The sequence below is a fragment of the Nicotiana tabacum genome, chromosome 6 (assembly GCF_000715075.1).
Source record: "Nicotiana tabacum cultivar K326 chromosome 6, ASM71507v2, whole genome shotgun sequence".
Classification (NCBI taxonomy): domain Eukaryota; kingdom Viridiplantae; phylum Streptophyta; class Magnoliopsida; order Solanales; family Solanaceae; genus Nicotiana; species Nicotiana tabacum.
The window spans coordinates 153241814-153313902 of record NC_134085.1 but is presented as its reverse complement, the minus strand read 5'-3'; the positions used below and the strand labels follow the sequence as shown (position 1 = coordinate 153313902).

At 36.9% G+C, this 72089-nt stretch overlaps 4 protein-coding genes across 4 annotated transcripts; 1 reads left to right on the top strand and 3 right to left on the bottom strand.

The window, feature by feature from the left end:
• Positions 1-20941: 20941 nt before the first annotated feature.
• On the bottom strand, positions 20942-23189 carry LOC107829069 (uncharacterized). Its single transcript, XM_016656497.2, has 3 exons — positions 22888-23189; positions 21531-22334; positions 20942-21241 (listed from the first exon to the last, which is right to left on the bottom strand). Exons 1-3 carry the CDS (start codon positions 23124-23126, stop codon positions 21205-21207), a joined length of 1080 nt encoding a protein of 359 aa, XP_016511983.2. The 5' UTR covers positions 23127-23189; the 3' UTR covers positions 20942-21204.
• Positions 23190-26347: 3158 nt separating this feature from the next.
• LOC107790419 (histone acetyltransferase MCC1-like) lies at positions 26348-30808 on the bottom strand. Its single transcript, XM_075255653.1, has 6 exons — positions 30670-30808; positions 29370-29739; positions 29065-29209; positions 28888-28987; positions 28567-28795; positions 26348-26761 (listed from the first exon to the last, which is right to left on the bottom strand). Exons 2-6 carry the CDS (start codon positions 29489-29491, stop codon positions 26578-26580), a joined length of 780 nt encoding a protein of 259 aa, XP_075111754.1. The 5' UTR covers positions 29492-29739; positions 30670-30808; the 3' UTR covers positions 26348-26577.
• A 1839-nt stretch (positions 30809-32647) lies between these two features.
• Positions 32648-37269, bottom strand: LOC107790420 (uncharacterized). Its single transcript, XM_016612349.2, has 12 exons — positions 36926-37269; positions 36557-36658; positions 36376-36433; positions 35584-35664; positions 35401-35472; positions 35052-35299; positions 34850-34921; positions 34240-34356; positions 34081-34162; positions 33932-33978; positions 33389-33470; positions 32648-33037 (listed from the first exon to the last, which is right to left on the bottom strand). Exons 1-12 carry the CDS (start codon positions 37162-37164, stop codon positions 32954-32956), a joined length of 1284 nt encoding a protein of 427 aa, XP_016467835.1. The 5' UTR covers positions 37165-37269; the 3' UTR covers positions 32648-32953.
• Positions 37270-51772: 14503 nt separating this feature from the next.
• On the top strand, positions 51773-52180 carry LOC142182116 (uncharacterized). Its single transcript, XM_075256071.1, has one exon. It carries the CDS (start codon positions 51773-51775, stop codon positions 52178-52180), a length of 408 nt encoding a protein of 135 aa, XP_075112172.1.
• The last annotated feature ends 19909 nt before the right edge of the window (positions 52181-72089 follow it).

Here is a 72089-nt window from a genome sequence, read left to right as displayed (position 1 = left end):
GGTCAAAATTAAAACATCTAACATATTAGAAAGACCCAACCATATCTACCCATTTTTCGGACTAACCCGGCCCAACACTAACCTGACCCGAATAAAAAGTTCAAAATAAAAAAAGACACCCCGTGTGGCAACATTACCAGTTTGTTCTTCCTAACGACGCGGTGCTAGTAAAGAGCTTATATGAGTAAGTTCTCAAGTAGGCGCTTCCGGATATTCTGCATTTTCAAGCATTAAGGAACTGGATCTTAACTTTTTTGGAATACTTGAAGAAAAATATCAATCTTCTTTGAGCTCACTTGATGTACCAACGAGTTGGTAGTGTTATACTTTGTAGATTTTGGAATCATATAACTTTCTATGTCACGGTTTTGGTAGATTTTGAGGCCTCTTTTTTTTAGTTGAACTTTTTATTTGGGTCGAGTTAGTATTTGAAGCGGGTTACTACGCAAAACTGGTAGATATGGATGGGTCTTTCTAATGTGTTAGATGTTTTAATTTTGGCCAATAAGAAGTTGTCATGTGGAATTTAAATAATTATTATTTTTAATTCAGCATTGACCTAACGATCAAAGGGCATAAGTGAATCAAAAAGGTGGATGGAGGGTATTTTTAGCCCAATAGGTGAATGAAGGGAATTTTTAAACCTTTTTCAACAGTTCAGCGGCATTTTTGACCCTTTTCCGTTTTACAAAATCCTTCACCTCCTTAAATAAGGCAAAAACTAGTCCGGGGATTCAGTTATTTGAGGTATAGCATCTTAGCTTAAAATATTATACACAGTTGAATTATTATTATGTCAGTTAAGTACAGAAGAATTATTTGTGGGCCCACACAATATGTATAGCGTCTCAGTAAAGAACGCTATATATATAGCGTCTTTTAAAAGACGTTATACTTAACTGGTCAAACGGCCGTTAAGGTATAACGTCTTTTAAAAAGACGCTATGTATATTATGGTCACTATATTTTTTTTATTATATATTTTTGTTCTTTGAATCCAAAAAAAACCACATTTTGGTTGCGGACTCTTTTTCACGGAGATTCATGGACAAAAAATGGAAACTTATTAAATGGCTTTCTAATTGGGAAAAAAATTATTTACTAATTTTTTGTTAAAATCAAATGTTCCCTCGAGCCTTAAACTATAGACATTCTTCTCACCCTATCTCAAAATTAATTCGATAATGTATATCTTGTTACTTTGATTATCAACCTCCTTTTAAATATTTTTGTATCATGGTATATTTAAAAACTGAAGTAGCGTTTTTAGGACCTAGATTTACAAACAAAAAAAATGGAAAAAATGGGAGCTAACTCAACAAATGAATAGACAAAAATGTTTAGAGAGAGGAATAAACGCATCTTCATATTTGATGATGGGATGTACTTGCAAATTTATGCAAGTGCAATAATCAACTTTATCACTCACACGTGTATACGCATTGTTCTTTTATTACTACTAATCCAAGAAAGAGAAAAGAAATTTCCATACGGGTTAAATTGTTATTGTTAGTCAAACTGTAATACTATATTATAATGAAATAGTAATAATTGTGCAACAGAAAACAGAAGTATAGCAAAAATTTAAATAATCAGAAGCAAAATCTGAAAATATATCTCGGAATAAAATCGAGCCCACTAAATGTACAATGTATCCTTAAGAAAATTATTCCCCTCAAGTACCCGAGGTATTGGAATATTATCCTTCTAGGATAAAATAACTTAACTTACCAGTGTATTGGTGCCAAAAACTCTAATAAATTTCGAACCACTTAATGGATGTAAAACACACTTGAAGAACATCAGAAAATTTCGTAAGGAAAGATTTTGGGATCAAGGCATATTTATAGCCATTTTCTGGCACTGTTTCTGAAAAGTTTGCAATCTTTCAGAAACAACCATGGCTATTGGAACAGGCGGAAACGATTCCCGTTTAAAATATTCTGGGAAATTAATTTAAAACAATCTGATAAAGAAACAGAGTAGGTCGTGACGCGGGTCCTGGGTTATTCCGGGTTGACTTTTCGTTAATTAATTAAATAATTAAAAAAATTGTCCAAAATGATTAGTCAATCAATCTTTGACCAAAGTCGAAGCCTAAGTCGAGCCGAGTGAGCGAGTGAGCGAGCGAGCGACAACACGAGACTTACTTTCTTTCCGACCCATTTAATACCAAGAGAAGTGCTTTCTCAATATAAACACATTCACTTTTCTTTCCACCACCAATGAGGGACACTTACTTTTTCTAAAGCAAAAGGGAGCTTATTTAATAGTTGGATTTGACCAAAGCCGAAGCCGAGCCGAGCGAGTGATGACGACGGCGCAAGACTTACTTTCTTTCCAACCTATTTAACACCAAGAGAAGTGCTTTCTCAATATAAGTACATTCACTTTTGTTTCTACCGCCAATAAGGGATACTTGCTCTTTCTAAAGTAAAAGGGAGCTTACTTTCTTCCCTCCATTTCCCATTCACCAAACTTCAATCCCAGCAATCCCCCACATGAATAGGGAATGGCTATAAGACAAAAGAATGCACAGACGAGTGTGTGATTTACATGCAATGATTAATTGCATCTGGATAAGTAGGTTTCCCTTTGAACTTATATCAGATATGCTCGATCAATCAGTAGATTTGATATTTTTAAACCGTCGAGCTTTGTTGTATACCTAGAGAACATAAGTCATATAATCAATCCTTAACCATCTATTGTTCTCACGGTTGTGTTCGTTTCAGCCATGAACACCCTTGATTTCATGAGTGCTTAAGGAATGGGCCTTTACTTTCATTCATCTTGAAGCGACTTACACTTCACACTCACATAGGTGATTTCTAAATGTGTAATCCTATAGACACACTATCTAGTCATTTCCTGCCTGATCACATTATGCCTATGCCTTTAAGATCGTTCACTAGGAGTCAAGTCACGAATCTTCAAATTATTAGGATGCATTTGATGAAGTTGGAAGTTTTGGATAAACTTTTGGAAAAGCCTAATAGAGTCTACAATTTCATCCAAAATGATATTCATGGATGGTGGCCTAAGTTCATGAGAAGAAGTCCAATTACAAGTGGATAGCCCAAGCACCTAAGGGTCTTTTTAATCATTATATAGACCTTAGTATAGATAGAAAATATTAGGTCATCTTTCATTTCTTAGACTATATTGAATATTGCTATGTATTTTGTGAGCTTGAAGGTAGATTTGTGGTTGCCTTTGAACCAGCCCTAGAATTTACAAGAGGTTTGTCTTCCTCTTGAGGATTCTATTAGTATAGGTGCTTTTTTTGATTGTATGAGGGGTGATTAGGATTTAATTCTAGTTATTACTAATATCTCATCAATATTTGTGTCTTGCTTCCCTTTCTTTATTTGTTTTTCAAGTCCCATTTCTTGTTCTTGCATTTTGGTTGTTATCATTTGGTATCAAGACCCAAGGCTATATAATTATTCCTATAATTCTTTGCTTTGAGCTTTAAACAAAATTCCCCAAAAAAGAAAAAAAAAGTACTCTGGCTTTTCTATTTTGTCATTGTTCTCGTACTTCACTGTTGAACACTTTCAAGAATTCATTTGCTCAAGAATTTGTGAAGATTGATTGATATTGTTGGTTGATATGTTTGGACTCCATCGAAGGAAACTTAGAAATTGAATTTGATGCTTTGGAAATTTAAGAAGTTGTTGCCAATTGATTACAAGTTTGAGTATTATTTAGTGATAGAATTCGAAGAAAATACATGATTAAACTGAGAGACAAAATTATTTTCTAGTTTATAGAGTTTTGGTTGAAAACTTCAAACTCCATTGTTGGATTGTACAAAGTAGAGAGCAATGCACTATATCAAAAAAGAGGTTCTTGCAGCTTTGATCTTGAAAATTTTCCATTCCTGATTCATTTCTCTTGACTTCTTCAATTAGATAACATTAATATTAGTTCATATTAATAGTTAATCTAATTTTTGTGTCTGTCTACTTAATTCGTGCCAATTTCTTTGCGCTTTTATCTTTTATTTCATTGTTAATTTTCTTGGTTCAAGTCCAAATTTGCTTAAATTGTCCGTTCTTATTTAAACATCAATTCCACTCCACCTCCAAGATGGAAGGGACTTGTTATAGAGTCTTGGGTACTAGTTTGAAGGCAACTTTGAGTTTCACCTTTTGAGTTAAAAAAAAAGCTCGAGCGAATGAGATTAAAAAGGGAGAATTAAAAGCCAATTTTCAAGAGTGAAACACGAGTGATTGAGTGACATACAACTTGAGTGTATACACTAAGGGAGTGACTCGGTGAGGACTTTTATCACTAATTTTTTTGTTCATTTTGTAGGAAAGTTCAATATGAGTGAGGGATCTTCCAACACCATGGAAAAAATGTTTAAGGTCATGATGAAGAGATTTGGTATGATTGATGGAAGGTTCACAAACAAGGAGAATAGGATGCAAGTTTAAGAGGAAAAAGTGAACTCCTTGGTGAGTGGAACTCTCCCACATCAACAAGGTGTTGAAACTAGTGCTCTCCATAAACTCCTTCTACTCATTTGGATCATAATCTAATGCAACAGGGGATCCATGCTCAAGCTACTTATGCACAAAGAGGGATTCCACTCCATGAAAATCAACCCCAAAGGCAACAAAGGAGGGTCAATCCACAAAATCACCGACCACCACAAGAAGAGCACATCAATCTTGAGGAAGAAGAAGATCATGCTCAAAATTCAATGAGGCAACAAGCTTGGCAAGGTTATCTACAATCAAGATACAACCATGATGAGCATGAAAGAGGGTTGAACACAATCAAGATCACTCTTCCACCTTTCAAAGGAAGTAGTAACCCAGAAGAATACTTGGATCGGGTAATCAAGAGTGAAAGCATCTTCCAAGTTAACAATATGCCTAAAGCCACGAAGATCAAGTATGTCATCACTCAATTTGAGGGATTTGCCTCTACTTGAAGGGAATCTTACAATAGGCAAAGGGAACAATGACTATTTGATCCTATTACTACTTGGGATGAAATGAAAGGTATCATGAAGAAAAGGTTTGTACCGGATTACTTTTAAGAAGACATTCTTTCAAAATTCTACACTTTGAGGCAAGGTAGTAAGAATATTGATGAATTCTTTAAAGAGTTCGAGAAGACAAGTTTGAGAGCCAACATTCATGATAGAGAGGATCTTAATGTTCCAAGATTCCTTGTGGGGTTGAACAAGAAAATTTCTTCTGCTATGAGGTTGCACAAGTATGATTACTTAGATAATGCTTACCAAGAGGATTTGAGAGTTGAAAAGGGGATTAAGGGTGAGAAAAGCTACAAGTCCAAGAGCACTACTTCTTCTTGGAGCAAGGGAAACGAGACTTGGAAATCTTCAAGCCATTGGGACAAGCCTAAAGAGACTAAACAAGATTTCAAAAATCAAGTTGAAAAATCCAAACCTAAGGTGGAGGCTAAAGAAGGATCAAATAAGGCTCAATACAAGTCTCCTACTAATAGTAGGTGCCATAAGTGCCATGGCCTTGGTCATTACATGAGAGATTGTCCAAATCGGAGAGTTATCATTGCAATGGAAGATGAAGGATATCAAACGGGAGATAGTGATCATGGTAAAGATGTTGAAGAGGAAAGTGAAAGTGATAATGAAGAGTGTGAAGAAGAAGACCTGAAGTGCTACTAGGTAGTAAGAAGACTTATGGGTGCACTTGCTAAGGAAGAACTAGATCAAAGGAGAATCTTTTTCATGCTAGATGAAAGATTATGGGAGATGTTTGCTCAATGATAATTGATAATGGAAGTTGTACAAATGTGGTAAGTGCATCTTTGGTAGAGCAGTTGAGTTTGCCTATAAGGAGGCATCCTACACCATATAAACTACAATGGTTAAATGAGTGTGGAGAACTCAAAGTGACAAAGCTAATATTGATAAAGTTCAAGATCGGAAAGTATCATGATGAAGTTTGGTGTGATGTAGTGCCAATGCAAGCTTGTCATTTGCTTCTAGGCCGACCTTGGCAATATGATAGAGAAGCAAAATTATGGAAGAACTAATAAGTACTCTCTTGTTAAAGATGGACATAAATTTACTCTTTTACCTTTGACACCATTTCAAGTGAGTGAAGATTACAAAAAAATAAGAGAATTAAGGGAAAAAGTAAAGAGTAAGCGAGCGAGAGAAAAGAGTGATACTTCAATAGAGGGGAAAAAAGAGAAGAGTGGCACTTCAAGAGAGAAAAAAGTGAAAAATGAGTGAACATGGGGGAAAGGTTTCACTTTTACAAAATAAGAGTGAGTCTAGGGGGAAAGAAAAAGTGAGTTTGTTAGCTAGTCATCAAGATCCTTTGAGAGAGGTTGAGGATAATCGTTCTCTTATACTTCTTATTCATTAAGATTGTTTTTTGACTACTAATGAGCTAACCCCTTTTGTACCTAGTGAAGTTTTTACTCCTTAGTAAGGTTATGAAGTTGTCTTTCCCGAAGAGCTACCAAGGGAACTACCACCTTTGAGGGGAATAGAGCACCAAATTGACTTTGTTCTGGGATATCAACTTCCAAATCAAGCGGCATATAGGAGTAATCCAGAGGCTACAAAAGAGTTGCAAAAGTAAGTTGATGACCTTCTTGAGATGAAATTTGTAAGGGAAAGCTTGAGTCCTTGTGCCGTTCCCGTGATCCTAGTGCCAAAGAAAGATGGAAGTTGGAGAACGTGCATTGAATGTAGGGATATCAATAAAATCATGATAAGTATCGTCATCCTATACATAGGCTTGATGACTTACTTGATGAACTGAGTGGATCTCTTATTTTTTCTAAAATTGACTTGAGAAGTGGTTATCACCAAATAAGAATGAAACCCGGTAATGAGTGGAAAATCGCTTTTAAAACTAAATTTGGATTGTATGAATGGATGGTTATGCCTTTTGGACTTTCTAATGCACCGAGCACTTTTATAAGGTTTATGAACCATATGATGAAACCATTTATCGGAAAGTTTGTTGTAATTTATTTTGATGATATTTTGGTGTATTCAAAGTCACTTGAAGAGCATGTTGGGCACTTGAAACAAATTTTTTATGCTCTTAGAAAGGAAAGATTATTTGCTAATTTGAAAAAGTGTACTTTTATGTAGATGAAATGGTCTTTCTTGGTTTTGTTGTGAGTTCTAAGGGTGTATAAGTTGATGATTCTAAAGAAGAAGCCATTAGGAGTTGATCCACACCTAAGTCTATTGGGGACGTTAGGAGCTTTCATGGGTTGGGTAGTTTCTATAGAAGGTTTGTTAGGAACTTTAGCACCATAGCCGCACCGTTGACCCAAGTGATTAAGAAAGATAAGACCTATGCTTGGGGGAAAGAACAAGAGAAATCATTTAGGGAGTTTAAAGATAAACTTAGCAAGGCACCACTTCTTCAACTTTCTAATTTTGAAAAGACTTTTAAAATTGAGTGTGATGCTAGTGGAGTAGGTATAGGAGCAGTTTTAATGCAAGATAAACAACCCGTAGCCTACTTTAGTGGGAAACTTAGAGGGGCGAGCTTGAACTATTTGACATATGACAAGGAGTTGTATGCCTTAGTATGAGCTTTATCAAATTGTCAACATTACCTTTTGGCATAGGGAGTTTATGATTAAAACCGACCATGGATCTTTGAATCACCTTAAGAGCCAAGGTAAATTAAACCAGAGACGTGCTAAATGGGTAGAGTTTATTAAGAAATTTCCATATGTGATTCACTTTAAGAAAGACAAAGAATATGTGGTCGCTGATGCTATTTCTAGGAGATTTATTTTAATGAATACTTTGACTTCTAGGTTGATGGGATTTGAGAGCCTAAGAGAACTTTATCCTAGTGATCATGACTTTAATGAGCTTTATGTTAATTGTGATCAAGTTGAGGTATATAAGAAACCTTATAGGTTAGATAATTCATACCTTGATAAGCAAGGGAAGAAAGAGAAGGATAAGGAACTAGCCAAAGTAGAAAAATAAAAGAGATTTCATAAGTTTGATGGATTCCTATTAAGAGATGGTAGGTTGTGTGTGCCTAGGTCCTCTTGGAGAGAAATTCTTATTAGCGAGGCACATAGTGGTGGTTTAATGGGACATTTAGGAGTCTCTAAGACTTTATATATATTAAAACAACACTTTATTGGCCTAAGATGAAAGTTGACGTAGATAAAGTATGTGGTCAATATGTTGAGTGCAAGCAAGCTAAGTCTAAGGTACATCCTTTTGGTTTGTATACTCCCTTGCCTATTCCTAATGCTCCTTGGTTTGATATTTCTATGGATTGTATTCTTGGTTTGCCTAGGACTAGGAAAAGTAGAGATAGTATATTTGTGGTAGATAGTGTTTTTGTGGTAGTTGATAGATTTTCTAAAATGACACATTTTATACCATGTCATAAAAGGGATGATGCTACCCTTGTTGCTACTTTATTTGTTGATCATGTGCTTAAGTTGCATGGAACTTCAAAAACAATTGTTAGTGATAGGGATTCCAAGTTTCTTAGTCATTTTTGGAAGGGTTTGTGGGGTAAGCTTGGCACTAAATTGTTATTTCTACTTCTTATCACCCTCAAACCGATGGTCAAACCGAAGTTGTCAATAGGTCCTTAGGAAATATGCTTAGGGCCATGGTTAAAAGAAAGCTTGCATCTTGGGAGGAACAATTGCCATTAATAGAATTTGCATATAATAGGATTATTCATTCATATGCTGGCATGTCTCCTTTTGAATGTGTTTATAATTTCAATCCTTTAGCTCCTTTGGATCTAACACTTTTGGATAAAGATATTTTTGTGGGTTTAGATGCCAAGACAAGAGTCGAAGCCATGAAAAAAAACTCACGAGAATTCTAGGAAACAACTTAAAAAGATGAACCAAAAAGTGGCTAGCAAAGCCAATAAAGGAAAAAAGAAAATGGTGTTTGAACCCGGAGAATGGGTGTGGGTGAATTTTAGGAAGTAAAGGTTCCCTCACAAGAGAAAGAATAAGTTGATACCAAGAGGAGATGAGCCTTTCCAAATTCTTGAAAGAATTAATGAAAATGCTTATAAAGTTCATCTTCCTAATGATTTTCAAGTGCATGATGTTTTCAATGTTAGTGACTTGTCTCATTTTGATGTAGGCGATGTTACAAATTTGAGGATAATTTTTTTTCAAGAAGGGAAAGATAATCACATTATGCATATGCCTTCAAGACCCTTCACTAGGAGTCAAGCCAATAACCTTCAAATTATTGGGATGCATTTAATGAAGTTGGAAGTTTTGAATGATCTTTTGGAAAAACCTAATAGAGTCTACAATTTCATCCAAATGATATTCAAGGATGGTGGCCAAGTTCATGTGAAGAGGCCCAATTACAACTGGAGAGCCCAAGCACCTAAGGGTCTTTTTAGTCATTATATAGAACTTAGTATAAATAGAAAATATTAGGTTATCTTTCATTTCTTAGATTATATTGAATATTTCTATACATTTTGTGAGCTTGAAGGTAGACTGGTGGTTGCCTTTGAACAAGCCCTAGAATTTTCAAGAGGGTTGTCTTCCTCTTGAGGATTCTATTAGTATATGTGCTTTTGTTGATTGTATTAGGGGTGATTAGGATTTATTTCTAGTTATTACTAATATCTCATTAATATATGTGTCTTGCTTTCCTTTCTTTATTTGCTTTTCAAGTCTTGTTTCGTGTTCTTGCATTTTGGTTGTTATCACTGCCAGGCTTAGAAAATTATTAAGAAGCCTTAAGCTTTATTGACTCATCAAAAAGCCTTAATGTTTTACCCCGATTTCTGAATATTGTCTTTATCATGAGAGTGGGTTGAGTTATCTGACAATGTCGAACCATCATTCATAACTTTGTCTGATATCTTTGAACCTAGCTTTTGGGATCTCCACTTTGCTAGGTAGAGTTACCGCCATGATGAATTATCCTATGCCTTAACCCCATTCCCTTCGATGATCTTTCAACTGCCTCTCTAGATAGGCCTTTTGTAAGTGGATTTGACACGTTATCTCTTGACTTTATGTAGTCAATCATGATAATACCACTAGAGAATAGTTGTCTAACAACATTGTGTCACCGTCGTATGTGACAAGATTTTTCGATATACATAACGCTCCTATCCTGCCTATTGCTGCTTGACCATCACAATGTATACATATAGGTGCCAAAGGTTTAGACCAAAATGGAATATATTCCAAGAAATTTCGGAGCCATTAAGCTTCTTCACCGGCCTTGTATAAAGTTATGAATTCAGATTCCATTGTAGAACGGGCGATACACGTTTGTTTGAATGATTTCTAAGACACTGCTCCACCCCCAATTGTGAAAATATATCCACTCGTGGATTTAACTTCCAATGATCCGGTGATCCAATTTGCATCACTATATCCCTCAATCATGGAGTGATATTTGTTATAATGCAGAGCAGAGTCTTGGGTATGTTTCAGATACCCAAAACTCATTTCATTGTCGTCTAACGTATTTGATTGAGATTACTTGTAAACCGACTCATTTTGCTAATATCACATGTTATATCTAGTCGCGTACAATTCATGATATACATCAAACTTCCCAATATTCTTGCATAGTCCAGTTGTGAGTCACTTTCACCTTCATTCTTTTTAAGTGCATAACTCACGTCAATTGGAGTATTGGCAATCTCGAAATTCAAATACGTGAACTTGTCAAGTAATTTTTCAATATAGTGAGACTGTGATAATGCTAGACCTTGTGGAGACTTGTGAATTCGGATTCCTAAGATCACATCAACAACTCTTAAGTTTTCATGTCGAGTTTGCTAGCCAGCATGCTCTTAGTAGCATTTATATGTGCCATATCTTTGCTTATTATCAACATGTCACCAACTTATAAACAAACAATGACTACATGACCTGTAGTGTTTTTAATGTAAATACATTTGTCACACTCGTTGATTTTAAACTCACTTGCCAACATTGTTTGATCAAATTTGGCATGCCATTTTTTGGGTGTTTGTTTAAGTTCATAAAACGACTTAACAAGTTTGCACACTTTCTTTTCTTTATCCGGAACCACAAACCCTCAGGTTGTTTCATGTAAATCTCTTCCTCCAATTCTCCATTTAAGAAAGATTGTTTAACATCCATTTGATGGATTTCAAGACCATACACGGCCGCTAGTGCCACTAACACCCTAATAGATCACTGGCGAGTAAGTGTCAAAGTAATCAAGGCTTCCCTTTTGTCTATAACCTTTGACAACAAATATTGTCTTATATTTGTCAATAGTGCCATCAGCTTTCATTTTCCCTTTAAAATCCATTTCGAACCTAAAGGCTTATTTCCTGGAGGAAGATAAACCAATTCCATGTATGGTTATCCAAAATTGATTGAATCTCACTATTGACCGCCTCTTTCCAAAATGTTGAATTAGAAGATGACATAACTGCTTTGAAAGTTTGAGGCTCATTTTCAAGTAATAATGTCACAAAATCTAGTCCAAAGGAAGTAAATGTTCTTTGACGTTTGCTACGCCTTGGATCCTCTTCACTTGGAGTATTTCCTTTGGTTCTTCCTATGGTCGTTTAAATCTTTCACTTAACGACTCGTATTCAGCTTTATACATATATGTGCTTTCAAGGAATTCAACATTATCTGATTCAATTTCGTATTAACATGAATTTCGGGATTATCATATTTATGAACCAAAACCGACATGCTTTACCATTTGTAACATATCCAATAAAAACACAATCCACAGTTTTTGGTCCGATCTTTACCCTTTTGGGTAAAGGTACTTGTATCTTTGCTAAACACCCCTACACTTTAAAATATTTCAAGTTAAATTTTCTTCCTTTCTATTTTTCATATGGAATAGATTGCGTTTTGTCGTGGGGTACTCTGTTGAGTATTCGGTTAGCTGTAAGGATAGGTTCCCCCCACAAATTCTGCGGTAAGCCAGAACTTATTAATAAGGCATTCATCATTTTCTTTAATGTCCGATTTTTTTCTTTCCGCAATTCCATTGGATTGAGGTGTGTAACGGGCAATAGTTTGATGGATAATTTCATATTCCGAACATAATTCTGCAAACGGAGATTCGTATTTTCCACCCCAATCACTTCTAATCATTTTAATCTTTTTATTCAATTGATTCTCCACTTCATTCTTGTATTGCTTAAATGCTTCAATTGCTTCATCCTTACTATTAAGCAAATAAACATAACAATATCGAGTACAATCGTCAATCAAAGTAATAAAATACTATTTCCCACCACGAGATGGTGTTGGCTTCATATCACAAATGTCAGTATGAATTAAGTCTAAAGGATTTGAATTCCTTTCAACAGACTTATAACGATGTTTTACAAACTTAGATTCAACACATATTTGACATTTTAATTTATTACACTCGAATTTAGGCAATACTTCTAAATTAATTAACTTCCGCAAGTTTTGTAATTGATATGTCCTAAACAAACATGCCATAAATCATTTGACTCCAATGAATAAGAAGAAGCTAAAATTTTATTAATAATGTCAACAATCATTACATTGAGTTTGAAAAGGCCCTCTATGAGGTAGCCTTTTCCAACATATATATCATTCTTGCTTACAACAACTTTGTCAGATACAACTACACATTTGAATCCATTCTTAACAAGTAAAGAAGTTGAAACTAAGTTTTTCCTAATAGTAGGAACATGAAGAACGCTATTGAGTGTTAACACCTTACCGGAAGTCACCTTCAGGAATATCTTCTCATAACCCTCAATCTTGGCTGTTGCAGTAGAGTAAGTCGCAAATGCTTTTTTGATAGCACAAACAAGTCGAATGACTCTAGAGTCAATCCACCACTCCTTCAGATTTCCAACTAAGTTGCATTCCGAAATCATTTCACATAGATGATCAATGTCATCATTCGTCTCCACTATGTTAGCATGTCCCTTTTTCTTGTCCATTTTGGGAGATGACAATCAGGACTTTGTGACAAGTTTTTTTTTTTTTTTTTTTTTTTACAATTGTAGCAGTTGACCTTGAATTTTTTTTTTGTTTTGCTCCTTAGTCTGTCTAGAAGACCTCTTCATCTTCTTAATTTTTGGAGCAGTCTCCTCAACGATATTAGCTCCCATAATCGTTGAATTTCCACGAGACTCGGCTATTTTGTTATCTTCCTCAATCTTGGGACGGATCATAAGATCTTCCAACTTCATTTCTTTGAGCTTGTGGTTTAGATATTTTTTGAATTGTCTCCACGAAGGAGGCAACTTTTCAATCATTGCAGCCACTTGAATGCTTCATTCACTACCATACCTTCAGCAATAAGGTCGTGAAAAATAAGTTGAAGCTCTTGAACTTTGGTTCCAACAGTTTTGTTGTCTATCATTTTGTAATCTAGAAACTTGGCAACCACAAAAATTTTCAAGCAGGCATCTTCACTCTTGTACTTCTTCTCAAGTGCATCCCATAATTCTCTCGAAGTATTCATAGCGCTGTAGACATTATACAAGTCATCCCCCAAAGCATTTAGGATGTAGCCTTAGCAACAAAAATTTGTCTGTTTCCACGCCTCAACAATCATAAACTTCTCATTGTCTGGCATGTCGGCGACAGACACTGAAGGATTTTCACTGGTGAACTTCTGCATATCAAGTGTGATAAGCCAAAGAACACCCTTTGCTGCCATCCTTTGAAGTTGGCTCCAGAAATTTCCTCGTTTTTTCGACCAGTAGTACATCGGTTCGGCTTGACGAGGCTATCATCGTTGCTGCAACAGCCGCAGAAGAATTTTCATTATCAATTTCCATTTCTTTCTGTCCACAACAGTAGAGTTCAATTAATGGCAGAAAATAAAACTATAAACAATAATGTAATTAATGATAAACAATAAGTTTAATAAACAAAATTGAAGTTTTGTATATACTATTTCACAATAAAACGATGATTTTTTTATGTTTCTCAAATCGTTTTTGAGTTTTAATACTCTGATGAAGTGTTTATACCTTCAAATCAGAAATAAAAAATTCAGACAGCATAGAAAACCACAAAGGTTTCAATCTCCAAAGCAGAATGTAGATTACAATATATTAATAATTTTCTTAAGATTGTTAGTCAAGTTGTAGTAATATAATATAATAAAATAGAAACAGACAACAAAAGTATATAAGAAATTTAAATAATCAGAAGTGAAATCTGAAAATATATTTCGGAATGAAATCGAACCCACTGAATGTATAGTATGTCCTTAAGGAAATTATTCCCCTCATGTACCCGAGGTATTGGAATATTATCCTCCCAAGATAGAACGACTTAACTCATCACTGTATTGGTACCAAAAACTCTGATGAACTTTGAACCACTTAATGATTGTAAATCACATTGGAAAATTTTGTACAGAAGAAGAAGAAGAAGAAGATCAGAAAATTTCGTAAGGAAAGATTCTGGGATCAAGGCACATTTATAGCCATTTTTTGGCAGTATTTCTGAAAAGTTTGCAACCTTTCAGAAACAACCATGGGTATTGGAACAGGGGGAATGATTCCCATTTAAAATATTCCGAAAAATTAATTTAAAATAATCCAAAAAAAGAAACGGATTGGGTCGCGTCGCGGGTCCTTTGTTATTTCGAGTTGATTTTTTGTTAATTAATTAAATAATTGAAAGAAATTTTGTCCAAAAAGATTAATCAATCAATCTTTGACCAAATCTGAAGCCGAAAATAATAGTACGAGGTTTACTTTCTTTCCAACCCATTTAACACCAAGGGAAGTGCTTTCTCAATATAAGCACATTTACTTTTCTTTCCACCACCAATGAGGGACATTTGCTCTTTCCAAAGCAAAAGAAAACTCACTTTCCCTTGTCGCGCCCCCATTTTCCCTCCACGGAGAGAGGTCCGGGTTTCGACATTCATGGGGGGTAATAACTCATTTCCTTTTGGGAATTGGGTATTTGAAGAGTCGCCACCTAACGAGTTATGGTGCGTTAGGGCACCTAGAGCGATTAACTCTTGGATTGGTTTGCATTACCAGATATTAGGGTAAGGGATCAAAATGACCTCGAGGGGAAGGTGTTAGGCACCCCTCTCGGTCCACAACTGTGGGTCCCGATCGAACTTATATTTACGAATTAGTCCATTAATAGATAAATAGTTGAATCAAATAGGTTACAAGTAAAGCACGTTGTATAACTCAAATAATAAGATAAAGATTTTGAACAAGTTGTATAAAACAAAGTTTTAAACAAAAAGGAATTTTGGGAAAAGGAGGAGTCCTAGGTTGGTTAGCTTATAAGATCACCCCACACAATGTCCGGTAAACACTCCTCAATGAGGGGCTATACGTGACATTAGCGCGTAGTCATCATATCCCATATCTACCCTTCCCACCCCCTTAGTGGTCATTAAAACGAATGTTGGTCAGCGATCTCTATTGCTTGTTGTTACCCATCCCTTCTTAATGGTCCTGAAGGAATTTTAGAACCTCTACCTATAGGTAATTCTAGACAGACCCCTAAGGTTTTAAAGGTGAAAATACTAAGGCGACAGGCAAGAACAATTAGGAATTTAGCACATAAGACAAAAGGAGCAATTAAAGGCTCAAGTTTACCTCCCCAAACAACACACATAAGTAGCACGACTCAAACACAAATAAGGGCCTTTTATCAAACAGTATCCTAAGGCATGATATCTAAGTGAATATCAAGACACAGAAGATAGGCAGTTTGTTTTAAAACTCAGAAGTAATGCCCCTACCAGTTTGCCTACTGATTTTTAAAGCCTATTAAAATTAGAAAGACATTAACTAACAGAAACAGTTTCAGAGTTACAGGATTTGAAAACGCCTTATAGGCTTGCCTACACGCGGAATACTGATAACTACGTTTATATAGTGAAAACAAGGCAAATTTTAAAACAGACTCTTGAATCCCTATAGGCATGCTATCTAATGATAGATTAAGGCATTTTTTTTGAAAGAACTCGTTTTAGGGAAAATAAACCATTAATTAAACTAATTTCGAAGTGAACTAATCGTGGACTAGATTGATTTATTTAAACTAAACTGGCTTAAATCTATAGGCAGAATTTCTTGTGTTGTCCCATATAGGCATGATATCTAATTGTTTAAAACTGATTTTTAGGAACTTGCAGGCATGCTGACAAATGAAACACACATGTAAACACTTTATAACAGAAGTTGAACTGAACCATATCCTATAGGCATGGTATCTACTCGTGAAGTTGGTTTTAAAACCTATAACATGATTTCTATTATTGAAACCACTTGAGATCTATAGGCATGATTTCTAACATAGCAAAATATAACGTCCTATAGTGCATGGTTTCTACTTGATAAGGCAATCATAGCAAAATATAAAGTCCTATAGGCATGGTTTCTACTTGGTAAGGCAATCATAGCAAAATATAAAGTCCTATAGGCATGGTTTATACCCGTATTACCCCACAAATATGTAACTACCCACCCTTTTCACTAGTTATCCCAATATTCGTTTACAAATTATTATAGACCATATGAATGAATTACATAATTAGATAAGAAAAATAAGAAGTTATTCTATAGGGAGCCTACAAATAGGCCCAGATTTTCAAAGCCTCCAATAGCCTCAAATGCCACTTTCATAGACAATATCATTGTCTAGGTGCGTCAAAGTTCCCTAAGGATCTCAAGGATCCCGGGCGGTGCTCACACCTAAACTTGGTAACCAAATTGAATAAGTGCAGCGTGGAAGAGCCAGCCTCAGTGTGCCAGAGTTCAGAGGGTTCTCAAGAGGATCCCAAGGCAGTACACATACTGGAGGGGGAGAACCTAAGGACTTAGGAGTAGGGTGATAGTGTTTGACACAATTTGAAAGGTTTTAGTAGGAAAACAACATTAAAAGACATTTTGCTTGAAAGTGTTTTGTAAAACACATTGGGAGTTATTGAATAATACAATTTAAAAAGGGTAAGTGATCAACAATCAACCAAACCAAATACAGAACTAGAAGAAGTTCATCAGCATTTCAATGCATGAAGTCAGACAGGTGCACACATCCATTTAGGGGGTAATGGGGATTTGGGGGTAAGCATAGGGCACATAGTAAACATATATACACATAGGTACAGAACCAGAGGGGCCCTTAAACGGGGGGTCAAGGCTTTTAAAATATAGCATGAACTGTAGAGTTAATACAGAATCAAGAAGCTTAGGATAGCCAATTACTTTACACGGGAAAGGAGGCATGCCAGGGATCAGGGAAACATAGACACATTAAGACATACTAGAAGGGTATCCTAAGGGGTATATAGCATGCAGAAAGAAGACAATGAAGTAGACATGCTAATTGCAGGTTGAGCAACAAAACCATAGGTAAAGGCATATTAGAAATATGACAAATTGAAGTAATAGGAGAAATATATTGTTTTTGAGACTTGAATTAAAATTGGAAAATACCAGTAGAAGGGTAGTAAACACAAAGAAAAAGAGAACCCAGTAGTCAGCGTTGGCTTGCAGCCGGCTGACTTTAGACAGTAGTAAGTGATACAAAAGAGAGCAGAAAGCTTTTTAGCGTGTAAGAGAGAGTTTTTTGAACCAATGTTTGTGTGTTTGTGTTAATGAGAGTGTGTGTATATATAGTAGTTCGAAATTAGAAAAAAATAAGGCAAGAATCATAGTAGCATAGTAATTATGGAACCAAATACTAATCAGAATCAAATTAATGCAAGAACTCCTTTAATTAAGGGGTAATCAACCAACGGTAATAGGCAGAAATGATAAAGGAAAGAAATCAAGTAGAGCATAAGGTACAAAACAGACAATTAGGGGTAAGTACCTAGGTTCAATTAAGAAAACAGGTAATGAAGAATCAGTAAAATACTCAGTTAACCAAATAAGGTAAGAAAACAAAATAAAGTTGCAGAATATGAAAATAATCGAAAATCAGCATATAGTAAATCATGGAATCGAGGATTCGAAATTACTGATTTAAGGAGAGTAACATGGGCTCCTAAGTTTAAACAGGAAAATCGAAGGTCTAAAGAGAAGTTTTTCAAATCAAGCCTAGAAACAAGGAGTTCATAGTCAATCAAAGAGAGAGTTTTAACATATAAAAAGAGTGAGATAGGAGTAACCAAACATAGCAAGCAAAGAGGCAAGTATTGATCAGTCAAGATGAACACAAACATATAGAAGTGATAAAAAACTTAGTAAGAACATATTCGAAGCAAGATAGTCGCAGAAACTCAAACAAGAAACGAGCAATCATGCTAATACACAGAACCAGACGAAGAAATTTAGAAAATTGGATTTCAACATAGGCGAGTTGAAAAGGTAGTAAAATCATAGAATCAGTCGAAATATGCAAGAGATAGAAGTTTAAACATGAAGAATTAGTTTAAACAAAGTTTTAGAAGAAGTTTCGAAAACCCTAATTTTAGAAGAAGATGAAAACACTTGAAATCACATGGTTATTGTAAAGAGTTCCAAGGATATTGTAAAACATCAAAGAAGCCAACTCAAATCGTTTTAAATTGGTACGGATCTAGGAGATACAGATAGAAATTAGGGTTTCAGAAGAAACCCAAATAGAGATGAAAGAACATGTCTAGAATCCCAAGGATCGTAATAAATATGGTGTGATTTTGCTCGAAATCACACTGGAGTAGCCCAGAACAGACAAGTGACGAACCCTAAGTGCAATTCGGCGTGGCCATGGGCCTTTGAAGACCTTAGAGAAGGCAAGCGTGGCATTAGAGGAGCCATCGAAGGCTTAGGAGTTGATGGGAGATCACCGGAGAAAACCGGAGAAGAGAGGTCGGCGGTTAAAGGGGCTAGAGTTAGGTTGAGTTACTGAGAGAGGAGAGGAGATGAGAGAATACAGAGGCGGCGGGTTTGGGAGAATGAGATAGGGTTAGGGGGTCGTTTAGGATTAAAAAAGGTAAGAACGGACGAGGGCCATTGATCTTTTAGACGGGTAGGGGTAATTAGGGCCTGGTTCGGGTAATCTGATTAGGAATTGGGCTGGGGTTGGATTAAAATTAGGCTAAAATTGAAATGCAAATCTGGCTATGTTTTAAATAGCCAATTTATCCCTATATAATTTATTATAAATAATAGATAATTTCTGAAAAAATAATTTTGTATACTAAAATGATTTAAGATAGATATTTAATATTTTAAAAATATAGAAGATCAATTTTATGCATATAATTGTAATTATATATTAATAAGGCTAATATTGCAATTATATGCAATTTAGCTTTAAAAATACAAAATGCAATTATAAAAATGCACAAAAAATATTTTAACAATATTTTAGCATAAATATAGAATTTAAATGACTAAATCACCCCAACAATAATTTGATGGATAATTATTGAGGATTTTACGAGTAAAAGGGAAGGAAATAAATCAATTTAAAATCTTTAAAATTATGGAAAAATTATAACAACCTTGTGCATGCTTATATATGCATATATATGCTATTTTGAAAGTATTTTTGCATATTAAAAATATATAGGAAAAAATTGGATATCAACACCCTTTACTTTCTTTCCTTCATTTCCCATTCACCAAACTTCAATCCCAACAGTTATATATTAGTGGAATGTAAATTTGCACGATTGTGGTTATACATAGCTTAGGGGAACTTGCTCATGTTAGCGACCTTTTCTATTGATCATTACCTTAAAATATGTAGATAAAAAATTTCATATGCATTGTTAGGTAGGTCAAAGGAGCCAGCGTAAATTTGCATGACCAGAGGAAGGAAAAAGAATTAGTTATATATCGTACTTTTAAATTGCAACCCAAGAGTTAGTTATATATAATTAATGACCAAGAGGAAGGAAAAAGAAACCTGTAGAATTCTACGTCGATCAAAATTGAATTACATATATGGATTCCTTATAAGATACAATTGTTAAAGTGGGAACACAAGTTCTTGGCAGCATCAATGACTCAAACGACCTTCGACAATATATTCTTTAATTTGCATGTAGAGACTCGTTACATGCAAACATAAAAACCTGGCCACCAAATACAATTTAAAAACCTGCGAAAATTAAAGGAAAGTAAGATTTCCCCAAGCGTATTCTCACCCTTTTGCTTATTCCTAGTTACACTTTGTTTTGAACAAAGCTATGATCGAGTTGTCTGATTTTGATTACATATTAATTCCCATATATATTTAGAAAGAAAAAAACTTATCAATTTTATACTGCCATGCTCTAATTATTCCCAATTACACTTTTAAACAAAGCTCTCTATTATTAATGTCGTGCTGCTCTGTTGCAACTTACAACTCCATATATACAGTCTCATAACTCCTCTCGTTGAGCAGTATTATATTTTCTTCCACTATAGTCTTAATATGTGAAAACTTAAATAATTGAAAGAGATCCTTGAGTTGCTCCTCTTTAATAATTACTTCGTCTAATAGGAAATTTCAAATGCTCGTGTTACTATAGTCTTAATATGTGGAAACTTCTAAAAGAACTGATTTGAAGAATTTAAAGAAAAAGAAGATTCAAACATACTTCATATTCAATGAAATCGATCTACCCATAGTATTTGGTAATGGTTGGTGGAGTGGTTAATTGTTTTATCAGTTCAACAATATTACCTACCAATTAATATTATGATCTCGCTTGTTTTTTCTCGTGGCTAAATGGGTTTAATTAGCTTCTAATGTTATCCTTTGAGCTTAATTATGTCTGGTTAACTAGAACGAGAATTAAAAGTCTTAAAATCCATATATTTGTGGAATTAGTATCTTCGAAAACAAGGTATGTTTCATGTCACAAAAAGGTAAATTTACATATATAGTGTAAACTTTCTTTATATTAGTTAAATCCTAAAATTATTAGTTAAACATGATATTGGATCCTGAACGATACTGCGCACTTTTAAATAACTGTATGTATCATATCCAGCACAAGTAGATAATTTATTCATTACACGAAGATAAATTAAAGCATATATATACCGTCGATATTTATACTCCACTTTTCCAAATTTAAGGAGAAATGGATTTTTTTCGAGTCTAGGTTTATTAAGTACCAAAAAAAAAAAAAAGCAACACCTCTGATACAATGGAAACCAGAAACTGCACGCCAATTAATGAAAATTCAAAATATTTTAATTTACAGAAGAAGAAAAAACCAAAAAATGGTAGCAGCAAAAACAGAAAGTGTCTCAATATTCCGTCGCTCTAATATGCAACCAAAGCAATTCAAGGTGAGTAGCGGTCATGGAGTCTTGAAGCTTGGCTGCAAGAATTAAACAACATAAAGAATTAGTAAAAACATCAATTTAATTAAACTATGAATATCTTTAAATAGGTGAAAGATAAAAGATCATTTAACTTATATACATCGACAGTTGAAAAAAATTTAACGCCACGAATATATTTCAACATGCAGGTTTACTTATGATGAACAAAAACATGTAGTATCTTTTATGTAACCTTATAGTGTAAGAAATCTTTTCTTCGTCTGACGTGTATAGAAGTTAAATTCAAAATTAAATGCTATAGTACGTACTAAAAACAGAACTTACTCAATAATGTCTCTCCAGTAAGAGTCGTTTGCTTCTTCATCACCCATAATTTGTCCCCAGGGTTCAAATGTGGACGTTGATGCAGATGACGGCTGCATTATCAGTTCTTGTTTCGGGTAAATATCGCTGGTGTTGTTCTCGTTATGCATTTTACTGATATTTTTCATTTGATTTTCACTTCCAGTAACACTTGATGACGTGCTACATGTGCCACTCAGGCGCATCAGTTGATCACCTCCTAATTTAGTGTCATTAATTTCCTGATAATCTAATTTACCAGAAAAATTATTTGCATGTGTGAATTCTGCATGTACATTTGAGGAATTGAGACCAAAATCAGTTAATGAGTCACTACTACTATTGGATAGAAATTGCTGGTTATTCATTAAGGTAGAGTTGTACTCTTGAATCTGATTCTGTGACCCTAAAATTTGGCTCAAAGCTTCTATATTTAAGGGAGAAGTTGTTGCAGTGGCATTTCTAATTAGAGAATTAACTAATAAGCTAGAGTTCTGTAACAATTGGATTTGGTGAATTAGTTGAGCCGTATCTGAAAACAAGAAGTTGGTGAGAATATTCATATCAATATTATTAATATTGATATAATTGGAAGTAATAGCAGCAAGAAGTTGAGGAGGCAAATTCCCAATTAAGGCATTAAAAAGGTTGATATGATCAGTTCTTGGCCTATGAGTTACCGGGTCAATTCCCATTTGCAGAAGTTTCTTTCTCAAATGAGTATTCCAGTAATTCTTGATCTCATTATCAATTCGTCCTGGTAGACGTGTTGCAATTGCTGACCATCTACAACAAAATAAACTTAGGGGTGTCAATAATACAGTTAATTCCATCAGTTAATCTAAGAGATTTATACCCTTATGTTTCATGTTGTATGACATGGTTTAACTTGACATGAAGTTTAAAATAAAAATTACTACAGTCAGAACTTTCTATAACAGCATCGCTATATAACAAAAATTCACTATAAAAGCCAAGTATTTATGGAACCAATTTTCATGCTATTTTATGATATATGTTCTCCATAACAGCACTTTGCTATATAACAGCCAAAAAAATCCAGAAAAAATGAGGCTGTTATAGAGAGGTTTGAGTGCATGTACTATAACTTCTCAATATTTGTGGCGTTAAACACATCATACTTAACATTTATGTGGTTTTAAGACTTTTGAAACTTATAGTCGTAAACATACCATAATATTTTTATGGTTATAAAGCTTCTAGTTAAGAAAACATAGAAATGTAGTATATTATTTTTTTTAGAACATATCGGACTAATAAGAAAATAATGTCAAACAAAGTGAAACGGAACGAGTAGTATATAGTCCATATTACGTACTTGTTACCGAGGAGTGAATGGAGTTTGACGATGAGTTTTTCTTCATCTTCAGAGAATTTGCCTCTCTTGATATCAGGCCTGAGATAATTAGTCCACCTAAGGCGGCAGCTTTTTCCACAGCGATTAAGTCCAGCAAGTTTAGGAAGAGCACTCCAATTTCCATGGCCATTTTTGTGGATGTAATCAACTAGCTTTTGATCTTCTTCAGGAGTCCAAGGACCTTTTTTTAGACCACTCATATCATCGAATTCTGCTGATCTTTCTCATACACTTTGGATATATGTGAGCTTTATGTATCAGTCTACAACGTACTCGATTTAATTTTCTTGTTTCTAAGAAGGAGCTATTAATACTAGTGTTTAAAGGAAATTATTTTGTCCATGATGTTGATGTTTCGTGCTCCTTTTGCCTGTCTATCTATGGAGTCTTGGGCTTTGGGTGAGGGGTTGGTTGATGACTGGGACACTTCGCTCTTCTCTTTGGTTTGTTACTTTGTCCTCATTAATTAATTACGGTAATTATGATGATTTATTTTACTATTGCCTTAAGATTTCGGTTGGATATACAATTTTTACTGTTAACGGCGGTGATGTACCCATCAACTTGCGCGCACCTCAACTATTCTATCAGATATCTATTATTTCCCGCGTGTGTACGTATCAAGTAACTCTACTCGCACTAAAACCTTAGATGGGAACTAAGAACTGTTTTTGGATACTAGTGATCATTACCAAAGAACATTTGAATTAAGGGGTATCATTTAACACTATTTTGCTAAATAATTAATTAATATATATGTGTGTGTGGTGCATGTGTGAAAATAATATTTTGTGTAACGTTAGCATGAGATGAATGTAAATGAATAAACATGATTACTGAAGATTCATATAATCGACCACAACTTGCTTGAGATTAAGGCGTAATTATTATTGTAACAATACACACAAAAAAACAATCAACATCAATACAAAGTAAATTTAAACATCAATTTAGGATAAAAATTAAGTAAAGGCTTATAGTAAAACCCAACAGTCACAAACTCAAAATCGTGTACAAGCGGAATTATGATAATATATATGTCGACATGCACCTTACACAAAATTATTTTACAAACACCGCTGACCTTAAGGCAAATTAGATGCTCAAATTCTTTCATATTTTTGATATAGGTTAAAAGATGGACGTCTTGTTAATTTAGTAAACCTATCTTCATGGTTATTTTTATTCATTTATTTCACAATCCTTGAACACAAAATATGCCGATAAATAATAATAATAAAACAGCATATTAAGGGGAAAAACACTAACCTTAGGTTTAACTAACTTGAGCTCAATGGTAATTTCTTTGTGTTATAGTTCAAAGTTGGTATAGATTGACTTCAATTTTTCTTTACCACAAGGCTAGCGGGACAAGTTATGCAACGCAACGCAGGTATTTGTGTAGGCTTTACGCTATATATTACACTCTCTATGTAGAACATTAGGAGACAAAGTCAAGAAAAAGTCTTCTCAAAGTGTATATTATAACTTGTTTAAGTTAAACACTTAATTTCTTTGAAACTAGTGGAATTACCATGTTTGCATCAAATTGTACAATTATCTGACCTAGAAGATTAAAAATGTTACAATGTGAATTTTCTTATTTCTTTATATTTAACTCAAAACATCTGTCTATATCGATATTTTCTTAGAGACTCGAATTTAAAATTTTAGCAGTTTAAACTTGTAGATGATATCGGACAGTTTAATACATTATCTTGTTGGGAAATTTCAGTTTAATTTACCATGGATTAATATAGAATTTGCATAACTGTATCTTTCTGTTTGTGTGCTATATCAAAAGTTCAGGAGCTCACGAAACCCTTATTGTCTTTTGGGACGAACTACCGAACCAATTTATTTCTAACTTCTAACGACTTATTATAAAATCATTCTTGTAATTACAAGTCAATTTTGATGCTTCTATAACGTGATAATTATAAAATAATAAATAAGTTAGAGAAAGTATTTAAATAAAGCAGACACATTATGAATAATTAATAATGAGTAATCTAATTGTCACCCTAATTACGTACATATATATGCTGATTGAATCTCAAAATACAAAGAAATATCTTGTGAGAGCCTGAGAGAGTATTTATATTATGACTATTACTAAGTCGTAAAATTGGGTACTATATATGTGAAAAGGTTCTTCATTTGGAAATACCTTTTCATGAAATATGATTTCTTAATAGTTTTATTCTCTCTTTTTATATATATATATATATATATATATATATATATATATATATATAGAATTCAAAAACCCAACAAAAACTCTCCCGAACTACGTGCATCATAGCAGTTCCGACGTGAAACGGTTATTTAAATGTTTGACCACGTTGAGAAATGCTGAGACTGGTTTTCAAGTTTTGGATTAATTTTCTTTGTAATTTGCTGGAACTGTCTTTTTAGTTAAGTTCTTGAATTAGACATGAAAGCAAGAGGTTGCTATGACTACATTAAGGCTGCCGATGGTTTATGCTTAGAGTTCATATGCTTGCTAGTTATGCTAGAACTATAATATATAAATATATTACTATCGTGAATTAAACTATTTTATATGCAACTTCTACATTTTATATAATGAATTCTGTCGAATCCGTAATTAACTTCAGAGGCAGCCGGGATTCGACGGTCCGGGGCATTATGACATTTAATTAAATTTATAATTGCTCATAAAGATTGATACGGGGGCCTATGCTAATATCTGACTATTTTTGAAGACATTTGCAATATATATGGAGTTTTTGTCAAAGTTTTCGGGCGCCGGTGACCCCTCAACCTATAATGTGCGTCCGATATAATGTGATTGTTCCGCCGTTGAATGAATCGAGGGAAGAACGCTCAACTGCTCTTCGAGTGACGAAATTGCGCAGTTGATCTCCCTTGTACCTACCAATACCTTTTTACGTAACCATATATTATATTATAATACATATATATGTTTAATGTTTCAAACTTCATAACTTTCATGAGTTTCAACGTGCAATGATCATTTTCTGTCACCAACTTTTCTAAAGTTTTCCTTTCATAGTGGCATCTGATTCTTGTCAGAGGCACAATATATGATTTTTGAGCATTTCCTGAATCACAGCAGCAAGAAAAGTTAAAGAAGAAAGTAAGGAGTCGGTTTGAAACCAAGTTATGCTGAAATTATTATATTGAGATTAGTATTATTCCTTATTGACTGTTTAATATGTTGTTAATCCTGAGATTGTCAATTTTACTGTTTTATACTGAAATAACTTATCCTGAGGATTACTATTACACCTCTGACAAGTATAAGATATCTCAGTACTATTTTTAATCCTGGGATAACTTACCTAATATTAGTAACTAAAATAGGGATAAAACGGTACTAAATTTTTATCCCAGGATTATTTTTCCTTATCCATCATACCAAACGAAACAGGAATGAAACAAAGAATCTCAATACATACTATTGAATTTCTTGGGTGACCTTTCACAATAATATACATATCAACTAGTAAATCACAAGAACAGAAGATGAAAAGATGACAGAAGGTTTATTATAGGTACAGGTAAAACACCAAAGTTACATAAGAAACAAATAGAAGACTAATGACATTTCTTTCTTACTTTTAGTTCCATTTCCAGTATCATGAAAACTGCAGGAGCTAGAGATTAAACAAATTGAGACACGGCACCCTCGGTTGACATCCTCCTGTTATGTTTTGTTGGGAGAAGGGAACCAGACTCCTTGGATTTTGGCCATTTGGAGGGCTTTCTCTCTTCTTTCGTCCAGAGCTTGGCAGCCATCGTCTTGAATCCACTCTTTGCACAAGTAACTAAAAGCTTAACGAGCTCTCTGAAATTCAAAAGGGCAATTGCCAAGTATTAAAGTAACATCTGTTAGAAAAGTAGCTTGGAATTGAGATGTAGCAATTGTTGTTGTTGCTGTTGTGTTTGAAAAGCAAATCCTAGACTGGACAATCAAACTATCATTTGTTTCAATTCAATGCCAGATTCTAGCTTACTTGTTCATTACAGGAAAATGTGCAAATGTAAATTAGTGTTTATCACCTTCTTTTATCCCACCCAGTAATCTAACTGACGCGGAGTATTAAGTGAAACAATGGAGATACGACTACCACTATCATGTCACAAAGACCAATAAAGATGATCACTAGCTGAAAAATGCATGAAGCTACAATAATTGAAGAAATAATAGATGTAGATAATCTATCTTACCTCTATGCTTAATAGCCTGTTTGGCCAAGCTTCTTTTCGGCCAAAAGTGCTTTTATTAGGCCAAAAGTTGAGATGTTTGGTCAAGCTTTTGGAAGGAAAAAAGTGCATTTGAGGAGAAGCAGAAGCAAAAAAAAAGTAGCTTCTCTCCAAAAGCACTTTTGAGAAAAATACACTTAGAAGCAGTTTTTTAATGCTTGGCCAAACACTAATTGCTGCTCAGAAGTGCTTTTCAAACTAATTAGCCAAACACAAACTGCTTCTCACCAAAAGTACTTCTCAAAATAAGCTGATTTTTGCAGCTTAGCCAAACGGGCTATAAATTTAGTGCATTTCTACTGATGCTTTCACCTTCTAAGTGGGAAACAGAAGCCCATTTCCTCTAGCACTATTTGTCTCCGTCAAGTTGCTGGATCTTGTTTTGCAGCACTTCAGTATCTCGAGCTTTTACCCCCCCCCCCCTCCCCAAACCCCCCCAAAAAAAAAAAAACTTAACAATTTAATATTTTGCTTTTTCCTCCAAGGCTATTAGCTATTTATGAGCCTCCTAAAGGAAATACATTTTGAACAGATTATGTGATATTGTATCCACTCTTCCGTTAACATGAAGATGAACTAGATCTATTCGTCTCCTTTATTTTTAAGAGAATCCCCCCACCGGAACTATTCTTAAGACCACCAAGCTCTCTCGATTGCCGAGTGAATTTTACTCTATCTGCCTTGCAGTTAAAGTATACTAGAAACCTGGGCTACATTGTGCTATCAATCTCAGGCTATTACTTTGAGAAGAGGGCAGGAAGCCGTGTTCATCCCTCCAACCCCCAAAACTAATACTCAATCGTATTTCACATGTTTAATGCTCTTTTAGCCTACGGAGTTGCCACTAAAACATGCATGAAGCCGATTACCCATCTCAAATAAGTGTAAGTGTGTTTTTCCTAACTGAAACTGAGTCAAACGAGGAGCAGTGCCAAACTAGAGGAAAGGTAAAGATAAGCAGAGTAAGTTCTACCAGGGTTTCCCCATTTTTTCAAGTTTAAATTCACAAAGCAGCCATAAAGCATATTGAACTCTCAATAGAAAATTGGACAAATTGGAAAATGTAGTGGTCCACGAGTTTGCAATAGCAGATTAGCTCAATGTCCTTTCTACCAGATCCTCTAACTGAAGTCCTCTCCTATAGCCAAGATATTATACTGAAAACTGTGAATAACAAGTCATCCTCAAGGACACTTTATATCTTTACTCCCGAAAAGATGATATAGTTTCACCACCTACACTCTTTTGAACCTTGAGGAAAAACCATGATAAATGATAAATGATCTCTCTACCAGGATAATTATCGCATATGACAAATTAATCAATCATAAAGAAAGAGAAACCTCTGATCAAGTGAGTTCAGGGAAAAGGGATGGCTGCACTTACAGAGGTGAGCAAGGAGAGCGACCACCATTCACATAGTAGATGAACAAGTACGCATCATAATGCTGACCGTTAATAAAATAAAAGGCAGGTAGCCTCTTCACACATTGAAAGTACATCTTTTTGTACAAGTATATGGCAGGGTTATTATATGAGATCACATGTAGGTAAACTGCTCGACAAGTCGGGATGTTCGAGGCATATTTTATGACCTCGTGAATTAGAGAACTAGCTGAAAATCAAAAAGTACGGAGCATTTGGTAAGTCATAAAATGAGAGATAGAAGTAGAAATAAGAGCGTAAATGGGAAAACAAAGCCTTTACCTATGCCGAGATTTCTATAGGAGTCTGCAACTCCCAGTGTCAAGATGTAAATCAATGTTTGCTCTGATCTCGATGAGTCATATCTCAGAAAATCTTCTATCTACAGATATATGTGATTCAAAATCAACAAAATTTTATAAGGCTAAATTCTACGAGTAAAAGAGCAGAAAGGCTCACATCACTGTCTTTTGCTAGAACAGTCCGCGCAGTCACAAATCCAATAAGTTCGTCATTTTGCCCATTGGGCCGATTGCGATCAACAGCTCCCCAAGAAACAATGCCCCGGCCATTAACAACATTTTGGAAGAACTCAGACTCATATCTAAGCACCCGAAAAGAAAAAAAGAGTTATTAACAAAATGAGATGTTTACCTTAAAGACCAAAAACTTTTGGTTATGGAGCACATTCCAGTTTAAAAATTCAAGACATTATCTGACAGCATACTACTTTAATGAACCAAACATGAAAGAAATAATCAGACCTGATCGGGAACAGATCTCCATGGATTTTCTGAAGTACTTCCAAATCAGAGGTTCTTATAGGCCTATAATGTATGAGTGGATTGTGGGAGAGTTTGAGGTTCTGCATTGCACAATCTAGCATCAATCCCCGACAAAAATTTGGTGTATCTGTAAAGCTCGTTTGAGAAGGCTTCCCTCCATCTATACACCATGAACCAGAATGGCCATTTAGTCTCTGCAGGCTGGAGGTGATTTCTTCTCTTCCTCAATTCCTTTATACACGTGAGGTAGTAGCAAAACAAGACCTCTAAAGAAAGTAATCTAAAAGTGTCCAGTAATACGCCCTTTAGTAATAGTAGCTCCAGCAACTTTCGGCACGCCAAATATGTACTACAGAAAATAAAAAGGACGCAAGGGTGAGCAAGTTCGCAAAGAAGCACATTTGCTTTTTCCTTGAGTAGAAGAGCTTTTATCCAAATCTCTAGTATCTACAAAGCTCAGAACCTATATATACGATTCTCTTGTATGCTAATACAAATGAATTATTAGTACCAATAGAAAATAATTATCTACAACTTCCGCAACACTAAGAACTCGGAGACTCAAATGATGAAAGATCTTATCAAGCTTCATGGTTCCCAAGTTGGAGGTTAACTTTAACCGGCAGTAAGAATTGGGGAATTTCACTCCATATTTGACAACAAACTTCAAAATCAGTTCGACTTGAACCAGGTTCTAGATTCTAACTCTCACTTCAAGTGGGAAAAGTAAAAGGGAACACAATGAGGTGAACCAATAAAAAGCCTTTCGAAATCCTGCACGATTATCTAGCAAATGCGAGTCCCAATTCTAATTCACTAAAAAAGGTATTCAGAAACTAATGCTATGCCCTATAGTCTAATCTTCACCCTATGCAAATTTCTAGTGCAGACACAAATCACACACTATTAGCTGAGTTTTTCAAACAAAAAAAGAAACTAAAGAGTACCAACTGAACTCAAGGAAAAAAAACTATATTTATAACATACAGAACTTAGCTAAATTTTCCCATAAAGAAATAAAAAAGACAAAATCCAAAAGGTACCAAATTCAATTGGAGTAAAAGAAGTTCCACTCACTACCAAGCTTAGCTAAAATTTTCAAACCGAAACAAAATCTACAGAATACCAAATGGAACAAGCTAAAAGCAGTGGAACAAATAGAAACCCACATAGGGGATACGAAGAAAGAATCGAATTTTATGATTTTTATAGCAAAAAATAAAATAAAAATTGATCCCTATAAGACCATGTAAATTGTCAGATCAGCAGAAATAATTACCTGTGGTGCGCCAGCTGAAGCAAGAAAATGGGATATGAGATGTGAATTGCAATTTGCAGGGATAAGAAATCGGAAAAATCAGAGAGAGTTTTTAAAAAGTTCCTTTCTCTTTCGTCGAAGTGAAAAATCCTTTGGACGGATTCTTTATCGACGCTAAAAAGCCTTCTTTTAATTTTGTTCCGGTCAACGACTCTGACTCGGCGACACAACTCGCCGGTGCATCAAAATGTCTCTTTTGCCCCTTTCTCTATTCAAATTCGATTTTTGGTTAATTTGACATTCTTGTCGAGTGATATTGAAAATAATAATAGGCCGTTGTTAAAGTGTTTACGCCAAATCATGTAACTTAATCACAATTAATTTCTATATATTTTTACTTTATTAAATTACTTAAATAAGATTTTACTAAAAGTTACTTTTTTGTTCAATTTATATGATGCCATCTAACTAAACATCAAAATTTGGAACTTCAATTTTATACATGATATAAGTGATAATGAAAATCTACTAATACATCTAGTTACAAGGTAATTGGTGTTACTAGCAAAACAATAACTTCCCTGTTTTCCCCTATCTAGTCATTGGATATTCGAAAACCGACTAAACCGATTGAACCGTAGCTCACGAAATCGATTTTTAGGTTTCTTTTAAAAAACCGTAGGTTTTTATATAAATCTATAACCGCACTGATAATTAGGGTAGGTATTTTATTTTATAAAAATAAATCAAAAAAATACCGAACTGTACCGAATAAATTTTACATGTGGAAAAAAATATTTATATAGTAAGTTTAAAAATAATAATGCATTAAATTTTTCTTTGGGCCTCGAAATTATGAAAACTGTTACAAGTCAATAAGTAATTAAACTCAAAATACTAATTCCTAAAACCTATTATGCTACTTCTACTTAGACTAAGTTATTTCAAGTATCTTAGCAAGATAAAAATTATTCTAGCGATCATGAGAAGCAAACTACAATGTATTGAATAAGTTTCCTTTCATATAATTTAGATTTATCTTTTTGAATATTTAATTTTCTATAGACTTTATTCTTGAGTCCTAGTTTGGTTAATATCTTTCCACTCGTGTGATTTATATTTTCTTTGCCTTTGCTTGGTTTCTTTTATGCTGTTGTAGAATAGTTGATGGATCTATACTCTAACCATCTTTCATTTTTTTTAGTTCATCACCCTTTAGCAGTAAAAATGTCTAGTAAGTTTTGTTGCGTCCTGTAAAAGAACATATATTATTGCATTCTACTTTTATTGGTGAATTCTATATGATATTTTAAAAAAATACCGAAAATTAACTGAACCGTACCGATACCGAAGAGAAATCGATATCATGGGACAGTTTCGAAAAGTTTAATTTTGGTTATATATAATAGAATAACCGAAAATTGGTATGATACTAATTTTATAAAATAACCGGCCAAATCGAACCATTGACACCCTTACCCCTATATAATTGTCATGATGTATGCACACATTAGGTGCGCCCAATTCCCAAATACTAGTTGATTAGAAAGTAAAGTTTATTCCGATATTAACCAAATAATGGGACACGAAGATCGGAACCTTCTAATTTGAGCCGTTACAATCTGATTTTTTTGTTTTTTTATTTCATGGTTACGATCTAGATTTTCAAGCACATCAAAATTGAAGTTAAATACACACAAGGTGATCTAAAATCTTTAAGCAAACAAGCTACGTTTGACTTTGATAATCAAGTTGACTAAATTTTGGAGTGATTTCAACATCAATTCATTAAAAATGAGGAAATAATGATAGGCGCTGGCTAAATAGTGATATAAATAGTGTCAAGTTGTTAAAGTTTCAATTCCAAAGTGGTAGAAACATTAGAGTAATTGGACAGTCAAACCGTCGAAGTAGACTCAAGACAATCATTTGAAGTAAAGGGTAGTTTGCAGTGAAACTAGGTGGGGGAAAAAGCACTCTGCAGTGAAACTGAAAGGAATTTATAATGCAACATCTTGTTTAATATTTCACGAGTTCGTGCAATAGTTTCATTATTTGGAAGAACTTTACATGATTCAATATCAAAGTTAAGGGTGGTTCATTAACCCACCTCAACCTTGTTTAGTTGGATTGGAACTTCATATCATGTTGCTCGGATAATATATCAAAATAAGGATTTGAATTACAAAAATTGGCAACATTACAAGTTTACAACATACATGGTAAGAGCATATTAGTTTTATGCTGTGGGTCCTCGCCTCCTTACCGATCAGCACTCAATATACGACTCAAATTCTGTGTGATTTCATAGGAAAGTACCACTCAGGAATCGATGGTTTACTACAGCTTCTGCAATTGGCCTCCCACGGTAGTCACGATTAAGCATCGCCTGCATAGTAAAATAACCCAAAAACTCAAATTTAGTAGACCTACAGACTAAACAAATGCAAGCGTGCGCGCTCATACACATATTTCACAGCTCAAACAAATATGGAAAATTGAAAGGGAACAATGAGTGGCCTGAAATTTATACTAAGGAAAGTTTCCACTACTAAATTTTCTTCGGCCAACTCATTAAGTGCTAATATGAAAGAACTTGAAATGGAACAAGCGAGTGGTATTGAAACTAAGACAAACTTTAAGGTATTCCTCATAGTCACAGTGCTTCATGTCTTTTGCAGACTCATTAAAATAATATGGAAAGCGAACACGAATGGTTGCAACAGTTGAGATATTCTACCTGCAGTAACTCCCAGCCAGCACCATCACCTAGATCAAGAAACTTGACTGCTTCTAGCAGGCGATCATCAGCAGAACAATACCTGTCAAAAATAAGTTAAGAAACCTAGTGCGAATGGTCCTTGATAAAAACTGATGATTTTGTAATGTTCATAATCGACTCAAGAAGGTGAGAAATGTACTATGGAAAAACAGTGTCAATCAACAATCTCTTAACTGACATCAAACCCTAGCTAGACTTGGTTATTGTTCGAGGGGCTACCAACAAACTTAACTAGATCATAGCTACAATTTTTTTTGCCTCCCCCCCCCTCCCTCTCTCGTGGTTTGGGGGTGGAAGGGCATTTACATGCCTTCCAGCCCCTATATCTCTACAGCTCCTAACTATGGCCTTAAACTTTGTCGGTCAACAAAACACGATAACCAAGTCAATGTAACATCTTATATAAATTCCCCCTTTCTCTTCATAGCCATTTTATGACCTTAAGTCTGTCTCCATTTACGTGCTATTTCAAACCATATAATTCGAAGTGAGTTCTCTTACTCCCTTGCAGCTTGAAGATCAAGTTGAAAAGTATTTTCCAGGAGCCTCTGCAAGGGCATGACAGAAGAACAACAGAGGACAGTAATTAGCTCCAGTCACCATATAAGAGCAGAAGGTAAAACAGTTACATAGTTATAAAGGGCACAAACCCGCAATGATAGGCTGTCCATGACTCCTGCTTGACAAAATGGAATAAATGCTAAATAAGCAAAAAGAAGTCCAGCTTCAAATCTGCAAATAGCAAAACGTTTAATATGAGCAACCTAAGATTGTTTCCAACGAGAAACTATTGCACTCATGGAATGTACATGTCATCTGCTATTCCAAAAGCTCTTCTCTCCAAAGGACTAGACGCTCCAGAAACAGATGCCCGTCTCCAAAGTCCTTCTGACAGGATATTAGGACGATCTTCAAGTTTAGAATAGCTGTAAAGGCAAATGGTTATAGAATGTCAGCCGGTCATATAGCTATCTTGATTTCATTTTTCTCTCGCCACCTTCACTACCCAATTATCTGAGAAGAAAATGTCGCCATATGGCTGTCATAAGGGGAACAAGTAATGAAATCAATTAAACTACAGTTGCTTTTATGTGAATTGCTTGTCTCTAGCGAATTTGGAAGATACTCCTTAAGGAAGTAGTCAGAAGAACCTCAAAAGGTATGAATAGCAAAAAGTAAAACAGAACAGAAGAGTATTTACCAATTACTACTTCACATATCAACCAATCCTTGACAAGCTAAATTGTATTACAGTCAGCAAAAAAGAAACAAAATGAATTTTCAGCTTTTCCAGCATTTAACAGTAAACTGTAATCAAATGGAGTAGTATATTTTTCATAGATAGTCAACACAAGCATAGTTAGGTCATCATTACAGGGGAAAGTGGTATCACACGAGCAAGTTATGTAATGGGGATACCTTATATCAACAGAGAAGGCGAGATCACGGAGCTGAGGAACTAGATATGCAGCATCTTTCTCAACAACTGTACTGGTAGTTTGCAACAAAATCATGATTCAGCTAGAGGCATTAATGTTTATGGAACAACCCTCCACCCTAGCCCCAAAAACAGAAGAGCCAAATGAAAGGAAAAAAAGGAGAAGTGGTCTCAAAAACCTACTTTAGGACAACAGAAGCAGGACCAAGACTTTGGTGTAGTCTGTCATTGTCATGCATATAGGACAGACCTCTCATAGCCCCATGAAGCAGCCTAATAACAAAATATCTTCTGCGTTTTATGGTCTGATCCTGCTCAAAGGGGTTCCACAATCTCTGTTCTCCTCCAGCAATCACTTTTGCCATTTTTTCACTAGTAATTTTAGCATAATCTGCAGCACTATATTTTCCATTATCCCTAAAAGCAAGCCACTGAGAAAGCCCAAAAATTTCCGTGATGTCATCAGAAACATAAGCCAAAAGCAAGAATTTCACATCTAATCTGCCTACAACTGACAAAAAACATAACATACCTGCTCCCCAGTATTTGTCTCAAATCCTCCTACAAGTATTTGAATATGCTTGCAGAAATCTTTTGGACTGCTCTGTGAAATATTAAAAAAGAAAAGGATCTTATTTGAAGTATTCGACCAACAATGATCCAACAAGATAACTCCGTAAATGCTAGAGATTCAACCAAAGAATTATAATATTACTTGAAGGGAAGCATGAGCATTAAGCTCATTCGCAGCCATCATGTCAGCCTCACTTCCACCAACTTGTTTTCCAGGATATACCTGCATCATATAACCTTTCTTGTCATATGAAAATTCTATGAGAGGTAGGGGAAAATAAGACTTACGATAAAGAGGCTGCTGAAGAAGCTTAGAGAGGAAGCTAACATCAAAGGTACAAATTTTGAGTTAAACTATCTTCTGTGTATCTGTATAATGTATTTGCCTTAATATCCTTCTGTGTGTGTTTCTTCTGTTGAGATTGTCCTGAGGGAAGATTTTAGTGTAGTGGCAAAGAGGGTTCAAAAATTGCTTTAGGTCACAGGTTCAATTTCCAAGTTGGATATTCTTGTATTTTTTGGATCGCCTTGTTTACATTGCTAGCTTGCCACTAGCAATGATCATACTTTGAAAGCAATAACTTAGATTCACATTCTTTTCTTTGTGAAAAGACAACAAGGAGTAAGATATGTAAAAGAGCATAACCACGGGAGAAGATGAAGCTCGCCAAAAGGGAAGTCAAACATGGTTAAGATTCCCAAGTTTGTTACATCCGCTTGTAGATATCCGTTATCCTACTCAGACATAGTAGCATGAGTTCTGTCACAGGAAGTAGAAGAAAATAACCTAAACATTCATATCACCAAATCATCACTTGAAAGCAAGTAAAATCTGAGCTGTGCAAATGTTATTCAGCAAAGAAAGAGCTTCAATTTGTGAAACAAGTCAGACTATCAAAACAACAACATAGAAAAGAATGGCAAAGGCAATCACCTTAAAAATGACCCGAGTTCCTCTAAGTGGACCTTGAGCTACTCTTCCTTCATAAAGCCTGCAAAGGAACTGCGGATGATAGTATCAGCAGCAAGATTAAAGGTAACAACAACCTACTATAAACTACTTTATCCAAATTCAACAATTTCGTAAACATATAATCCCAAAAAGGAATTTCCACCTGATCGTGACATTTCCTTCTCCAATATCTTGTACTTTAAAGCTCCCTATATCTTCTGATACCGCATAATCCATCCCCATTCCAGATTGGAGGCCCGAGTAACTATAACAAAAAAAAATAAGAAAATTAAATGGTACAAACTCGAGAAAAGAAAATGCATCATAGGATAAGAAAATGAATGTACGTCTATAACTAGTTAAAATTAAGAGAATAAATTACGCTAAACACTCTAGTAATATGACTCAGACCTCATGTATTTTAAAACTAAACACTTACACCTTGACCTAGGAAATACTACAGAAATATAATGACTCAATTATCTATTTACAAAAATATAGTCCGAGTTCGAGTGCCCGTCCACACACTTACCTGGTGACATTCATGAAGCCATAGCTACCGATAAGCTTTCCAACTTCGAACGAATCGGAATTCGTGATCAAACTAGCAACACATAATCCAATAGCTCGACGAGGTCTAATTGGACAAGGTAGATTCGAATTCAGACTAAGACTTAAACCAATTCCGTAAAATGATGATGAAGAAGACCTCGCGACAAACGAAGTTCCACATTTAGAAAGGCAGTCTGCTACTGCTCCTCCAACAACCATCGCCGCTCTGTGCGTATAGTGGCGCGAACGGATAATGGAGTAGTACTATGAAAAAGAGGACTTTACGCTATAATTTGTCAATTTTGCGGTGTTGCGTCATAATATGGAACGTGCGTGGTTATGCTTAAAAACTTAAAAGCGAATAGTCTATCCATAAAATTTTGATATTTTCTCAAATTAGACCCCTAAAGTTAAGAACAAGAATATATGAAGACTAATAAATTTAACCCTTCAAAACTTTGTGAATGATTAAGTGTGATAATACCTTTTTAAAATTGCACCTAAAATAGCAAGAGTAAAAGTGAAGGAATGTAATACTTACATTCAAAATTTTTATGATAAAATGATGCAAATTTATGTTTAAACATTAGTGAATTGAGCACATATTGATATCACAATTTGATACTAGAGTGGGTCTTAGCATGCTATCTAAGTCTCAAGGGAACTCCAATTCCCTTACTAATGATGTAATTTTGCAGCAATGTTCATAATGTTATTGTATGGGTCCAAAATTGACAACCACAGCAACGGATAAGCAAGATATGGGACGGGGTCACCACAACACAACGATTGAGGGTTGTCGTGACAAAGGACGACGACCAAAAGCGGGCAGTCGAAATAAGACAGTAACGGTAGTTTAAACTTAGAAAGAGGTAGGACGAATATGCCTTTTGGATATTCTTTATGTTGTACTTTTTAGAGTTTTTTTTGAAAAAGGTCCCTTATAAATAGGAGGAGTTAGTAAACAAGAAATGAGGCTGCCATTTCAAAGAAGAGAGAATACATTGTAAAAAGGAGAGAGGAATATACGAAAGAATTGTCTTATTCACTTTACTCAAGCACATGTTGTTTAATTTTCATCCATAAATCTCAAGATTCCACATCCATATCGGCTGCATATCGTTTCAGTCATCAGAAAAGAGGAGACATCTAATCACACAATCATTGGGTGACAATCCCTTCATATTATGACTATTATCATTTCTTGCATTCATTGCATTTTCAGGATATTATATATTTTGTTAATCACATCGTATTGAACACATCACTTAACGTTCCTAAACCGTTCTCATTATAGTAGAATCTCGTTCCATCTGATCTAAGAATTATTAAGTTCAACTGAGATCCACTCCATTAATTTGTTACTAATTAGTTTTAGCAATTATTTGTTCAAATAATTTGGCGCCGTCTGTGGGGAGTTTTCTAGTTGAAACTATAGTTTTTCTAGATCATAAATAAAAAAACACATCTCTTCCTCGTTTGCCCCACTAACAATGACAGGAAAAGGAGATGCGGGGTTGAAAACGATAGCAGGTGTCACTACCAACATCTTGAACACAATCAACGAAGATAGCAGGGAAATCGATGAAAACGCGACACCGAATGCTACACCCAGGCGGAGTGCTTCGCCTCCCCCTCTCGCGAGAGCGTAACTGCTTCACGCGAAAAGGGAGCCTCCACGTCAACAATAGAGGAAGCACCACCAACAATAAAAAGACTACTGTAAGAGTGGCTAACGAGCACTCTGAACAACATACTCGATAAACCTGTCCAAAGGGAGAACAAAAATACTACACACATAGACATCATGACAACCACTGGCGAACAGGACGCCCCCCAAATAGGTAACACTCATACCGTTATTGATGTAGGTAATGATGCACTCATAGCCATTCTGAAGAAAATGGAAGAAATAGAAAACGAAAACAGGGCGCTCCATGATTAGATGAAGGAACATCAAGAAAGGGTCCACAAAATGCCGGGAGCCCCAAAGTTATTAACGAAACGAGACATTGGTCGATTCGTCGAACAACCATACAGTGAAGGAGCAGCCCCCCATGCCATATCAAACACCTTCAAAAGGCCACCATATCTGAAGATATACGATGGCACTACGGACCCAGAAGATCATATTGTCCACTATGCCACAGCGGTGAAGGGCAATAACCTTTTAAAGGAGCAAGTATCGTCAGTATTACTGAAAATATTCGGCGAAACCCTAATAGGGAGAGCCTTAACCTGGTATTCACAACTGCCGCCGTAGTCAATAGCAATGTTCGAGGAAATAGCGGACAAGTTTGTCACCGCTCACGTGGGGGCTAAAAAAGGGGAAGCCAGGGTGAACAATATATTCACCGCTAGGCAATCGCCTGGTGAGGGACTCAGGGACTTCCTCGCCCGGTTTAATAGGGTGAGAATGAGCCTACCAAACGTGTCAGAAGGGATGGCGGTAGCGGCCTTCCACAACGGGTTGAGTAGGAACGGGTCGAGAGCAACCAGAAAACTATTGATCAGACTCATGAAATATCCTCCTACCACCTGGGAAGAGATCCACAATGCCTACTACACCGAGGTAAGAGCCATCGAGGACGACCTCAACGGTCCGATCCAACGGCTGACATCAGTTCAATCAGAATCAAGGAAAGATCGTCGTAACGACAATCGAAGGGATCAATTGGGTCCCCGTCTGGCCGAGATAGACACTAGCCCTACATCATAACAGACGTCCCGCCACCAGCTCGGCACAGGATGGCCCGCTCCATCACAGGGACTCAACAAAACGAAAGAGGTATGCCTCCACTCTTATCTACTCATAATTTTTGTGATTCCCCTTCAGAGCTAGTGTATGCACTAGAGAAGCTCGGCACAAAGGTGAAATGGCTGCAAAAGATGAAATCCGATCCAAATACTCAGAAGTCGAACGCTCTCTGTGAATTTCACTAGGAGCGGGGTCACAAGATCGAAGACTGTATAGGTCTGCGGCAGAAGGTAGTGAGAATGCTGAACTAGGGACACCTGAGAGAACTAATGAGCGACCGAGGACGAGCCAATTTTACCCGCTGACGCGAACAACCCCAAGGACCTCCAAAGCCCCCTTTCCTGCTCACACTATCCAAATGATCATCGGTAGAAGCAACGGGGCAACAATCAACCATATGAAATACACCGCTACACACAAACTCAAGCGGTCGATCACTCATGAATGGTATGATGACCTCGAAGATAGTATCATCTTCGATAAGTCAGATACCGATAGTTTGACTTTCCCTCATTACGATGCTCTTGTTATTACTCTACGTATTTTAGATACTGATGTAAAAAGAATAATGGTGGATGACGGAAGTGGCACATGCATTATTCATCCCCAAGTCCTCATACAGATGAGGCTCGAGGATAAGATAATACCGCGTTGTATAACACTAACGGGTTTTAATAATGCAGTCGAGCGGACTTCTGGAGAAATAGTGCTACCCGTCTTAGCTGGGGAGTAACCTTGGAAACAAAGTTTCATATCATGGACCAGGATACAGCTTACAACGCCATCATAGGACGTCCATGGATACACGCTATGAGGGTCATCCCGTCAAGCCTCTATCAAGTGATCAAGTTCCCTACTCCATGGGGAATATTCAGCCTCCGAGGCGAACAACATACTGCATGAGAGTGCTATCGTATCGCCCAGGAATGTACACATACTCGACAACTAAAGGGAACCAATGCAGAAGCATAGTAATCAGCGATGTTGGGAACCAAGTCCGGCTTACAAACAGACGTTATCAAAGATCCCGACATCGTGGAAGCCGCTGAGCCGACGATAGAAGATCTTGATCCTGTCCAAATAAACAACAACGACAGCACAAAGAAGGCTTATATCGGGCACAATCTCTCGGAGCCAGGTATATTTCATAAATTCTTAACTGACAATGCCGATCTATTTGCCTTCTCCCATTCAGATATACCAGGCATTCCAAAAAACATCGCTACGTATAAATTGAATGTCGATCCACTCTATCCACTGGTGTGACAAATAAGGAGAAAGTTCAACGTCACAATCAACGAGGCCGTCAACGTTGAAGTTGATAAATTGCTCGCCAACGGTTCTATCCGAGAATCAAAATATCCCTAATGGGTCGCAAATGTGGTCATGGTAAAGAAGAAAAATGGGAAATGGTGGATGTGTGTAGATTTCACAGATCTAAACAAGGCATGCTCGGAAAACTCTTTTCCACTGACTCATATCAACCAACTCATCAATGCAACAGTAGGGCACGAACTGCTAAGCTTTTTAGACCCTTATTCGGGTTATAACCAAATCCTCATGGACGAGGAAGACCAGGAGAAAACTACTTTCATCACCCATCAAGGAACGTATTGTTACAAAGTCATGCTATTCGGGCTAAAGAATGCAGGGGCCACATATCAAAGGTTGGTCACCAAAATATTTAAAGACCAACTCGGCAAAACGATGGAGGTTTACATCGATGACATGTTGGTCAAATCCAAAAGGAAAGAGGACCACGTCGACCACCTTACAGAGGCCTTCAGCACATTAAGACGATATGGAATGAAGCTAAATCCCAAAAAATGCGCCTTCGGCATAACCTCAGGCAAATTCCTCGGTTTCTTGGTATCACAAAGAGGCATCGAGGTCAATCCAGACCAGATCAAGACCATCGAAAGAATACCCAAAATATTAACCAGCAAAAAATAGGTACAAAAACTAGCTAGTCGGATAGCCGCCTTGTCGAGGTTCATCTCCCGGTCATCTGATAGATGCCATAAATTTTTTAATGTGCTGAAGAAAGACAACAACTCCAGTGGAATTCAAATTGCATCGAGGCCCTGAGAAAACTAAAAGCATACTTGTCCTCGCCGCTAGGGGTGTGCATTCGATTTTGACCCTTATCGATTTGTACATATTCTTGTCGTTATCATTTCAATAAGGTTTCAATTTTTTCGATTTCGATTTATCGATTTTTGGGGCTTATCAATTCGGTTATTGATTACACCAATAAAAAAATTTGCGGGATTCCACGGAAAGTATATCGCTATAAACACGCCTAACTAATATGGACAAAAAGAAGCTAAAATAAGTCGAACACTGTTTATAACATAAAAATTATGTCAACAAGCACATGCAACGAAACTAAAGTAAGGGATCAAATGTATGCCACCAACACTCCAATAGTATAAAAAAATACATCATCACGACTAATTCTATTTTCCATTAATTTGAATTTCATTCCCTTGAGCTTTAAATATGATCATTCCTTAAATGTGGTAGAGGAAATAATAGGGTTAGGGGCTTAGGGTAAAGGAAAAAGTATTATAGAATAAGGGTAAAAAAATTATCTTTTTAGTATATCTTATCGGTTTATCGATAAATTGATAACCCAAAAGGACAAAATCAAAATCGAAATCGATAACTCGATAAGGAAAATTTTGAAATCGAAATCGATAAACCGATAACAAATAATCGATTCGATTTATCGATAAACCGATTCGAATGCACACCCCTACTCACCGCCACTACTCGCTAAGGTAGATCCCAGCGAATGCCTCCTATTCTATTGTCGTCTTAGAAGTCGCGGTAAGCGCAGTTTTGGTCCGCGAAAATGAAGTTACGTACTCTTCGATTTATTATATCAGTAAAACCTTACTTGACACCGAAACGAGGTATCCCCACCTCGAAAAACTGGCTCTGGCATTGGTTATAGCTTCATGAAAACTTAGACCACATTTTCAATGTCACCTCATATCAGTGGTGACGACGACTTTCCCCCTCAGGAGCATCTTGCATAAACCCGAACTGTCGGGAATTGGCCAAATGGGCCATATAATTGAGCGAGCATGATATAACATATCAGTCGCGAACAGCGATAAAGTCGCAGGTACTCGCCGACTTCAGTACAGAAATATTGTTCGAGGTCGAGCAAGAAGCATTTCGCACCCCTAGGCAACCTGGCCTCTAGGTTCTCTACACCAACGACGCATCTAATGCATCGGGGTCTGGACTGGGACTAGTACTTGAAGTCCCAACATGCAAAGTGATTCGCCAATCCATACGGTGCCCCAAAATGACTAACAATGAGGCCGAGTATGAGGTCGTTATTGCAGAACTGAAATTGGCCCTCAAATATAGTGTACGACGAGTCGTCCTCAGATGCGACTCACAACTCGTCGCTAACCAAGTTACTGGGACTTTCCAAATCAAGGAGCAAAGGCTACAGAAATACTGGGCAGAAATCCATAAGCTACTGCCAGAATTCGATGAATGCCGACTCGACCAAATACCCCAGGCGCAGAACATAAAAGCAGATGGCCTCGCCAAACTAGCAGCAACAACCAAAAATATCACCAAGGAGAACGTAGTCACCCTCCGCCACTTGTCAACATACCAAATTGAGGTACATTCTGTAAACTTGACTTGGGATTAGCGCAACCGCGCCATGACATATTTGCAGGAGGGAACACTCCCACAAGACAAAAAGGAAGCCAAAAATCTTCGAATGCAGGCGGCCAGGTACAACCTCATAAATCATGACCTTTACAAAAGGACGTTCGGCGGCCCCTTGGCAAAGTGCCTAGGGCCAAATCAAAAAAGGCGCGTGCTCAAAGAAGTATACAAAGGATACTGTGGTTCCCACACAAGCAACCGAGCCCTCGTTAGATGCCTCATTCGGGCAGGGTACTACTGGCCCACTATGAACAGGGAAGTCACGGATTACGTCAAAATATGCGAGCAATGCCAGAAGTATGCACCCATGATACACCAAGCGGGCGAACTCCTTTACTTCATCACTTCACCATGGTCGTTCATCAAATGGGGAATGGATATCATTCGGACCCCTCCCAGCAGGGCAAGGTAAGACACATTTCCTTTTAGTTTTAACTGACGACTTTTTCAAATGGGGTGGAAGCAGGTGCATTCGCCCAAATATGCGAACAGGAAGTCATCACATTCATATGGAAAAACATCATATGCCGCTTCGACATCCCCAAAGAAATCAGCTGCGATAATGGACCTCAGTTCACCGAAAAAAAGACGATCGAGTTCCTCGAAAAATGGCACATTAAGCGAATACTCTCCACGCCATACCATCCCACTGGTAACGATCAAGCCGAATCCTCCAACAAAACAATATTGAATATCCTAAAGAAAAAGCTTGAGGATGCCAAAGGGCTATGGCCAGAACTGCTACCAGAGGTATTATGGGCCTACCGCACCACGCCAAAAACAAGCACAGGTGAATGCCATATTCATTAGTCTACGGGACTGATACTGTTATACCCGTTGAGGTTGGAGAACCTAGCCTGAGATACTACAACGAAAGCAGAAAAAACAATGACGAGAACAGAAAACAAGACCTCGACAAAGTAGAAGAACGAATAGACATGGTTCATGTAAGGATGGTATCCCAAAAACAACAAGCAGAAATGTACTACAACAAGAAGGCTAAAATACAATCACTCAAAGTCGGGGAGTATGTCCTCAAGGACAAAACACAAGCGGTCAAAGACCCAAAAGAAGGAAAACTGGGAAGCAATTGGGACGGGCCGTACAAAATCACAGCGGCAGCAAGCAAAGCGGCATTCTAGTTAGAAACAATGGAAGGAAAACTACTACAAAACAATTGGAACGTCACCCATCTTAAACACTTCAAAACTAAAAAATGACGCCCCTCGAGTCGTACTCTTTTTCCCTCACCCGGGGTTTGTCCCAATCTGGTTTTCTCAAGGAGGTTTTTAACGAGGTGATGAGGGGGACGCCTCGAAGTTCAAAGTATAATTCATCGCTCCGCCTGCCGACAAGCTCTTTAGGTCGAACGATGAAGGGACTAGATATAGGGAAACTCTAATATATGTATGAAATCGACATGTACAATACTCCAGCAAATGAAATTAAGCAACATTTTACTCTCCATCTTTCTTTTGCAATCTAACGTTCGACCTCGCTCGAATTACAACGGGTTAACATTTCGACCAACTTGAAATAACACCCCCGCGGCCAAAGTCCATCGCCAAACAAAAAATTCAACCTCACTTGAATCATTTAATATTCGTCATCGCTCGAATTACAATGGGTTAACATTTCGACCAACTCGAAATAACACCCCTACGGCTAAAGGCCATCGCCAAAAGAAATTTTTTTTGACCTCGATCTAACCATTTAATCTTCGACGTCATTCAAGTTACTTGACATCTGACGTTGCCCGAATTACTTTACATAACCTTGTTTGAGTTACTAAGATCTACAGTCGTCTATGACAAAACATCACACGAGGTTGAAAAACCAGGGACCCCCTCGCAACAAACAAAAATAACAATTCAGAGGTACACAACAAAAAAGTAATTGGGCCATTACAACTGGATATATTACAGAAGTTTTTCTTACAAAAGGCTCAAGGACGCCCTCACAAAAATAACAAAGCAAAAAACGAATACAACAAAATCCTACACCACGTCATACCCCGTGGCATACTCCTCATTATATCAAGAATCGGAGGTGAGCCTATCCGTATCATCATCATCAATATCATCCCCTTCAGGTGTACCGAGGTCGTAACCACAAGCCTCACGAGCTCCACATGCTTTAATACACACATCCTGAAGTTTTGCCTCTGAAACATTCCCATTGGCTTGCAGGGACTTGTACACATCAAGTCAAGCCTCGGCGTGGACCCATATCTCATATAATTCCAGTGGCATGACAGGATCAGCCGAAGTATGAGACGTAGAGGGTAGCGACTGCCATCGCACATCCTCTGTATTCAAAGCAGTAACTTGTTCATTCAACATGGACAACTCCGCCTCCAGATCTTGAATACGTTCCTCAAACCTCGCTACCTTGAGCGCGGATGTCTCCATCTCATTGTCCAGTTCAGATCTACAAACACGAAGGGCGTCTTCCAAAGCCGCTACCTCAGATGATGGCAGTTGCCCTACCCCTTTTGGCACGAGCCAATCCATCAGCCTTAACACTTAGCTCACCCCTCAAATCGATAGCCTCCGCCGCTCTTCAATCAAGCTCAGCAGTTAAGGTGGCCATCCGCGCTTGAAGATCGGCGTTCTCGGCCATCACCCTCTTGATCACCTCAAACGCTTCTTCCTTGTCCTTAAGAGCCACCTCAAGTTCACTACATCGAGTGATGAGTTTCATCAGATCTTCGTCCCGCTCTTTTAGCTCTTCGACCTTTTGTGCCAACTGTTTCTCCTTCTACTTAAGCCCGTCACAGAATAGTTGAAAATCGATGTCCTGAGTGAAGAGATTGGCCAATGCACGCTGCTTGGTGCGATACTCCTTATATTTAGAGGCCACTTTCCCAAAAGCGCCCGTCTTTCGCTTATCCCTTCGATCACACTCGATATCCATGATGAGAGTCTAATATGTAGAGGAAAGAAAGCCAGCTGAAGTAGATTACGTATACAAAATGAATTCAAAAACAAAAAGAAGAGAGAAAAACACTTACCCGCAAAGCCATGCCGAAAATACTCCACGATAGCTCTGCATCACTTATCGCCTTAAGCGCCGTACTCTCGGAAGCAGCACACAAAGGGGCAAATGTCGACGCTGCCTACTCAGAATTTGCCAACAAATCATAATCCACGGGGATGACTATGTGTCGGTCAGGACCCTCCGTCCTCACTTCCACGCGAGTATGTTTCTCCAAGAAAGCTCACACGTCTTCGAGATCGACGTCCGAACATGAAACGTCGTCCTAGGCATGCACCGCTCCACCACCTTCGACAGTAGAAGACACACCACCCTTAGCAGATCGTATAGATCCCCCGCCTTGACATACCCCTTCGGCCTTAGGGGGCCTCTCTGCCAAAATAGCGTCCTCCATAAAAATGGCCGATGTGCCTGACCTAGGCGAGGACGCCACTCCCAAAGCAATGACTCTTTTCTTTTCAAGATTAGTGGCGACGGCCTTCCTGAGCTCCACCCTCCTCCTTTTCCTCGACGGTGATTCATCCCCGTTGGAAGGCTCATCCATGAGGTGGTAGATAGGCCGAGAAGAGATCTCATCTCGTATAGCGACATCATGAGGAGAGTCTATTGTTGGTACGATCTGAGTACGACCTCTTCGGACAGACTCAACTAAGATAAATTGCATCCCCGCCGATGCAACGACCTAGCAAAATGCCGGGACCGGAGCCTTCTTCGTGGAAGCTCTACGACCTATCACCACAAAGAGGTCGTCTCAATAAATGATGGCAAACAACCAAAGGTCAGAGCAAAGGGAACACTTACTAGATAGAACTTTCTGCCCAAAGCGTTTGAAGAATGCGGGCCAATCTCGAGTCCCCACCACGTGAGGCAACACACGAGCTACCCAATCCTCAATGCCTATGACGGAAAAGGGTGCACGCCTCTGAACTACACAGAAAAATCACGGGTAAATAAAAATTAGAAAGAACGAAAGTAAACAACAGGCATACGCCGCCGACACCTACTGTTGTGACTCTACTGCTCTAGAAATCTAGTGGGGTACGACACCAAGTGCTCAGTTTTGATGAAGAAATACTTATGCCAGAACTTTCGGCTTGTCCTGTCGTCTGTTCCGACCACCAACCCTCTGGTCCCACGATGTTGCAGATGTATTATGGTACCCCTATCAAAACTCGGGGAAAATAGATGTAAAGGGTGGTGAATGCCAACCTCACACCCAGGAAACTCCGTATACTTCGTCAGCACCAAAAAAATCTTATACGTATATAGAGACAGCTGTGCCGGGCAAACTTCGTAGAATCGACAAAACTCCTCCGCCAGCGGAAGAAGAGGGGGGTATGACCGATCACAAAACGATACATGTAAAAATCACAATATCCCGATATGTGGACATCCAAGCGGGAACCATCTCGACATGAAGAGGAATACTGTACGTAGACCGAAGTTCATTTATGTGAGTGGGCCCAGTCTCATAGATCACCGAAATGGGGAAAGGAGTGGGCTCCTTGTGGAAATCCTTTCTGGACATAGGGTTTCTGGGGAGTATCTCTTCTACGGTGGGGAAACTATCACCCTCCTCAACCGCTACATCCTCACTACCGGAAGGAGGGGCCATAGACAACGGAGTAGCATCGGAAACCTCATCACGTGCACTGTGGGTTCGGGGCATCTTGGTAATAGGGGGTGTGCTGGTAAAACTAAAATGAACAACAGTGACTGAATGGAAAAACTAGAAGCAGAGTTATAGGAACTGAGCTAAAGAACTGAGGAAGATGGTAAGGAGGCAATGTATACACAAGGAAGGAAATGGCCAAAAATTTCTGGAAAAAAAAACTTTCACCTATTTATAGGGTTGGATGGCGCGAGAATTGAAGCAAAAGACTACCAATGGCGCTAAAACCAAAGCGATAAGCAATCAGACGATGTCTCGGGAAGATGCGCAGTGATGAAGCGCGTGGGAGTGATGTCACACCTTGATAAATACATCAATAAGGGTTCCGTGGAATGTGTCGCTCTCTCGGCCTTGGCCAAACCGGCGCAATTCAACAACCAAATTCTCCAACAGAAACGGACGATGTCTGTTTATCAAGGACGTGCAGGGCCACGACCTCCACAAGTTGAGGGACTAACTGCATGGGTCCAAAATTGAAAACCACGGCAACGGATAAGCAAGGCATGGGACGGGGTCACCACAAGTTCACAACACAACAATTGACGGTCGGCGTGACAAAGGACGGCGATCAAAAACGGGCAGTCGGAATAAGACAGCAATGGTAGTTTAAACTTAGAAAGAGGTAGGAAGAATATGCCTTTTGGATATTCTTTATGTTGTACTTTTTAGGGGTTTTCGGAAAATGTCCCTTGTAAAAGAGGAGTTAGTAAACAAGAAAGGGGGCTGCCATTTCAAAGAAGAGAGAATACATTGTAAAAATGAGAGAGGAATATACGAAAGAATTGTCTTATTCACTTTACTTAAGTACATGTTGTTTAACTTTCATCCATAAATCTCAAGATTCCACATTCATATTGGCTGCATATTGATTCACGTTATCAGAAAGAGGAGGCAACTAATCACACAATCATTGGGTGATAGCCCATTCATATTATGACTATTATCATTTCTTGCCTTCATTGCATTTTCAGGATATTATATATTTTGTTAATCACATCGTATTGAACATATCACTTAACGCTCCTAAACCGATCTCATTATAGTAGAATCTCGTTCCATCTGATCTAGGAATTATTAAGTTCAACTGAGATTCACTCCATGAATTTGTTACTAATTAGTTTAGCAATTATTTGTTCAAACAGTTATAATATCCAGTTTACCCCCCAAAAAAAACTCTCAAATGTTTCTTGATTCTTTCTCTTTTAGTCAATTTTCAGTCTTCATGTTAAATTTATGTTTACTTTTAAAAGTACTAGGTGGGCGTTTGGATATAAGAATTGTAAAATTTCGAAAAAAGTTAATTTTTTTGAAGTGAAAATGGTATTTAAAATTTAGAGTTGTGTTTGGATATGAATATAATTTTGGGTTCTTTTTGAATTTTTGTGAGTGATCTGAGTGAAAATTTTGAAAAATTTTTTTTTGGAGTTTTTCAAATTCTCGAAAAATTCAAAATTCATGTTCAAGTGAAAATTGAAAATTTTATGGTCAAACGTTGATTTTGAAAAAAATGAAAATTTTTGGAAAAAAAATTCATGGCCAAACGGGCTCTAGAATTAAATAAGTATTGATTAATACCATAAATCAATACTCTAGTTAGGTCTTAGCATGTCGCCTTGATTTCAAATGTTGGAAGGTAAACTCAAATAATAGGCTGCTTACTTTGTAATTAGCTCACAAGTGCCTGACTGCTCTCGGCGTAATTCTAGAGTGCTTTGCTATTGTGCCCTAGCCGGAAATGGGAAGAGGAAGTCCGAGGAAGGAGCCTGAGAAGGCTCAGGCAGGCCATCAACAGACAAGTGAAGCCATTAAACGAAGTGGAGGAGCAAAGGAAGTAATAATTTCTATGGAACAAATGGGAGCTGCAATGGAAACTTGGCCACCTATGGTAATTAGAGGGGAGGAGATCCAAACTCCGACGAGCACTGGGGTGGAAGTCACAGGGAAAATAAACTCGAATTCTGGGAGAGGAATTCAACTGATAACCAATGGAACAGTGATGCAACAGGTGGGTGCACCATGTAATAGTAAGTGATACTGAACAAGGGCTAAATTCAAAGGTAGATATAGCAACTGGTGCTCAAAGGTGTTTGAATTTAACGAAAAAAATTGAGGGAAAGTTTAATTCTGGGGGAATAAAAAATGGGCCAAATTTGGAGGTAAAATTGAAAAAACCAGAGGAAGAAGCACCATTGGTGAAGGGGGGAGAGAGGGAAGTTAATCCTACTGGAGTGAAGGAATGAAAAACATCGTTTGCGAGTAATAAAATGGCGGCAAAAGGTATGAATCTAAGTTTTGTTGCTCCAATTATTAAGGATGGGGAGAAGATTATTGAACTTAATAAGGAGGAAATATAAAAGGAAAATTAAAAATGGAGACAAGCATTGATACTATATGTGGTGGGGGATACTCCATCTATTGGAGCCCTTGAGAGATTCATAGCTACGCATTGGAATTTTGCTACAAAACCTAAAGTATTCTATCACAATGATGGATACTTTGTAGTGAGGTTCAGTTGTATGGAAGACAGGGATGAGGTACTGTTTACAGGGGCCTATACAATCAACAATAAGCCAATAATAATCAAACCATGGACAACTAGTTTTGATTTCCAAGCTGAAGTTCTACAAACTATTCCATTATGGGTGAAATTTCCAAACCTCCCCTTGAGCTGCTGGGGAATGGATTCACTGAGTAGAATTGGAAGTGGTTTAGGGATTCTCCTATATGGTGATGAATGTACTACAAAAGTGGAACAAATTTTCCGTGCTAGAATTTTAATTGAGATGGATGTTACTAAAGAGCTGCTAGATATGATCAAGGTGTTAGATCCAAATGGGAGGATTTTTGAACAAAAAGTTAAATATGATTAGGTTCCAGCATATTGCCCTCATTGTTTACAGGTTGGACATACTTGTAGGCCAATGCAAAAGCCCCCCTCAGTTGCAGTCCAAAAGAAAAACATGGATTAAGAAAAACGAGGAAAATATAGATAGACAGGACAAAGTTATAAAAGGGGATAAACTTAAGCCAACAGAGAAGAGAGCTCAGAGCGCACAAGAGTCCAAACCAATGGAATCTGCAGCTGATCAGTGGCAAATTACAAGGAAGAAATCTGCTATGAAAGGAGTACAAAATGTAATTGAGCAAGGGGTGAATGTATCAAATGGTTCCATCCCTCTCAGTGAACAAAATTTTCAGCATCTAGGGCGTATTAGAAGTGATGAGGAGATGTATGGGCAAAGTAGCTATAGTAAGGATCCTGGGGATTTAATCACTCCTTTTATTCCAACATGAATTTGGTAACTTGGAATGTGGAGGGTCTAAACAAACCATATAAACAAAAGGAGTTCAGGTTGTTCATGAAGAATAATAATGTAGTAATCATAGCAGTCCTGGAGCATAGAGTAAAGGAGTAGAATGTTGTCAAAACGATTGGGAAAATAGCAAGGAGCTAGGGTTGGCATCATAACTATAGTTATAGTAATAGAGGTCGAATATGGATAATTTGGGATCCTAACTATATTACTTATACTATGGAGAGTATGTCAGTTCAATATATACATGGGGTAGTTACTATTTAGAGACTAAACTTGAGGTTTAGTTCTACTGCCATACATGGGTTGCATATCATTGAAGACAGGAAGAAGATGTGAGAGGATCTAAGAAAGTTGAATTAGAATCAAATGGAGGCTTGGCTAATCATGGGTGATTTCAATACCATATCTCACATTGAAGATAGACAAGGTGAAGCACTAGTACATAGGATGGAAATTAAAGATTTCAATGACTATATAGAGGATACTAACATGAATGACATGAGATATATTGGGAGATGGTTTACATGGACAAACAACTATGTATTTAGAAAAATTGATAGGGCCATAGTAAATTCAGAATGGATGCTCAGATTTCCACAAAAGGAGGTTATTGTCATGGATCCAAATCTTTCGGATCACTCTCCTTTATGTATATCTTTGGATGAGGTGACATTTAAAGGACCAAAAACCTTTAGATTCCTCAATTGTATTGTTGAACATAGCAGTTTCCTGAAGGTTGTCAAAGATGCGTGGGAAATTCCTATGGGAGGAAGCTGGATGAATAGGGCATAGATGAGACTGAATATATTGAAAGAGGAGCTGAAACAAATCAACACAAAGGAATATAAAGGGGTGAATATGAGGACCAAGACCTTGAGACAATAATTAACAGAGATTCAAGCACAAATGAGATGCCATGATCACAACCAACTATATTTTGAACAGGAAAGGGATATCAAAAAACAGTTGGAAAAATGGGATACTATTGAGGAAAACATTCTCATACAGAAATCACGAATACAATGGTTGAAATTGGGGGACTCAAATAGTGCTTTTTTCTTTGCTAATATGAAGAATAGGGTGAATCAAAAGAAGATAAGACATTTGATAAATGAAGATGGTGTTTTTCTGCAAACTCAGGATGCTATTAATGAGGAGATTACTACATTCTATAGCAAATTATCGGGCACTGCAGCATCTCAATTACCTACTATAAATCCTAATATTATGAAGGAAGGCAATAGGTTGGATAGACAATAACAACTCTGCCTTGCTGCACTGGTCACAAAAGAAGAAGTAGTCCAAGCTTTGAAGGATATAAATGACTTGAAGGCATCGGGGTGCGATGACTACAATGCTGTATTTTTTCAAAAAAGCTTGGTCAGTTGTGGGAGAAGATATTATTAAGGCTGTTTTGGAGTTTTTCTCAACAGAAAGTATGCATGAACCTATAAATTGTACTACTATTACTCTCATTCCTAAAGTGAAGAACCTTTCAAAAGTATCAGAGTTTAGACCTATCTCATGTTGTACTATACTCTACAAGTTGATATCGAAGATCTTAACACATAGATTGCAACATATCATGGATATTCTTGTGGACTCCAGTCAGTCAGCTTTCGTACCAGGGAGAGTGATCACAGATAATATTGTTATGAGTCACGAATTAGTTAAAGGGTATGGAAGAAAAGGAATTTCGCCAAGATATATATTGAAAATTGATATGAGGAAAGTGTATGATTCAGTGGAATGGCCTTTTATGGAGCAAATTCTTAATAGCTTAAATTTTCCATTAGTGTTTGTGAAATGAATAATGATCTGTATTAGCACAGTATCCTACTCAATAATTATCAATGGTATACCTGCTATCCCTTTCAAAGCAAGGAAAGGACTCAGGCAAGGGGATCCCCTATCCCCTTTTCTTTTTGTGTTGGTCATGAAATATTTGAATAGGAGAATGAAGACTTTAAGAAGACAACCATATTTTAATTTCCATCCAAAATGTGAGAAACTGAATGTTACTCATTTGGGATTTGCTGATGATTTGTTGTTCTTTTGTAGAGGAGATCCTATATCGGTTAGAATGATTTATGAATGCTTCCAGGAATTTTCTAAATCTTCTGGACTGGCAGCAAATACTGAGAAGAGCTCCATTTATTTTGGAGGTGTATGTAGAGAGGATCAAGAAGACATAATGCAGAGTTTGGGGTTCACAAAAGGGGAGCTACCTTTCAGATACCTGGGGATCCCTCTAAGTGATAAAAAGACCAGTGTGGTACAGTTTAAACCACTGATGGACAGAATGCTAAGCCAAATTACATCGTGGACTGCAAAATTCTTATCTTATGTTGGACGTGTCCAATTGATAAAATCTGTACCGTTCAAATTTTCTGGTCGCAAGTTTTTGTATTACCTAAGAAAGTGGTGCAATTGATTGAATCATTATGCAGAAGGTTCTTATGGACTGGTGGAGCTGAAATGTCAAAGAAAACCTTAATAACGTGGGATCGACTATGCTATTCTAAATCTGCTGGGGGTCTAGGATTACTGGACATATATGCTTGGAATAGGGCAGCCATATATAAGCATCTATGGAATGTATATGGGAAAAAGATAGAATTTGGATTAAATGGGTTCATGCTTACTATATCAAACATGGTAGAGTATGGGATGCAAGGGTGGACAGAGCTTCATGGGTGGTCAGGAAAATTTTGAATGCGAAAGAAGTGTTTGAACAAGCTGGATGCAATGAAATGCAGGTAACTCAAATGATTACATTCTCCACAAAAGGGATGTATTGCAAAATTAGGGGAGAATTTCAAAAAGTTATCTAGAAGAGACTAATAGGCAATAACTTAGGGGCACCAAGATGGGTGTTCATATTATACATTGCTATTCATGAAAGATTGCTTACAAAGGATAGACTCGTAAAGTGGAAGCATGTGGATGCTTTGAAATGTCCTCTGTGCAACATTAAAGATGAATCCATAAATCACCTATTCTTTCAATGTTGTTACTCTGCAACTGTCTGGGACAGGATATTGGGATGGCAAGGTAATAACAGGAAATCTATGGGATGACATGATAAAATGAGATGGACTGTGAGATACGGGCAAGGGAAGTATGATACTGCTGCTATGTATAGACTGACTTAGGCTGGATGTTTGTATTGCATTTGGCAGGAGAGAAACATGAGGTTGTTTCAACACAAGAGGCGAACTAGTGAGATATTGGAAAGACATATTATCCAAGAAATCCATTGTAGAGGATCGAGGTTTCCTAGCTTAAAGACGAAGATGGAGAGTCTGAACTTTTATCTTTAGTAGTGAGTGATAGAAGGTTAGAGCTGTAGAGAAAATGAGTAGTTGGTTGGATTGGGGCTATGTCCAAGATAACACGGTTGTATTTTTTTTTCTTGTATTGAGCCGTATATGTTTACTTGGTAAATAAAGAGTTTAGTTACCAAAAAAAAATGTTGCATATATTTTTTATTTTTAAATAATATTTTTCAATCTTCGTTATTTTTACTATGTGTTTTTCTCTATGAGATACAAACTATCAATGATTACAAAAATAAATAAATAACTAGACATTATCAATTGAATAGCTACAACTTACTTTTGTTATTTTGTACATGCAACAAAATGCTTTATAGATTATTTTTTTCCGTTGTTTTCCTGCTACTTCGTTATGTCTAATTTGTATACTCATTTATGTACTTGAATATTTTTACAAAATTTTGAATATGTATTGTTCTTGTTTCGTCTTCTTGAGTCGAGTGTCTTACGGAAACAATCTCTTTATTCTTCGGAGTAGGGAAAAAATTCTACGTAAACCTTATTAGTGGGATTTCATTGGATCATTATTGTTATTGTTGTGTTGATCTTGTTTGTGCTCACGATTTTAATTCTTATAACCAGCTTATTACTATATAATCATCAATCAGGGATCCAAGTGTTATTTTTGTCACCTTGGTGGGTAGAGAAACACTATTTGTTCTTATTGCCCCCTCCCCCCCCCCCCCCATTTTTCTAACTTTTAGATCGCTAGTTTTATATTTTATATTTTTGGTTTTTATTATTGCTTGTTTTTATTTTTCTAAGCCAAAAGTCTATTGACTCTTTACCTCCCAGAAATAGGGATAATGTTTGCGTATACATTATGCTTTCGAAACCCACTTAAGAACTCTATTAGATTCTTTTGTTATTGTTGTTGGGTACAAAAATTATAAGAGTATGTTTGGAAAGCCACCCAGTAATGGGAATTGGTGTAATTACTAGGGTAGTAATTACACAGCCTAGTAATTACACAGTTGTGTAATTACGACGACTTGTTTGTTTGTCATAGTGTAATTACAAGTTTACTGTTTGGTTGCACAAGTGTAATTACACAGTTAGATAAATTAAGTACTTATCAAAAATTAAAAGTTAATATAATAAATATATGCTTATAAATTTTGTAAGTGTAAATGACATTAAATTTGGTATTTAAGATGTATATTTTTTTGTGAATATACATTAATTAGTAATCATATATTTATAACTAATATTATAAAAATAATTTATATATATTTTTTAAATTATATATATATTAAATTAATAATATTTAGTTTAGATACTTGCAAAAACTAAAAATATACGTTTTGTAAGAACATCATGGAATTCATGTTTGATAAAATAAATTAATATTCATAAATATAGTGTCATAACATTATTCAAATGTTTGACAAAACTAATCTATCAATTCCAACTAAAAAATGAATAACATGCAATGTGAGCCAATACTACTAAAACAAGTAAATTGGAACCATGAATATAACACAATTTCAAAATTCAAAAAAATAAAATAAAATAGTTTTTTTTTTGGTAATTAATTTTTTTTATTAATCATCAAAATGATTATATAAAAGTTCCATAGTAGACTACATCACAGTCTACTATCTGTTAATACTCACAAACGACTAAAACACATACTACCAGAATTAACTAACTTTAAGCTGCTGAATCCAATCTTTGATTCTGGCCGGTGCTTGAACACTACACACATAAGCAATTTGCCTCACCAATTGACTTGAATTCTTTGATCTGCCTTCAAATCTGCGTTGATTCCTTTCTATCCATGTTGCATACACCCATTCTGTGTATGCCATCTTAAACACTTGAGCTCTTTTTGTTCTGCCTTTTGCTCTTTCAATGATCCAGTTCTCCATCTGCTCCTATTGTGCTGTTTTGAAATGTTGAACCTTCATCCATTTTAGTACCCCTTCCCAGATTTCCATAGAATAAGGACATTCCATGAATAAATAGTTCCTTGTTTCATCATGCCTATTGCACAGTTTACATACACGATCCACATTTATGCCCCAAGCAGCAATTCTGTCCACTGTTAGTAATTTCCCTTGCATCTGCATCCACATTGTGAAATGGGCTTTTGGTCAAGCATCATTCCCAAACCTTAGTGTCTTCCATGGTATCCTCTCATTGTTGCCAATTGGTTGAAGGTAAATCTGCTTGATTAAGCTGTTTTTGTTGCTGTGTTGAACCCGTGTCACAGATCTTCCTGCTTCAAAGATTCTCCTCACCATCCATCCTGCATGCATAGGTATGACCATTTGATCAAACTGTTGGTTCTTAATATAATAAGAGTGTACCCGTCTGATCCACAGTTTGTCCACCTTATGTTCAATGTCCCAGTTAGCTTTAATTATTACTGCCTTATTCTATAGTCTCATATTTATCAATCCTAATCCACCCATTGATTTTGGAGTGCACACTTTCTCCCATGCTAACAGAGCTTTTCTCGTAATTGTATTGGTACCAGACCATAGATAGCTTCGACAGTAAGCCTCAATTGCATTTAATACTTTTGAGGGAATAGTAAATATTTGTGACCAATATGCCTGAATACCAAATAATAGTGTTTAAATTAGCTGGGGCCTTCCTGCGTAGAGAGCTTCTTGGCAGTCCAAGCAGTAATTCTAGATACCATCTTGTTGATCAAAGGTTGCCACTGTATTAGGGATATCTTCTTTGTAGCTAAAAGTATCCCTAAATATCTGAATGGTAAGTCACCTTTAGTAACTTATAGCAATTGTAGTATTTGATTCTGAACCTCTTGAGTAACCCCTCCAAAATAAATAGAGCTTTTATCTTTATTGACTTGAAGACCTGAGGCATTAGAGAACTCCATGAAACATCTTCTAATAGTATCCACAGATTCAATATCACCTCTTTAAAATAGCAAAAGATCATCTGCAAGGACAAATGAGTTATTGATAGCTTAAAGCACTTTGGGTGATATTTGAATCCTTTACTTCCTTTCACTTTATTAAGCATCCTACTCAGATATTCCATGGCTATTGCAAATAGGAAAGGAGAAATTGGATCTCCTTGCCTAAGTCCTTTAACTGCATTGAAAGGAACTGTTGTCTTACCATTGACCAAGATAGAATAATTCACAGTTATCACACATTCTAGTACCCATGAAATGAATTTTCTAGGAAATCCCATCTCATCTAACATCTGCTCCAGGTATACCCATTCCACAGAATCATATGCTTTTTGAAGATCTATTTTAATCATGCATCTAGGAGACACATTTTCCCTTGTATATGACTTCACCTGTTCTTGTGCAAGGAAGATATTATCTGAGATCTTCCTTCCAGGAATGAATCCAGTTTGAGTTTCACATATCACTGTTGCAATTACTTTCTAAATTCTTGTTGCTAGGACTTTGAAAATGATTTTATATAATACTGAACAACAAGCAATGGGTCTATACTCCTTCACACTTGTAGGATGCTCATTCTTAGGTATTAGAGTCACAAATGTACAATTGATAGATCTATTCATCCTGCTAACCTCAAAGAACCTTTTAACTGCATTTATAATCTCTGGACCTACTACACTCCATGCCCTTTTATAGAAATAAGCATTGTATCCATCCAACCCTGGAGATTTATCATTCCCAATTGATCCCAACCCTTCCACTATCTCTTGTTTTGTAACGGAGGAACAAAGAAATATTTGTTGTTCATGGGTCCCTTACTCATTACTATCTTGTTAACTGCCCTTAGAGACTGTTTTGAACTTCCCATTAACCCTTTGTAAAATGAAACAATTTCCTGCTTTAGGTCATTAAGATTAGTCAACATCTTACCATCTTTCAATGCTTTGAGTTCTTTGATTTGTTTCCTTTGAATTCTTTCCTTTATAATAGCAGCAAAATATTTTGAATTTGAATCTCCAAGCTGTATCCACTGAGCTTTAGATTTCTGTTTCAGTATACTCTCCTCTGTCAGACTCCATTTTTCCAGATTCATCAGGACTTCTCTCTCTCTTCAATTAACAAACTGTCATCATAGTTAACTTTCATTGTTGTCTGAATTCTTTGAAGATCTTCTCTAGCTTTGTCAATCTTCCCCACAGTTACTCTGAATTCCTTCTGGTTTAATTATCTGAATACATGTCTCATTGCCTTCATTTTATTCCAGATATCCTGCATGAGATCTTTATCCAGTTGTTTCTTCCAATAAGTCTCAACAAGATGCAGGAACTGTTCATGCTCACACTATATATTGAAAAATCTGAAAGGTGCTCTAATGTTTTGGTTCACTTTAAGCAAGGTTAACAACATAGGGGCATAATTTGAAATATTAGGTAGATCATATTCAAGTACAACATGACCCCAATTCATCATTCAGTCATGATTTCCAAAAGCTCTATCAATTTTGCTACTGACTCTTTCTCCTCCTTTTTGCTTGTTTGTCCACGTATAATAATTATCTTTCCACTGTAATTCATTTAATAGAGCTGAATTAATGCATTATGAGAAATCCTTAACTTCATTGAATGTTACAGGATGGGAGCTCAATGGGCAATTAGTGCTTTGTGCTATATCTTCCAAACTACTCCATAAACTTCTCCTCTCTTCCACAGTATTAAAGCCATAAACAATAGTCATCACACATTCGAAGTCATTTGTAGTGATTTCACAATATATTAATTGGGCTTCCACCCTTAGTATATTTACACTATATGAGTTTTGATCCCACATCAACCAGATTCTTCCATTGATAGCAGCTAAATAATTATGTACAATGCACCAATTAGCATCAATTTTTGTAGCTATCTTCTTGCATCTATGCTGCTTAACTCTTGTTTCCACCAATCCCAGAATTTTTATATTTTTTGCTTTTATATGTTTCTTTAACTCTTTTTGTTTATACACTTTATTCACCCCCCTAATATTCCAAAATATCCAAGTCATTGAGCAATAATAGGTCCTCCTAGGTCAGGAAGTTCAACTTGCCTTATTCTCTACATCTCTCTCTGTTTTATCCATGTAGATCCAGTCCTAGCTTTGGTCATCATCACTGCACTCAAACGTGGAAAGTTGATTAAATTCAATTCTGGGTTAGGCATCTGCTCCTTTCCAGAAAACAAACCAACCATTTGTGGAATTACAATTAAGAGCAAAACCCGCATCTCTGTGAGCACGTGATTTTTGCCTTACGAAAACTACTCCAAAATAAATCAAAAAATAAAATAAATTTCTTTTACTGTGTAATTTTTGAATTTGCGTGGTGTTAAATATTTGTGTTATGTTCGTAAATGTTTACTTTGTCATAATAAAATGAAAATTAAAATAAAATACATGTTGCATGCATATAGGATTTAATTATGTATTTGAAAGATAATTTAAATAAAATCACAAAAAAATATGCATTCGTTCTATTTTTAAATATGTTAATGTGTGATTAATGTTTTGACTATGTGTTAAATAGTTGTTATAAAGTAATTAATATTTTTGTGTAAGGTTAAAATTGTTTTATAATTTTTATTAGGATTTTTTAATGATAAATAATAAAATAAAATAAAATAAAATAAGTTGTAAATAAAAATTGGACCTGGATTAAAATCCAGGCCCAAATCAAATTACCCCCCCCCCACAGCCCAATCCAAACAAGCCTGTCCGGTCTAATTCAGCTACGTCAAACGACGACGTTTCATCATCCTTCATCAAGGGCCGTTGGATTAAGTCCATCCAACGGCCGAGATCTCATCACCCTAACCCGAGACCCTTACCCGATTTAATACCCGGTTCAACCCATCCCCCTAACTTAAACCAAACGACATCGTTTGGTTAACTGAATAGATCTTAGCCGTTTATCCTGCCTAATCTAACGGACAATGTCAATCCACCCCACCCCTATATAAGGTCCAAAACCTTACCCCGGCCCCCTAGCCAAACCCCCCCCCCCCCTCCATGTTCATCGTCTCTTCCGAAACTCACCCCTAACCCTAACCGCCCTAGGATACCACCGCCTGAAATCCGGCGGCATCAACGCCGCCGGTCACCAAAATAACACCCTAGACTCCTCACCACTTCCTCTACACAGATCTAACCTTAGTTTCCTTCGAATCAGACCCCAACTCTTCGAATATTAAATCGAAGGTGGGTCTGAAAACTCAAACCTTTCCAATGGCTTCCAAAATAACACCATAGTACCCCCTAGCATGCCTCGTTATGGATCTGAAGTTTGTTTGGCTCGAATCGTTTCCGAGTTTCTCGAATCTTCTTTTGAAGATTCGGACCAAACAAGAACAAACTCAAATCTGTTCTAAACAGACGCCAAATGACCCCTAGGCTACCTTCACCCTTGTGTTATTGTTGGTTCCCCTCGAATCTAACCAGAAATGGTTAAACCCAAAATCGAACCTTCTGAAACCCTAAATTTTCCAACCTTGGCATCTTTTTCACTTCAGACGAAAGATTGAGGTTTAATCGACCTTAGTCAAAGTATTTTCAGTAGAAAATACTTCGACTAAGGTCTGTTTGATTTCAAACAAAGTCCAAATCCAAGTTGAGTTGAGTCCGGTTGAATTTGAAGGTTCGGAGGTAATTTTCTGTTTCTTATGTGTATTCTACATGTATTCTATGTTCGTTTCATTAGTTTGTTTAAATTTTTATAATTTTCTAGTTCATTCTGTTATACTGTCTCCTACCCGTCTACTTAATTCTAAATGTAAATTATTTCTGTTGGTTGTGATTATTTACAATGTAAGTAATCGACTCGATTAAGTTCGTCGATTAGTTATATTATGAATTCTCATTTATGATAATGCTGATTGAAACAGTCTGCTTCTATTATTTTAGACTGATTATGGACAAATTTTGTAAATAGTCAACTGATTAATACTCGTCAATTAAATCATGTTTGTTTGCAAATCAGTAAATTCAAATGTATGATGTGTATATATTGTTTTCTGAACAGGGCATTGTCAGTATATTGACAATGCTCCTGTGTATGTTTGATCTTGATTCAATGTTTAAGTCCAGTCTGAATTGTTATAATGATTTCATTGATATGTTGTTATGATGTTAGTTCTGAATTCAGTGTGATTTTACAAATGTTGATTAGATGTAATTGTGTTAGAAAATTACATCCTTAGTTAGGATTCAGTCCAAAAACTTTAGGATTGGTTATAGCTGCTTAAACAGATTTTAAAATCTGTATTGTTAGATTTTAAGGCAGTAATAACAGTAATTACAGTAGGAAATCTGGGACATTTTTGGGACAGAATAGTGAGGGTAATGTGATAGAATAAGTGGACTGAAAGTGGGATGTTGGTTGGCTATAATTTAAGATACTAATGGGAAACAAAGGGTAATGGGCTGCTGAAAATCAGGATAAGAGCACTTAGATTTAAAGTATTCAAAAGCAGTTTTAATGGAAAACTTTCTGATTTTTAAAAGGAGAAAAGGGTCCTGGCAGCACTACAAGGGTACAGGACAACCCTGTATAAATAGAGGGGGATTGAGACTGATTTAAGGGAGCTCTTTCAGAAAGAAAAACAAAAACAAAAAAGAGAGCTTTCAGGCAGATTTTAGCAGATTTTAAGAAGAAAATCAGGAGTTCAAAAGAAAATTTGATTTAGCAGATTTTAAGAGAGTGAAAAGTCAGATTTGAATATGGAAAGTCAAGCAGAAAATCAAAAAATTAAAATCTGAAGAGGAAAAAGAAACAGAAAAGAAACAAAAGAGAACAGTCACACACACACACACACAGATAAAACAGCAGAAACAGAAAATCAGAAAAATGGGAGTTTGAAACTGAAAAGAAACTGAAATCTGAAATATTATTCTTTCGTTGAATCTGTTCAAATTTATTTGATTCCACTGTTCAGTTAAAATCTGAAGAGTCTTTAAAAAATACTGTACTGTGCATGTGGTTTCCTCGGGTCGTATTATTGCTCAAATTTGTGGAACTACTGCTATTCTGTTGAATTTGTTACTGCTGCTACTGCTAAAATTTTAACTCCTTCTTCTTTCATTGTCAGGTACACATCTTTTAAACTTATGTTATGATGGGTTTCAACATGACAATAAATAAAGTTTGAGTTGTAATATTACTTTCTATTCATTTGAGCTCTTTAGCTAAAAATTCAGTTTTGTTTCTTGATCAAATAAGTAGTATATGTTGACAGGATGACTGTAAGATAAATGTCCTTTATGGCAGTCTGTATAAGTGTTGTAACAAGGTTAAATTTCTAAATTTTCATTAAAGTATGGTTATGATTGAATAGTTAAGATAGGAAACTTGGCGTAAAGGTTGGCCATTATTTAAACTTTATGGTATTGTTAGCTAAGTATAGCATGATATGGAAATATCAAGGAAATATGCTATTAGTTTACTTTGTTAGTTAATTAGTTCTTGTTCAAAGCTAGTTAATGATTGGTTGCATTTTTATTTATATATGGTGTAATAATGATTATGGTTAACATCAAAAGTTGGAAGTTGCATTAGTATCATCCGCTATGTTTGCAAACGTCAAAATAGGGCGAATAATGTTGTATGCAATATTACTTATTAAGTCAATTAGGTAGATTTGTTCTCTTTCTTAAAATAACAAATGGCCTAGGAATGTTATAATATGAAAGTTAGCAACAAAGGTTCTCATAAATTGAGAATCCAATCGGATTGATTATATATATATCTTACATTTAACCATAAGCAGAATCAATAAAATAATTAGGCATGTTAGATTAAAAGTAAATATATGAGAATAAGGATGTACAAGCACAAATTGCAACACTTTATATCAATGACAATTAGAGATAGAATTTGCACTAAATAAATAAATAAAATTGTTCAAAAATACTTCTTCCCTTCATAAATCATTTTTATGAGTTTCATATGCAATTCATCCTTCGGTATATGTATATAATGTATTTGTGAAGAATAGTATTAATCATGTTCCTATTCTTTACTTTGAATTTGAATAGTCTGGGTGAATACAATTTATACGCGGAAAAATATAATCGACTATCTATATTTAATAAATTGTGAATTTCTTTTAAAAGAATTCAAAGACATCCCTTAAATATGAATTTCTCAGTATTCTCATATAAAATGTGTAGATACAACAAATAATTTGTGAAAATTCATAATACCATTAAGAAGATTTGGTGTAATTAGGGATACGTTCGCGTAACCTGATTATACCGATAAAAGCAATTCGAATTATGCGTACGCGCAATTTCGAGCGAATATTTAATACAAGGGATTTCTTCGAGGATGTCAAAATAATTTCATATAACCCGAGGTGTGCAGTTCATTGTCTAAATAAAAAGGGTGATGATGTTCCCGATTTTATTTTAAATTTCAAACATATATTTTTTATAAAAACTATAACATGGACAATTTTATTGTGTACACGTACGCGTGGCACGATCCCCGGTAATTATAAAAAGTATATAATACGAATATACGTACGCGTAATTCGTCCATATAATTGTAAACAATAAGTAAAAAGTGGTAGTAAAATCATGCAATAAAACGTATTTAGTAAAATTAAGATAATTAAGCCAATAATAAAAACAGTTGAGCGACCGTGCTAAAACCACAGAATTCGGAAATGCCTTACACCTTCTTCCGGATTAACAGAATTCCTTACTCAGGATTTCTGGTTCGCAGAATAACAAACAGAGTCATATTCTCCTCGATTCAGGGATTAAAACCGGTGACTTGGGACGCCTTAAAATTCCCAGGTGGCGACTCTGAAATAATTAAATAAATCCCGTTTTGATTGTCCTTCAATTGGAGAAAACTCCCCACGCGCCCCGAGGGCGCGGTAAAAAGGAGGTGCGACAGCTCTGGCGACTCTGCTGGGGACAAAAGTTATTAACCCAGAACCACTGGTTCAGGGTTTAAAGAATTCGAGATTTAAATAACTGCGATAATTGGCTTTATTTACTATATGATTTTCAACTGTTTATATGCCTAACATGCTAAATGTTTTTTTTTACCGCTTTAATATTATTTGAATTGTGAATATATACAACTGCTACGAAACCCCCTTCTTTCTGAGTCTTCTAAATTTATGGTGTACACGTGCGCGTGACCCACCTTTCTGTTAAAGTCATACCAAATAAGACGGAGTTGGGACAAGTAACTAGGCCGGGTAGACTTTCGTGCTCCCGGTACGTTGCCCCCGCTTCGGCTCAAACTGTCCGTTTGGGTAAGCCAGGTTTAGAGCAATCAACCTCAGGTTTTACACTTAGAATAACTCAGCCATGTACCGGATCCCTAGTAGGAACGAATATTTGCATCATATGCATTTGGCCTTGGAGACTCAACACAGGGGTTGGGTCTGTCTAGGACAGTTGAACCCGAAACAAAAAGACCAGCATGATGCATCATACTTGCTACTTGTGCATTCATTTTCCTCGAACATGCTTGTTGACCAGCTTAAACGAAATCATGGTGAGAAGAAAGGAATAAAATGGGTTGTTTTTTTAAAAAAAAAAATATCAAAAAAAAAATATAGTTTTAAATCTTGAAATAAAGATATTTAATAAATAAAATGATTTTTTTTTGTTAGTGTAAATTTTCAAAAATAAGTTTTGACTTTATTAAAATTAAATTTCAGATACAAAATGAGCACCACACAAAGCCCCTCATCCACGAGTACAGAAGAATTTCTATTTCAGCTTCAAATGTGGTGGTATGATTTAGGCGAAGACGGTCAAAAATGGGTCGTCAAGCATTTGGGAAATCTCACGGACATTATGAAAGTTAAACCCCGTGATGATCTGATTGCGGCGTTAGTATCTTTTTGGGACCCTGTTCACAATGTCTTTCGTTTCTCTGACTTCGAGCTGACTCCTACATTAGAGGAGATAGCTGGCTATGCTGGTTTTGACGGAAGTCTAAGAAATCAAAGCTTGATATTCACAAAGGCTCCTTCGGTACATCGATTCTTCGGTCTTCTGAACATCAGCAGTCAAATCAGGAAAAACAATGTCATCAATGGATGTTGTTCCTTCAACTTTTTGTATTCAAGGTTCGGAAAGTCAGATGAGTTCGAAATTCATGAGAAAGGCCTTACTAACAAGCAAAACAAAGACACTTGGCAGATTCACCGTCGCTTTGCCTTCATGATGGCTTTTCTAGGAGTCATGGTCTTCCCGAACAAAGAGCGAACAATTGATATTCGCACCGCGAAAGTTGTGCAAATCCTCACCACCAAAGAATATCACACCCTTATCCCCATCATTCTATCAGACATTTATCGGGCTTTGACTTTATGTAAATCAGGAGCAAAGGTCTTCGAAGGATGCAAAATTTTGTTGCAAATATGGGTGATGGAACATCTCCAACAACAGCCCAAAATCATACAGTATGGGTCAAACAATGATAATTGCATCGAGAGCTATGAGGAAAAAACAAAAAATTATCAGGCTCCAGAAGGGATAGAAGCATGGGTATCTCATTTAAAGGCTTTAACGACAAATCAGATTGAATGGACTTTGGGATGGCTCCCGATGAGGGAAGAAATACACATGTCAACCTCAAATAGTTATCTACTACTATTGGGATTGAGAAGCATTCAGCCGTATGCGCCACTAAGAGTCCTAAGGCAACTAGGGAGATATCAAGTAGTTCCCAATGATGAAGATTTGAGTATGCAAGTAATCGAATTACACCCAGAAGCCACTATTCCCGAGGCTCTACTTCAGCAGATGTGGAATGGATGTCGATACTTGTGAAGTGATACTCAAGTCCCAGACACTACAAAGGGTGAGATAAATCCTGGATATGCAAGATGGTTTGAAAAACGGTCTCGCGTGGATGATGTACCAGAGCCTGAGGTAAGAAGGCCAACAAAAAGACCCCATGTTCAAAACTTCAATGATAAAATCCAAGAGCGGTTGATCTGGGGAGAAAAGGAAAAAGGGTACAAAGCAACTATTCATGCCCTAAAAGAAAATCTGAGAAGCCTCAGTTTGGAGAAAGATTTGCAAGCACAAGAAGCCGAAGGCGAGAAGAAGAGTCTAGCTTGTGAGAATGAAAATCTTCATGCTCGATTCCAAAAAATGAAAAGAGTTTCTGAAACACCAAAGAGGAGCTGGAAGGATCAAAAAACCATCGCCAATCTTTTTGAAAGAATGCAAGATTATGATTCTATTCTTGCAGAAAACGAAAGGACGTTGAGCAAAGCAAAAGAAAGGATCCAACGATTAAACGAAGAAGCCATGTCTAATAAGGAACGCCAAGATAGGCAATTCGAAAAAGACAGGGCACAATTCAAGAAGGAAAAAGACCATTGGATACGATCAGAAAACCAGCTTCGTGCACAACTAGAAGAGGCAAGAAGATGTAACAGAGAACATCAACAAGCAGACCTCGACAGAGAAAGAGCGCAAGCAAGATTAGAGCAGGCCAGACTCCGAGCTCTGTTAGAATCAGCTCTAGATCGTGAAAACCGTGTCAGAGATATAGCCACCACTCGTCAGCAGCAATTGCAGAATCAAGACCAACGTCTCCAAGATTTCAGGGCACAAATCCATGACCTGACAATCTACACTTCTCAAAGTTACGTAAATTGCCAAGGAATGGATTATGAAAGGTTTACAGAGCATGCACCCACTTTTTCTTGTCATCTAGCAATGGAGTTGGAAAGGATGTATCGTACGCTGGGAGGCCATCCAGGTCAAGCCCCACATTGAGCAGATAATCCAATAATTGACAACAAAAGTGGAAAGTGGGGCATGTTGTGAGATGTTAAGAATTGTATCTTTTATTTTGATTTAAGTGTGTGTGTTTCAAACCATTTTTAAAAGTTTTCAGATGTAATTTCATCTTTTTATAATGAATAAAAGTGATTGCCTTTAGTCCGAACTACGCAAGGTCTGATTCATGTAAGGGCATGATACGTAGGCAATCTCTATAAGATTCGACCACCACAATATAAGAAAATAAAATAAAATAAAAGTGAATAAAAATTTCAAGAAAGCTGGGACGACACAAGCAGCCGAGCAAATGCATAATAGAAAGGGATTATTTGTCTAGGAGCTTTGCATCTCAACGTGTGATTATATATGTGTTAAACTCTCAAAACTAACAAGTTTGTTCATTGCCAGAATTCAAGCAGTTAGTTTCTCTAAAGAGTATACTGGCATATTATCATTATCACACGAGATCAAAAGGACCACTACCCGAAAGTATGTCTATCCCAGATGTTGACACAGGTATGGAGCTAGAGGAGATGGATGTCGGAAAAATGAAAGAAGAGATGTTTAAACTCAAGCAGCAAATGGCTGAGATGTACCAAGCCTGGTCTACAGGACAGTTACCCCCATCTTACCCAAATAACCCTGCTCCATCAATGACCCAAACTCAGGATAATATTACCACTGAATTATCCCCAAATTTCCCCATTTACCAGCACTATCGAGGCACCACCTCTCAGACACCGCAGTCTCTACCTCCAAAACCAGTTCCCTATTTTCCTCCACCTATGACTCCTGTTTTTGTAGCACCTCCCCCTGCTACATTCCACAAATCTCCTAGTGAGCCTACATTCCATGCCCAGGACAACCAATATTACCCCCCGGAGCCCACCCTCAAAGCCTCCGAAATTCATTCAACTGCACCTCGTTTTGATCTCCCAACCGAAATTGACAAACCAGTAAAAAATGCTGAACAAGAAGAGATGTTCAGGAAGGTCAAGAGTCTAGAACAATCGTTCAGAGACATGCGAGGATTAGGTGGGCAAGTCAGTGTAGCATACAAAGATTTGTGCTTATTCCCCAATGTACAATTACCAGTCGGCTTCAAGATGCCTAAATTTGACCTATACAACGGGCATGGCGACCCAGTAGCCCACTTAAGGGGTTTCTGCAGCAAGATGCGAGGAGCTGGAGGAAAGGATGAATTATTGATGGCTTACTTCAGTCAAAGTTTAAGCGGATCAGCTTTGGAGTGGTATACACGCCAGGATCATGGGAGATGGTACACCTGGGATGACCTGGCACAGACATTCGCGTACCGTTTCCAATACAATCTGGAAATCATCCCAGATCGACTATCATTGACAAAATTTGAGAAGAAACACAATGAAAGTTTCAGAGAGTATGGCTTCCGGTGGAGAGAACAGGCAGCAAGAGTGGATCCTCCTATGAAGGAGAGTGAAATGGTAGACTACTTCCTCCAAGCCTTGGAACCAACTTACTATGCCCATCTGGTTTCAGCGGTTGGGAAATCATTCAACGAAGTGGTGAAGATGGGAGGTATGGTGGAAGAAGGTCTCAAAACAAATAAAATTATGAGCTATTCAGCAATTAAGGCAACTACTCAAGCTATTCAAGGCAAGGTAGGAGGAATCGGAAGAAAGAAGAGGGAGGAAGCAGCGGTAGTTGATTCAGGAATTTGGTCGGGACCCAGAGGTTCACCGCCTTACTATAATCAACAACGACCTCGCCAATCAGCTTACCACCACGATTCATCCCAACACTACTATCACCCTTCGGAGCCTCATTTTTCCATTAACCATGCTCAAGCATACAATCAGCCTCCTGTTCACGCCAATTGGCGTGCTCCTGCCATACCAAGTACTTACCCACGAGCCTATCCCGGACCAGGTTTCAGGCCTAGGCCAGCATTCAGGGGAGAAAGAGAACAGAAAAAGAAAACTTACACTCCATTGGGAGAGTCTTACACTAGTCTGTTCCACAGGCTGAGACAGCTAGACATGCTAAGACCCATACAATCCAAGCTACCCAATCCTCCTCCAAAGAATCTGGATTACACCATTAGCTGTGAGTATTGCTCCGGTGCACCAGGCCATGATACGGAGAAATGCTGGCATTTGAAAAATGCAATACAAGAGCTGATTGATACTAATAAAATCGAGGTTCAAACCCCCGAAGCTCCAAATGTCAATAGAAATCCAATGCCAACCCATCAAGAGGCCAATATGATAGAAATCATACAAGCTGATGGGGAGACAAAGAAGCCGTCACAAACTGTCATGATGATCAAGTCTCATGAAGCCAAGCCAGATAAGCAGTTAACAGAGGAGAAACCGGTACCTAAGCAACACAGAAATGGTGATGAACCATCTATGATAGTCGAGGAGGAATCATCGAGCAAAGTTGCCACAAAACAAGAAAGGCCGAAAGTGATAGTACCAGGGGTTGCTAACAAACCCATTGTATTCGTGGAAGGAGCCCGTACAGATCGGGTTATTATCACACCTGTAACCCAGCTGCCAGTTATCAACAACAAAGCCATCCCATGGAACTATGAACGGGTGACTGTAATGTACAAGGGAAAAGAAGTCAAGGAAGAAGTGTGTGAGGTGCAAGGCTTGACTCGTTCGGGAAGATGTTTTACGCCCGAAGAGTTAAGAAAAACTAAAAATAATCCAACACCAATAAAGAGAGCTGTGACGGAAGAAGAGGCGGAAGAGTTTTTAAGAAAAATGAAACTCCATGATTATTCTGTTGTGGATCAATTGAAGAAGACGCCCGCTCAAATTTTATTGTTGTCATTACTGATCCATTTAGAGGAGCACCGTCTGGCTTTAATGAAAATCCTGAATGAGGCTCATGTTCCTGAAAAAATCTCTGTAAATCATTTGGGAAGAATAGCCAACAGAATCTTTGAGACAAACAGAATTACATTTGCTGATGATGAATTGCCTGTGGAAGGTACTGAGCACAACAGAGCTCTTTACCTCACCGTGAAATGCGAAAACTCCGTAGTAACCCGGGTATTGGTTGACAATGGGTCAAGTGCAAACATCTGCCCTCTCTCCACTTTAAGCAAATTAAAAATTAAAGAGGAGAGGATACAGAAAAATAATATTTGCGTACGGGGGTTTGACGGTGGAAGCAGAGATTCATATGGCGACATAGTGTTGGAACTAACAATAGGGCCAGTTGAATTCACAATGGAATTTCAAGTGTTGGACATAACTGTTTCTTACAACTTGTTGTTGGGTCGACCATGGATCCATGCTATTAAAGCAGTCCCGTCAACACTACATCAGGTTGTCAAGTTTGAATGGGATCATCAAGAAATAGTTGTGCATGGGGAAGAAGGTTTAAATGCTCACAGCAGTACCATTGCACCGGTCGAGGGAACAGAAAATGACCAGGGACCATGGGTATACCAAGTGTCCGACACAGTGTCGGTAGAGAAAATTCCAGAAGGGAAGTACCTTCCGAATCCAAAGATAACCTCTGCATCAGTCATGGTAGCTTATGAAATGTTAAAGAATGGTTTTATACCCGGCAAAGGTCTGGGCTTATCTTTGCAAGGAATTATACAACCAGTATCTCTCCCCGAGAACTGGGGAACATTCGGTTTGGGGTTCATACCAACTGTAAATGACGTGATAAAGGCCAGAAAGTTGAAGCACAAGGCATGGTTTCTTCCAAAACCAGTCCCACCTCTATCAAAGTCTTTTGTTAAGACCGGTGCTAAAAATCGCCCGATAACAACAATTCTTAAATCCCGGGTCAATCCTGAGGAGGAATTAATTGAAAGATTCGAGAAATTGTTTGATGATGTGAATATGTTGGAAAGCGGAGAAGGATGTAGCAACGCAGAAGTTCAATTAGTTGGGCCAGAAACAAAGCTTAATAATTGGAAAGCCACTCCTCTCCCCATTCGAAAGGAGTCTTGGTAGTTTATTTTGATTTTTCTTACAGTTTGTTTGGGTTACTTCAGGGTTGTAATCCCAAAGCTTATCTTACAGTTTGTTTGAAGTGTGCAAACCTTGTTATCTTTCATCATCCAATAAAAAGCAGTTTCCTTTTTATTATCATTCCTGATAGTTTTCTTTTCTTTTTCTTCTTTTTTCTGTACAGTTCTTTTTACGCTGGCTCTAGTGATATGGCATGCATGAGGAATCCTCAGCCCAGTCTTAAAAATCAATCTGGTTCCGAAGTAATAATTCAAGAAATATATTGTGATTATGAATCAGAATATGATGAAGATGAGGTTTTTGAAGAGATTAGTAAAGGGTTAATTCACTTTGAGGAAAAAATCAAACCTAACTTGAGTGATACCGAGGACATCAATATAGGGGACGCGATTAATATCCGAGAAACTAAAATAAGTGTCCATCTCGAACCAAAGATCCGAGAGGAGTTAATTAAAGCACTCATAGAATTCAAAGATGTTTTTGCATGGTCGTATGAGGACATGCCGGGCCTGAGCACTGATTTAGTGGTTCACAAATTGCCCACCGATCCAACGGTGCCTCCTGTCAAGCAGAGGCTGAGAAAATTCAAGCCTGATATGAGTGTGAGAATTAAGGAAGAAATCACCAAACAATTGGAAGCAAAGGTCATTCGAGTCACTCGATATCCTGTTTGGTTAGCTAATATCGTTCCTGTGCCAAAG

Bases quoted from the DNA above. Each gene is read 5' to 3' on its own strand.
- LOC107829069 (XM_016656497.2), bottom strand. From the start codon at position 23,126: ATGAGTGGTCTAAAAAAAGGTCCTTGGACTCCTGAAGAAGATCAAAAG. The intron at 22,335-22,887 runs GTACGTAATATG...ATTTTGTTGTAG, and splicing joins CATTCACTCCTCGGTAACAA to ATGGTCAGCAATTGCAACAC. The intron at 21,242-21,530 runs GTAAGTTCTGTT...TAATTCTTGCAG, and splicing joins TACTGGAGAGACATTATTGA to CCAAGCTTCAAGACTCCATG.
- LOC107790419 (XM_075255653.1), bottom strand. From the start codon at position 29,491: ATGCTAGATTGTGCAATGCAGAACCTCAAACTCTCCCACAATCCACTC. The intron at 29,210-29,369 runs GTCTGATTATTT...TCGGGTGCTTAG, and splicing joins GGAGATCTGTTCCCGATCAG to ATATGAGTCTGAGTTCTTCC. The intron at 28,988-29,064 runs GTGAGCCTTTCT...ATATATCTGTAG, and splicing joins TTCTAGCAAAAGACAGTGAT to ATAGAAGATTTTCTGAGATA.
- LOC107790420 (XM_016612349.2), bottom strand. From the start codon at position 37,164: ATGGTTGTTGGAGGAGCAGTAGCAGACTGCCTTTCTAAATGTGGAACT. The intron at 34,922-35,051 runs GTAGGTTTTTGA...GCAAACTACCAG, and splicing joins CCTGCTTCTGTTGTCCTAAA to TACAGTTGTTGAGAAAGATG. The intron at 34,357-34,849 runs GTATCCCCATTA...TTGCCTTTACAG, and splicing joins GCCTTCTCTGTTGATATAAG to CTATTCTAAACTTGAAGATC.
- LOC142182116 (XM_075256071.1), top strand. From the start codon at position 51,773: ATGGGTGATTTCAATACCATATCTCACATTGAAGATAGACAAGGTGAA.